The sequence below is a fragment of the Nicotiana attenuata genome, chromosome 10 (assembly GCF_001879085.1).
Source record: "Nicotiana attenuata strain UT chromosome 10, NIATTr2, whole genome shotgun sequence".
Taxonomy (NCBI): Eukaryota; Viridiplantae; Streptophyta; class Magnoliopsida; order Solanales; family Solanaceae; genus Nicotiana; species Nicotiana attenuata.
The window spans coordinates 15,502,405-15,574,493 of NC_031998.1; the positions used below are offsets into that span (position 1 = coordinate 15,502,405).

Here is a 72,089-nt window from a genome sequence, read left to right on the forward strand (position 1 = left end):
CTAAACTGAGATTTCCCTGCACCAACAACATGGCAGAATACGAAGCCTGCATACTAGGGCTCAACATGGCAGTCGACATGAACATTCAGGAATTGTTGGTGATCGGCGATTCAGATTTGCTTCTGCACCAGGTACAAGGAGAATGGGCTACCAAGAATTCCAAGATATTGCCATATCTGCACCATGTGCAGGAATTGAAAAGGAGGTTCACGAAGATAAAATTCCGACATGTGCCCAGAATTCAGAATGAGTTCGCCGACGCGTTAGCCACTTTGTCATCAATGAAACAGCATCCAGATAAGAACTATATTGATCCCATTCCGGTGAGGATCCATAATCATCCAGGATATTGTGCTCATGTCAAGAAAGAAGCGGATGGAAAGCCTTGGTTCCATGACATCAAGGAGTACTTATCAAAAGGAGAATACCCGGAGCATGCAAATCACATTCAGAAACGCATGCTCCGGAGATTGTCAAATCACTTCTTCCAAAGCGGAGGGAACTTGTACAGAAGAACTCCGGATTTGGGTTTGCTGAGGTGTGTCGACGCAAAGGAAGCTTCTAAGCTACTTGAGGATGTGCATGCCGGGACATGTGGCCCGCACATGAATGGTTTCGTTCTGGCCAAGAAAATACTCAGGGCAGGTTACTTTTGGATGACCATGGAAACGGATTGTGTCCAGTATGTCCGCAAATGCTTTCAATGTCAAGTGCATGCCGACATGATAAAGATGCCGCCAAACGAGCTCAATGCAACAAGCTCACCTTGGCCATTCGCCGCCTGGGGAATGGATGTTATCGGTCCGATTGAGCCCACTGCTTCGAACGGACACCGGTTTATTCTGGTAGCCATTGATTACTTCACAAAATGGGTAGAAGCTGCATCTTACAAAGCTGTAACCAAGAAAGTCGTCGCAGATTTTGTCAAGGATCGTATTGTCTGCCGATTTGGAGTTCCTGAGTCCATTATTACTGACAATGCCGCCAACCTCAACAGTGATCTGATGAAAGCTATATGTGAAACTTTCAAAATCAAGCACAAGAATTCCACCGCCTACAGACCTCAGATGAATGGAGCCGTAGAAGCCGCCAACAAAAACATTAAGAAGATACTAAGGAAAATGGTAGAGAATCACAAGCAGTGGCATGAGAAGTTACCCTTTGCTCTGTTAGGGTAGCGCACCACAGTTCGCACGTCAACCGGCACAACCCCCTACATGCTGGTTTATGGTACCGAGGCTATCATCCCAGCCGAGGTAGAGCTTCCTTCTTTGAGAGTCATACAGGAAGCTGAACTCAGAGATGCGGAATGGACAAGGAGCCGCTATGAACAATTGGCCCTTATCGATGGAAAGAGAATGAACGCAGTATGTCACGACCAACTTTATCAGAACAGAATGTCCAGAGCTTTCAACAAAAGAGTCAAACCGAGACAGTTCGCACCAGGACAGTTGGTATTGAAGAAAATCTTCCCGCATCAAGATGAGGCCAAAGGGAAATTCTCTCCCAACTGGCAAGGTCCGTACATGGTTCACAGGGTCCTGACAGGAGGAGCACTCATACTTGCAGAAATGGACGGAGAAATCTGGCCAAAACCAATCAATTCAGACGCAGTCAAGAGATACTATGCCTAGATTATTTCACATTTCTTTTCTGATGTAATTGAACTACGCTTGACCTGATTCCCGTTTGAGAGGGGATACGTAGGCAGCCTTATGGGTTCAGTCATATCATAATAAAATTTTCATTTTCCCCAAAATCAGAAACTGGGGCAGAATTTTGAGGAGGGTCCTCAAAATTCCGGAGCAAGTCCAGCCAGCGCCATCACATGCCAGGAAGTCAGCAATCAATCTAGAACTGGGGCAGAATTTTGAGAAGGATTCTCAAAATTCCGAAGAAGATTCAGCAGGGTCAGCCATCCGCAGATAGTTAAAAATCATCTACCAAACTAGGGCAGAATTTTGAGGAGTACCCTCAAAATTCCAACATAAGAGAGTTGCAATGCCTTTGAGATGTGTCGCAGTCGCTAGTTCATCAAAAATTACTTGATATATCAATACGTTTCCAAAACGATTCTATTTTATCAATGAATGCATATTTTTTTGAAAATTCTATTTTTTCATAACGGTCAGACACTACCTAGGGGAACTCGAAGGGGGCCTTCCAGAGCAGAGCAGAGCAAGGCCGACAAACGAAGCAAGAACCAACCTCCCCTCATAAAACTTATGATTTTTCTTTGAGCGCAGAAACATTTGACGTAACGGTAGCATTCGCGAAACATGTATACACAAAGCAAATTCACCATCCATCCGGCCATCAGACACTGAATATATCCTAGCTAAGACATACTCTACCCTTATCTGCTATTCTCTCTTTGCATGAGTTTAATCCTTGACTCCATATTTGCATGATTCTAATCTCTGACTCTATATTTGCATGAGTCTAATCTCTGACTCCACATTTGCATGAGTCTAAGCCCTGACTCCGTATTTGCATGAGTCTAATCTCTGACTCCATATTTGCATGAGTCTAATCTCTGACGCCATATTTGCATGAGTCTAATCTCTGACTCCATATTTGCATGAGTCTAATCCCTGACTCCATATTTGCATGAGTCTAATCTCTGACTCCATATTTGCATGAGTCTAATCCTTGACTCCACATTTGCATGAGTCTAATCTTTGACTCCATATTTGCATGAGTCTAAGCCCTGACTCCATATCTGCATAAGGCTAAGCTCTGCTTTCTCCTTGCATAAGTCTAATCCTTGACTCCATATTTGCATGAGTCTAAGCCCTGACTCCGTATCTGCATAAGGATAAGCTCTGCCTTCCATTTGCATGGGACTAAGCCCTGTCTCGAATCTTGCATGAGGTTAAGCTCTACCTCCATTTTGCATAAGGCTAAGCACTGCCTTCTCCTTGCATGAGTCTAATCCTTGACCTCATATTTGCGTGAGGTTGATCCTTGCCTCCATACCTGCATGAGTCTAAGCCCTGACTCCACGTTTGCATGAGGCTAAGCTCCGCCTCCATTTTTTGCATAAGGCTAATCCCTGCCTCCCCGCTTGCACGAGACTAAGCATTGTCCCTCTTTGCACCAATATTGCTCTATTTTCTACTACTATCTACCTGCTTTTGAATCGGGCTAAGCTCTACCCTCTACTTCGCAATATTAAACCTTGTCTCGTTACATTATATTATTGCATATCATGGGCTGAAACATCGCTAATCTGTCCAAAGGCGGCACAGTCTAAAGGCACCATCCTCATAGCCGGAAGACACCATGCCATGGCTTGAGGATCCCCCCGAATTCGCATATCATTCATTCAAAGGCGTCATGGTTCGGAGGCACCATTTTCATGGCCTGAGAACATCATTTCATGGCTTGCAAATACCTCATTAAACAATTCATGGCCCAGGACGTCATGGTCCAAGGACATTATCTTTAACCGTCCGAAGACAACCTTCATGGTGCCAAGGGAATCTACATCATGTTTAAATTTTTGCAAATACGTTTGTAGCATCTTTTATCTGCAGGTAACCAGCAAACAACCGATATCCTACCAGGAGAAATCTCGCTCCAGTTCCCTTTAACCGTCCCGAGCCTTAACCGCTCATTATAGCTGCTTCCACATCTCGTGTTCGTTCTTACAATAGTTTCATCGGCATACTCCGCAGGTGAATCCAGAACTACACATGGCCTGATTCCTGTAAAACCAGGGATATGTAGGCAACTCGGAAACTAGAGCTCGGCCTATGTCTATCAAAGCATCCCATCCGGTCAAAATTGGCCATCATTTTTTTACCCGAAAACTCTTTCATCCTTCCCGGGTAAAGAGGGGCAGCTGTTGATACCCAATTTTTCCCTATATATTTTAAATATGCATAAATACCTTCAAATTATCATATATATATGCATATATAAGCATGCACAAGGCTTTTATTATTTCCATAATTTTAAGTGTTTAAATTGATTTATTTTTTTCCTTTTATTCATAAAATCCCCAAAAAATATTTTCCAAATTATTGTTATGATGATTTACTCATTTAATTTCTATACTATGTCAAAATATGGTTAATATATTTTTTATACATTTTTATAATTACATTTAGTATATTTTAAGCTAAATTGCATATAATTGCAATGTTAGCCCATTTTAAGGAATAATTATATTTTAATTGTATAAAATTGGTCCTTATATTTTTAAAATGTTAATCATGTATTTTAAATCATTTTTGCACCTTAAATTATTTTCCAGGAATTACCTACTATTTATTATAAATTAAAATAGGAAAAATTGGCTATTTAAATCATAGCCAAATTTGGCTTTCAATTGTAGCCCAAATTGGACCCAATCCCCAGCCCAATTTCCTATTAAATAACCCGACCCAGACCCTATAAACCCTTACCCAAACCCGGAACCCACCTACCCGGTTGAATCCTGACCGTTGATCTCCCAGATCAACGGTCCACACACGCCCTTTCCTTTTTAATTCCTAAACGACCCCCTAACCCTACTCATTTCCAAAACCCCGCCGCCCTGAAATCCTCTCTGCTCTCAAACACTCTCAACCTAACCCTAGCTTTCAACCGCCGACCTTCTTCTCCGGCCTTCTCCGGCGACCACCTTTCAACCCCAAGCCTCCAATGGGTCTCTCATCGCCTTGCTCATCATCTCTAAGGCCTTCAAGGGTCCTGGGCCATGCCGATTTGGACCTAGGGTTTCTGTTTCTGTCATTCGTGGCTTCTCTGGTGTGATTTTGGGCAAAGTCTCACCATATATTTTACGATTAATGGAGATTTGCAACGGGTTCTCTCGTTTCTATTTGGGTTTCCTTTTGAAACCCTAACCCTCGTTTGAATCTCTTAGATCTGTGTTATTTTTAATGCTTTAAGTTTGTTTCTTCCTATGATTTGCACTATTCTAGAACTTCTTCTGAAAGATCCTCAATTTTTTAAACCATTTTGCCTTCTTTAAAAATTAGGGTTTTCTCGGAGTTCCTTCTACGCTTGTTTTACTCGATTTTATTTATGATTAAACCTCTTTGATTGCTTATTTGGACTGATCCTATGTTCCTACTGTTTTTAACTCGACTCTGTTAAAAGCCCTAACGTTTAAGACCTTTCTTTGCTTTGGTTCTGTGTGTTAGCATGACTACTTGATTTTGTTAAGTTTCTGTTGGTTACCATGATTCGAATGGGTTTTCTACTGAGTCTTTCGCCTGCTTATGTCACTTCTGTATGATCGTGTTTGCTCATCTCTTGCTTCTTTCTGTCTATATGGCTGACCTTGCCTGTTCGCTACGCCTCTTCGTTCTTCTTTATTTATATGTTGAAGTGCAGAGTCATGACTCCCTTTTGATTGATTCTGCTTTCCTTAATTCATAGTTTGATTGCAAGATTTTCTTTCAAAACCCTAAAGTTCTACTCGTCTGTTTAAATTGACTTATTCCGTTTCCTTATTTGCTGTGGTACTTCACTCTTACTGAATCCTATCCTTAATTGGTATATTCTATACTTAGACTCAGTCATATGCTCTATACTTTTGCTATCCTTTATATGGTAAAAATCAATCTTCCTCAACTGATTTTCTTTCCTTGATTATCCCTGTTGGTATCCGTTTAAGCTGTGATTACTTGATTAAAGGGGAGTACTTGTATTAATTGGATTCTAATTGTGATTACTTCCATAATTGTGCTAAACCTTTACTTGTTACCTTATTTTCTGCCTATTTTCAAAACTATAAATACCCTAAGTCTTTCATTAACAGAGACGAACACTTGGTTTTCAAAAACTACTCCTCTTACTAAAAATCTCTGCTCTCCCTCTCTCTTGTGCTACTTGCTACTATTAGCCGGCTGCAAGCCAAGGCTAATCATCTGTGCTCTTTGGTTCTTTCATTCTGCTTACTTCTACCTTCACTGGTATGTCCTGGTTTTGATTTAAAGCTCCAACAACAATATGTTTCTCTTATTATTTCAGTTTCTTTTATTTCTAGCTTGCTTCTACTTGTGGTTTTGTTGTAAAATTTGTATTTAAGTTAGATTATCAGCATTCTACTATGTCTCCCCTTCCCTTTAGATCAATGTATTCCCTTATGTGTTTCAAAGCATGCCTTGACAGTTGTCTTTACTTCTTGTGTTCTTATCATCCTATGAATCCCCAAATCCTTATCACCCCTTCTATGTGTTTGTATTTCTCCTGACTGACGTGTGATTATGCCAGAGTCAACTATCTCTGAGCATGTCCAAACCAATCTTAAGATCTTTGTTGGGTTGTGCAGCCAAATGTCTATGTATCCCCAACCCCTTGACCCCTGTATGACTGTTGAATTCTGTAAACTAGCTGTGTATGATCTTTTCATAAGGTGTTTAAGCTTGTTTACTACTCCAACCTCTTTTCAAACAATCTTTGTTGCTTTACTAATTGCTTTCAAAACAGACTTCCCAATACAGTCTTTAATAACCCTTTTCAACTTGTGTCCTGCACTTCCACTTTACTCTTAGTCAACAAGTTCTGCCCCCTCTAGTATGTGTACTGCCTTGGGATCCTCTTGAGAGCCCTCTGAACTCTGGCATACTGAGGCTGGCCTTTCCACACTGCACTAGTTCAATTCTTGGTTGCTAAGTCTAGGTGAAAGCATTGCTCGGGGTTCTTGAGGCCCTTAGGGAACTTTGATGCACCTAGACTCTAATTTGTCTATGGAATTAAGGTTTATGAGACCATTAGAGGCTTTGGAAAACTCGGGCCTAATTGAAGGCTCCCTATAGAATAGCTTCTTGATTTTCTATTTTACTTATGTAATTCATTCATTGGCCCGTAATAAATTGTAAGCAGATATTTGGGGCATTTAGTAAAAAAGGGTGGGTAGATGTATACTTTATGGGGTAATATGGGCAGAAATCCTGCTCTTAGGATCGCACTTTTAAAATCTGCCTGCTTTACTTAATAGAAAACATGCTCATAGGGATTTATGCTTTTAAATCTAATTGATTTGCCTAATAGAAATCATGTCTATTGGATCTCACTTCTAATTTCGTTTGCATCAGTAGAAATCATGTTCCTAAGGTTTTGCATTTTGTCATATTAAAAACCATGTTCATAGGCTCCAAACCATCATGTCTTAAATCAGTAGATGTCATGCCTATAGGACTCAACTCCGATTCAGTTTTAATAAGTCTTTCTGTATGTTTCTGCAAATCGACTAAAATCAGTAATACGCCTAGATATCATGCCTATAGGGATCTATACCCGCAATTCTGTCTGGTAATTTAATTCAGCCTAATAAATCAATTTCATTACGCCTAGTTCATTTCTAAAGCTGGTCTTACTAAGTGTTAACATTTTCTGAAACAAGTTCTTTCAAAACTGCATCGATCCCATTAGATATCATGCTTATAGGTATTACAGGTTCTATCTCGAAAACTTGTTGTTTCTGCATTAATATAGACACAGTATACTGCATATAGGCAAGCCTTAGGGCATTTTCAAAACTGCATTCCCTTGAAGCTCTTTCTCTGTCGTTTAATGTTTCTGATTCTAATAATTTTGAAAGAGTCCTTAGGCAACTGCTAGGGTATAAGTTCTGAGCCTAAAAGGGTTTGTTGGTTTCTGCATGGTCACCTAGAGATCCTGCTTTAGGACTTTGATTGATAAAGACCTTAACTGTATTTGAGTCGTGTTGCTTGTATGTTTACTTGAGGAGGAAATTTTGAGCCTCTTATCTGCTTCCATTATGTGTAAAGTCCAACATGTTTTTACTGTCGCCTTAGAATTTTGCCCTTTTAAAACCTTAGGGGTACGTCTAGAACCACCTATAGGTAGAGGTCCTAACTCCCTCCAGGACCATTAAGAAGGGACAGGTAGCAGCACGCAATAGAGATCGCTGACCAACACTCGCTTTGCATGACCACTAAGGGGATTGGAAGGGTAGATATGGATATGATGACCGGTGCACTAATGCCACACGTAGCCCCTTTCCAAGGAGTGATTACCGGGCATTGTACTGATGTGATCCTATAGGATAACCAACCTAGGACCTCCCTCTCCCTAAATCCTTTTTGCTTGAAACTCTATTTTCTTTTTATTTTCTACAACCTGTTTAAATTCCTATTTTTATACAATGCCCAACATGCTCTACTTGCAATTATTTGCTTCAATCGTTTATTTATGGACTATTGTGTGAATATAAGTTCGGTCGGGACCCACAGTTGTGGACCAAGAGGGGTGCCTAACACCTTCCCCTCGAGGTTATTTCGAGCCCTTACCCTAATCTCTGGTAATGCAAACCAACCCAAGAGTTAATCGCTCTAGGTGCCCTAACGCACCATAATCCGTTAGGTGGCGACTCTTCAAATACCCAATTCCCAAAAAGGAAATGAGTCATTACACCCCGTGAATGTCGAAACCCGGACTTCTCCCCGCGAGAGGGAGGAGGGGGGGAAGGGGGCGCGACACTCTTGATGGTCGAGTTTCACATTAGAACTATTGTACTCAAAAATTCAAATCATTGCATTATTAATAATTCATACGTGTTGTGGGTAATTGTTGGTCCCAATTGATGTATGATTGATTCACCTTAGGCCAGCTGAAATAGTTCTGGTCTTGTGGAGGTGGGAATTACCTTATTTGCTTGAGGACACGCAAAAGCTTAAGTTTGGGGGAGTTGATAAGTAGGGATTTTGACAACTTATTTGCGCTCTTTTACTTTCGTTTTAGACCAAACTTGCTTAAAGATATTCCCGAAAACTAATGAAATGTGCTTGCTTGTAGGAGTGTTGCAATATGAGCCAAAGAAATGAAAATCAACTCAAGAAGGAGTAAATTTGGACAAGCACCAAAACAAGGCTAAAAGGGGCACAATCGGACCGCACAAAAGTAAGTGCGGCCGCAGAACCTAAGGGCGACCTCTGACAGAATTTCAAGGCAAAATGCGGACCGCACAATTCTAGTGCGGCCGCAGAAGAGGAGATTCAAAGAGTTGGTTTTTGGGCAGGCTAAAGATATGCAAACCCCACCATTATCGTGCGGCCACAGGATGTCAAGTGCGGCCGCACTCATAATTGTGCGGTCCGCAGAAGAGAAGAACCAGAGAGCCATGTTTCAATCCGGGTTCAAATGTGCGACCGCACTCAGAATTGTGCGGTCCGCACAATCAAATAAAGTGTGGCCGCATCCCACTTTTATGTGACCGCAGAAGGCACAGTTGACCAACTAAGCTCAGAGTGCGGATCGCACACAGAATTGTGTGGCCGCACAACCTTTGCAGGGGCATTTTTGTCAGATATTTTCAACTTAGTATAAATAAAACTTTTTCATTTTTAGGCTAAGTTGTATCAATGTAGAGCACCTGAGCCGTTTTTCTTTACTATTTTGAGTAATATTGTACTAGATTTTCTTTCCCTAATCAATTATTATGCATTCTATATTAATTTCTTTTTTAATTTCTTCATTTTTCATGAGTAGCTAAATTTCTAGCTAGGGTTGTGGCCCAACCCTAGTGTGGGAACTTAATGGGTGTTTGATTTAGGGCTTGTTTGTGATTGGGTTAGTGATATTTAGCCTAGTTCTTTCTTGAATTCAAGAATTAATGGTTGGAAACATTGATTCATGCCTAATTGACTTAGTCTCTACTTGAGAAAGAGAGACTAAGTCTAGGAAAACTTGGCTAACAAGAAATTGGGGTGAACTCAAGAAATTGATAGCCCCAATTCAAGGGTCAAATCTAGAGATAGTAAGACCCGACTTGAGCATATATCACTTGTTTTGTGCAATACCCATTTTGACTTGAGAGAGCCAAATTGGGCAAAATCACTCAAACTACCGAGAGGTATAGAGTGGGTAATTGCGTGTGATTGCTAAATTACAACCCCGACCAATCAAACTTGCCCTAGAGTTTACAACCCGTTAGGTAACCACCTAAGTAGAAGTCACGACCCTAGATCTTTTATCATTTGAAAAAAACCAAAACCAAAAATATTATCTTCTAATTTTATAATTGCAATCAATAGCTTAAAGTAGAAGTAGAAACAACAAACAAGAATGTGGAAGTGTAATATGAGGCACATCACACAATTACACTAAATATATACCTAATCCCAATTCTAACTCCTTGTGGATTCGATCCCGACTTGCGTTGGGCTTTATTATTGCATTGACCGCCTCACTACCTATACTTGTGGTGTGAGTTTGGGTGATATCAGGCCCTTTCGGGATCTGTTTACCCCATCAGAACCAATGAAAGATCCAAGAGGACCATTGATCCGGAGCCAAGGCTGGTCCGAAATCGATACCAACCATACAACACGAATCAGAGGGGAAACGGATCTGAGCGCCATTCGACAAGGAAGGAGAAGAGAAATGAACAAGGACCGAGCGGCCATGGCCTGATGAGCAAAAACAGGTTTGACAGATCGCTCGGGAGTAAGGAAGCATCAAGATTATTAGAGTATAATTTCAACGTGGACGCTGCAAGCATAGTGTCAGCCATAGGTCGCATCAAAGAGTGTGGCCTCGACCGTTGTAATCCGACCCTGCCCAGAGAGATCCTAATTTGATGTGTAAGTACCACGATACTCACAGTCATCGGACTGAAGATTGCCGATAGTTAAGAGAAGAAATTGCTCGATTGTTCAACAATAGACACCTTCGAGAATTCTTAAGCGAGCGAGCCAAAAACCACTTTAGAAACAGCGGTGCAAACAAACAGGTCGAGCATGAGGAGCCTCAGCACGTAAACAACATGATCATTGGGGGATTCGATGTCCCCCAAGGGCCGCAAATGCACTAAAGTGTCTATCACGAGGGAAAGACGCACTCGGGATTACGTCTCGAGTAGAGCTATCTCGTTCAGCGACGAAGACGCTGACGGCATCGTATAGCCTCACAACGATGCACCGGTAATATATGTACTTATCAATAAATCTCAGGTTAATCGTGTGTTGATTGATCCAGGTAGCTCGGCCAACATCATCAGGTCGAGGGTCGTGGAGCAACTGGGTTAAAGGATCAAATCGTACCGGCGGTCCGGGTGTTGAATGGATTCAACATGGCATGCGAGACCACGAAAGGTGAGATAACTTTACTGGTAAACACTGCTGCAACCACCCAAGAAACAAAGTTCTATGTGATCAAAGGGGATATGAGGTACAATGCATTGTTCGGGAGGCCGTGGGTCCACAACATGACGGCAGTGCCTTTGACCTTACACCAGACGCTGAAATTTCCCACTCCAGGGGAGTCAAAAGGGTATACGGAGAACAACCAACTGCAAGGGAAATGTTCATTGTGGATGAAGTGATCCTAGTGCCCGCGGTTTCAACATCAAAAAGCTCGGAACCAACCAAAAAAAGAAGAAACTAAATAGCAATTAATGATATCGGCCTCAGCCGAGCGGAAAAACAAAAGGAGAATGCAGCGGACAATAAGGACGATTACAGTGTCTCGAGATCATTCATAGCACCCGATGACACTGACGCCACCAAATTGACAATTGAGGAGTTGGAGCAAGTTATATTGATCGAGCACCTACCGGATCGAAAGGTATGCTTGGGCACGGGACTAACCCCCAAGATCAGGAAAAACTTGCTGATTTTCTTAAAGCTAACGTCGATTGTTTTCTTGGTCCCATCTAAGCATGACAGGGATCCCACCGGAGGTAGCTACTCGCAAGTTAAGCTTGGATCTGAGGTTCCATCCGGTTAAGCAGAAGAGAAGGCCACAGTCTGAGATCAAACATGCATTCATCAAGGATAAGGTATCCAAACTTCTGAAAATAGGTTCCATCCGGGAAGTTAAATACTCGGATTGTTTAGCTAAAATAGTGGTAGTGCCTAAAAAAGAAAATAAATTGAGGATGTGTTTAGATTATAAGGATCTAAACAAGGCATGTCCGAAGGATTCTTTCCCTTTGCCTAACATCGATCGAATGATCGCGCGATGGCCAGACACGAGATACTCAATTTTCTGGACGCCTACTCCGGGTACAACCAAATGAATGGACCCGGACAATCAAGAGAAGACTTCTTTCATAACCAAATTCGGCACCTACTGCTATAGTATAATGCCGTTCAGATTAAAGAACGTCGGTGCCACATACCAATGCCTAGTCAAGCGGTGTTCGAAGAACAAATAGGAAAAGCAATGGAATTTTATATTGACGATATGTTGGTCAAGTCCCTACGAGCAGAGGACCATTTGAAACATTTGCAGCAAACCTTCGACATATTGAGAAAGTATAACATGATTCTAAACCCAGAGAAGTGAGCGTTTGGAGGCAACTCGGGCATGATTCTCGGATTCATGGTGTCTAATTGGGGAATAAAGATCAACCCCAACAAAATAAAGGCCATAGAGGACATCACCGTAGTCGACTACATCAAGGCAATACAAAGACTGACCGGGCAGATAGTCGCATTGGGCCGGTTCATCTCGAGATGGTTCGATAAGAGTCATCGATTCTTCTCACTATTGAAAAAGAAGAACAATTTCTCGTGGACTCCGAAACGCCAGCAAGATTTGGAAGAACTCAAGCGATACCTATCGAGCCCCCTTTACTGCAAACTCCGAAGGCAGACGAACAATTGTATCTCTAGCTGGTAGTTTTCGAGGTGGCAGTAAGTGGTGTCCTAGTCCAGAAAGAAGAAGGTATACAATTTCCTATTTATTATGTTAGTAGAACCCTAGGCGATGCCGAAACAAGGTATCCTCGCCTAGAAAAATTAGCGCTCGCCTTACTAAGCGCTTCTAGGAAATTAAAAACGTACTTTCAATACCACCCCATATGTGTCGTGACCTATTACCCGCTGGGAATGTCATACACAAGCTCGACCTCTCGGTCCGGCTGGCCAAATGGGCCATATAGATTAGCGGGTACGATATCGAGTACAAACCTCGGACTGCCATAAAATCTCATATTTTGGTGGACTTTGTAGCCAACTTTACGCCAGCCTTAATACCCGAAGTCGAAAGAGAACTACTGCTCACCTCGGGGACTAGATCGATTATTTGGACCCTATTCACAGACGGTGCCTTCAACGCAAAAGGGTTCGAGCTCGGTATTGTATTAAAACCACTTGCGGGTAACGTAATTAGACAGTCCATTAGAATTGTAAAATATACTAACAATAAAGTCAAGTTTGAAGCTATTATTGTAGGTCTAGAACTGGCTAAGAGCCTCGGGTCCAAAGTGATCGAAGCCAAATATGACTCCCTCCTTGTCGCAAATCAAGTCACCGGAACGTTTGAAGTAAAAGAGGAACGGATGCGGAAGTACTTGGACAAATTGCAGGTGACCCTACACCAATTCAAGGAATGGACTCTGCAGCACGTACCTCGGGATCAGAATAGTGAGGTCGATGCATCTGGACAACTTGGGGTCGTCTGTCGACTCTGATGAATTTGACTCGGGGGAAGTGGTACAACTGATGAACTCAATAATGGAAGAAGGTCATGCCAAGGTAAACTCGACAAGTTTGACTTGGGATTGGAGAAACAAATACATAGACTACCTCAAGACAGGAAAATTGCCATCAGATCCCAAGGAATCGAAAGCCCTGCGCACCAAAGCTGCCAGATTCAGCTTGGTCGAGGGGAAATTATTCAGAAGATCCTTCTTCGGCCCACTAGCTATGTGCTTCGGTCCGAGAGAGACCGCATACGCTATGAGAGAGGTCCACGAGGGCACTTACGAGAACCACTTGAGGGCAGAATCCCTAGTTCGGAAGTTAATCAAAGCTGGTTACTACTGGAATGAAATGGAGAAAGATGCGAAAGACTTCATAAAAAAATGCAACGATCGCAAAGACACGCCCCAATGATTCATCAGCCGGGAGAGATACTTCGCCCGGTCCTATCGCCATGGTTTTTTATGAAATGAGGGATGGACATCGTTGGTCCCCTACCATGGGCGCGTGGTAAAACCCAATACATACTACTCATGACCAATTATTTTTCCAAGTGGGTCGAGGCACACTCGTTCGAGAAGGTCCGAGATAAAGAGGTCATCGACTTTATCTGGGATCACATAATATGTCAATTTGGGATACCGGCTGAGATCGTTTACGACAACGGAAAACACTTTGTTGGCAGCAAGGTAAGTAAGTTTTTCGAAGACCACAAAATCAAAAAGATATTATCAACGCCCTACCACCCTAGTAGGAACGGGAAAGAAGAATCAACAAACAAACCTATACTCCAAAACATGAAAAAGAGACTGACCGATTCGAAGGAAAGTGGAAGGAAATCTTGCCCGAAGTTCTTGTGGGCATACCCGACGACTTTGAAGTCGAGTACTGGAGCGACCCCATTCTCTCTAGTTTACGGAGCAGGAGCCTTAATCCTATTCGAGGTAGGGGAACCGAGCCTCAGGTTCCAGTATGCTACCGAAATGTCAAACGGCGAGGCCATGACTACGAGCCTAGAATTATTGGACAAAAGGCGAGAAACTGTCCTGGTCCGGTTGGCCGCCCGGAAGCAGCAAGTAGGGAGACACTATAACCGAAGAGCTAACGTTCGACATTTTCAAATTGTGGACTTGGTGTTAACAGCTTGTTTGGATGGTTGTTCTTCATTGTATCGTATTGTATTGTTATCCCAAAATAATGTTTGTTTTGACTGTTTCATTAAAACTGGTTGTATTGTATTGTTAAATCCATTGTTCCGGAACAATGAAAAGTCCTCTTTTTTGAAACAACCGATTTGGTGTGGTAGGATTGTTTCCTATTTTTCTTTTCAATTATGCCCTAGCTTATTACTCCACAATTCTATTTTACTCTTTACCTCTTTTCTATTTTAACTCCAAATCTCCAACCTAAAACCTACTTTATTTTTTTCCAGAACTTTTGCCGTCAACGTTAAAGGTGTTTTGCCGCCTTCTGTTTTATTTTTTCTCCTAATTTGCTTTTAACTCGATTCTAATTAGCCGTGCTCCTTTGTTTTGCCTTCTTCTGTCTCGCTTCTTTGTTCTGCTTTCTTAAGCTGTTTTTCCTTCTTCTGTTTTATTTTTTAAAATTAATTTTATGCATAATTTTTGATAAATTTAATATTTAAACAATTGAGGGTATTTTAGTAAACTTATCAGTTATAGTACAGTACGATACAGTCAAACCAAACATCAAAATATTATTTAACAATAACAAACAATACAATATATCCAAACATTCTATTCATAAAACGATACGATACAATACAATACAATACATTGTAAACAACGGGAAATAATGATCCAAACAGAGTGTAAGGAAAGTAACGCTACACACCAGGAACCTAAATGACGGGAAATTAGGCCCGAATTAGGAAGGACCGTACAGAGTTGTCTGAATAACCGTGAAAGGCTCATTTAAACTCGAGTCAGGAAACGACATACAATTATCGAACAACTGGAATGTGGCACACTTAAAGCGGTACTACTGCTATGGTACGAGCTTGATTCCTTTTTTAATTCCGTTATACTACGGACTAACTTATGCAGGTACTCGGCCGAGGGCAAATGTGACTATTAGGTCTGAAAGCACGTGTTGTACTATTTTTCCCGAAGTGGGTTTTATAGAAAGGTTTTTAACGAGGCAACAGTAAAACGTGCTACCTTAGTTTTGAAGGCCGGCCTAAAGCCGGAGTTGCTGATCACTTGCAGTAAACCAACAGTATTCGAGCCCTCAAGAGTTCGACCTCAAATGCTAGGGGCCATTACCCCCCAGGCTGGGATCTTTAGAAGGTGCTATTACTTAATACTGAAAGCCAAAGGCTTGGTAGTTAGGATTCGTAGTAAGGGTCAAATAGTCAAACGAACCATACCCATGTAGCCAACTCTATCCATGGCACAAGGCGTATGCACCTTCGATTATGTAATCTACATACAAAACAATGAAAGAGATCTTTGCTTTCTTTATACTTTATCACTACGCATTTTGCACCATCGATGCATCCATCGAATTACTTAGAACGAAAAACAGATCATGAATCCTAGAGCCTACGGGAAACCCGACTCGAGACTGCCGACCAATAAAATATCAGATGGCCCAGGCTATCGAAACTCGGAGGCACCGAACCTATTAGGCAGGGCCCGAACATGAAAGGCTATGACCTAAAATTGCTCGGAGACGTCCTAGTACGTACTCAAAAAGTAAGACCCTTACGTACGATTAAAACCTATTAAAGTGTTACCCTCGGCAAAATACCATCGTATATGACTAAAACACTTGAGTGTCTTAAAGGCCTTCGTTTCTAATCAAAATTTCTAAGCCACGAAAAATTCGGAGTTACTATCGAAACCGGGCATCATTCGGGCATCTAGAGAATGGATACACCAAATTACGTCTAATTCTATGCTAAGGCATTAAGGACGATCCACAAATAAAAAATTGCAAATAGATGCTGAAAAGTAAAGGACACAGAGTTGCCGAAGGAAATTTTATATATATATATTTCAAAATATATTTACAAAGGCACGATAAAACGACCTCAAAATAAACAAAAAAAAAAAAGAATGTACAAAAAGGAAACAAAAAAGGAGCTAAGGCATCTCCGCCTAATCTTCACTAGAGCTCGACTCGGCACCGGAACCTTCAGGACCTTCTGGCTCATAAAGTTCTTTTTGCCTTGGCCTCGAGCCTTTTGCCCTCTTCGATCTCGACCGACGAATCGAATCCCCGGGCATGAATCTCCTCAAGAGTCTCCCTCCGGGATAGCCTCTTTGCATACTCGGCCTTCGGTATTAAACATGCCTCGATTATCTCTACATTAGTCTTATATTGGGCCAACATTTCTTCGACCTCAGAGGAATCAATCGAGGTTGCCTCTAATTTGGCCTTCAGTACTGTATATTCTCGACCGAGTTCGTCCCGTTCTAAGACGGTTGAATTCAGTTGTGCCCAAAGTTCATCAATCAGCCGGGACCATTTGTCGGCCTTATCCTTTGCCACCCGGAGAATGGTCTTTGATCGATGCTAGATCCTCTTTTTCAGCCTCATTTTTCGAGGCCAGCAGATCCATCCTGCTCCTCAGCGCCTCGGCCGTAGCTTTGACCTGGTTCATCTCAACCCGGAGCTGGTCAATCAGGTCTATCTTCTCTTGGACCTTCGAGGTTGAATTGTTAGTCACTACGCATAACCTCTCATTTTTAACCTCAAAAAATCCTTTCCTTCTTGAACAGGCCGGCATGCTCCTATTTCACGGACAGAGCATCCTTTTGAGCTTTCTCTAGCCCGACTCGAACAATAGGGAGGTCCTTGAAGGCCTCATCCTTTTGCTCACTAAGGACCCTATACATGTCCTTCTAGCGAACTTGCTCTTTGAGCTCAAACTCAAGCTCGCTGACTTCCATTCGAGACCGAAGGAAGATTCCATGGTGGAGCACTGAAGCCTAAAAAACAAAAAGATAAGATTGTTAGAGTGTGCTAAATCTAAGCAAGACTTGCAAAGGGCACAAGGAATAGGAAACTTACCTGGTTCAGTGCCTGTTGTGCCTCTTTGAAAAGGCTCGATGGGCCTACTTCATTTATCTTCGTCTAGTCCTCTTCGATCACTAGGAAGCGAAGATAGCTGGCCACACCCACCGGAAAGGACATCACCTGGGTGTCCGCCGGGATAGTATGATGACCGTTCATTTACGGTCGGGGTCCACACTTGGAGCGGGAAACTACCTCACCAGCTTCGGGCTCGATCTTGGCTTGCCTGCTCTCGACGATACATCCTTTTTTGGAATCTCTAGGTGACCAAGCCTGGAATAATCCTCTAATGCACCCATGTCCACACTATCGAAACACATGTTGAGGGCATTGTCTGTGCCCCGTGCCATCTCATTTGATTTCTCTTTGTCAGCCTGAGCCTTGTCGAACATAGACTCTATGTGAGACGGTGACTCCACGATGTCGATGACACCGGCTATTTCCTTCGGGGAGGGGATAGTTTCTCAAGAGGCCGTAGCCTATGATTTTCCTTCTGGATCCCGAGCTAAAGAAAGATCAGCCTCTCGACTACCTTCCTCGGTTACCACCTGTTCTTCTTCGTCAATTGTCGACCCACGAGCGAAACTCTAGTTCATCGTTTTCATGGTAATCCCTGAGCCGGAAGAGGAAATCGGGGTCTTGTACCTTGGCTTGGGTGCTCTTCTTGTTGCTTTTTCGGACTCGGACAATTACCCTCTTCTTCTTGACCTCGGCGTCCGGCGAGATAGAGGATTTCTTCTTTTTCTCCTCCCATGCAGCAACTCCAGGTTATCCCGAAGCGGAGGGTTCAGCAAGTGAGGACAGATCCTCATCCTCATCCTCATCCAATGGACGAAGATCAGTGGTCTTGGGCAAACCTGTAAAAGAGAAAAGATTTAGTAGAAATAAAAGTTGAGTATGAAAGTAAACTTGTTCGGGAAGAGCATTCACCATGGGAACGGGCCTCCCACTTGCCCTTTGAAAGCTTGCGCCATTCGCGCTCAAAATATGACATTTGTTTGCAGATCCCCTCAATCTATTCCTTGAAGCAGGGGATTGCATTGGGGACTTGGGAGACTGCTCACAATGATAGGAACATGCAATTAGAAAAAGAACAAAAGAAGTAGCAAGTACTCAGGAAGGAAAGAAACTTACGAGTTGAGTTCCATTTTTCAAGGAACGATAAAATTTCGGGGGGAATGAGATCCTCGGTCTTCACCCGAAAGAATCTCCCCTGCCAACCTCAATCCCGATCTTCATCGATGCTCGAGAACGGAGCTTTGCTTGCTCGACGCAAAAGTTTGATCAACCCCCTCGAAAAATTCGGAGTAGAGATGAAGCAAGTGGTCAAGGGTAAATCGAGGTTCTTCAATGTTGTTGATGAAGTGGCGAAGGAAGATTACGATCCTCCAAAAGGCGGGTGAATCTGCCCAAGGCAGGCCTCGAACCTTTTGCAAAAGCCAAGGATTATAGGGTCCACCGGGGCAAGCGTGAAGAGGTAAGTGTAAATACTTAAATACCCCTCCATGTGAGTGGTAATGTCCTCATTAGGCCCGGGGACGACCACTTCCTTGCCCTCCTAGTTGCAGTCCTCCCGAACTGTAGAGAGTGTATCCTCGGTAACGGATCAGATGTACCTCTATAACCTTTTGCCTGGTCCTATTCACTGGAGGCTTTCTCGACTTTGAAGTCATTTTCAATGGAGCAGCCCCCGGGGATTAAGCTCTTCAAAGGATGTTCCGGGGTCGCCTCAGGAGCGGCCACCTCGGCATTCGTTATTGAGTAGAGGCTTTCTCGACTTTGAAGTCATTTTCAATTGAGCAGCCCTCGGGGATTAAGCTCTTCAAAGGAGGTTCCGGGGTTGCCTCAAGAACGGCCACCTCGGCATCTGTGGCCGGGTTGGAAGTTGAAGGGATAGTCTATTGAGGCACGGATTTGGAAATTTTCGTCATCGAGCTCTGGAAAATATGAAGATTTGAAGGTGAGGATGAAGATTTGAAGATAAGGATGAAGATATGAAGGCCAGACTTGAAGATTTGAAGAAGGAGTATGAAGATTTGAAGACGAGAATATGAAGATCAAGAAAACAATGTATGAAGGTTTGAAGGGGTTAGGAATAAGTGAAGAGTTCGAGGGTAAATTAAGGAACTCTGGAATCGGAAAGTAAAAAAGTGGAAAAAGGATCGAAGCTTTAATAGAGAAGGGGTAATCAATGCATGACATTTCGTATTCGGGGATAGTCAATCGGAAATTGACACGGGTCCGAAGTCAGAACAACGTGACTGATGGGATGTTTCACTGACCCATCAACTCGGTTGTAGCGTACGGAAGAAGGAACCGGGATTAATTTATTACTTCCCGTCGCTTCGATAAATCTACTCTCTGAGAAATGAGGGGACTATCTGTATACAGGTAAAATTGAGGGTAGAGCTTTCCCCGATTGCCCAATGAGGAAACAAAGGGGAAGCACGGCTTGACATGACTATAGTCGAGGCCCAAGAATAACTCGTATCGAAACCCAGGAAGAATGAACGATGTATCTAAGATCGGGCACGGTGAAGTAACGGACCAGACCAAGTATAGCCTCTGGACCTCCGAAAACGCGAAAAATGGTTATACATGACAAATAGAGGGCCGTAATGTTCACCCTCAACCGGATATTACGGTGTGAATCCTGCCCGGTATCAACTGCATATCGACATTTAGCAAAAACAGAAGATTTTTACCTTATTTAGACTTGTACTATGACTGAAAGGGAAAATTTTCTTTCATCCTGACACACCATGACACGCAAAATCAAAGCAATAAAATGTTTACTTTTGTCTTCTAGCTATTGCTCAAAGTGTTCTTCATTCGTTCTCTTCTTTATTCACGACCAAGCTCGTACCGAAGGTCCAATTGAGGACGAATTCCACTGTTCAACCTAAGATTAGGCTTGGTTATCACATTGCGATTGGTTTGATCATTTATTTTGTCTTTAACTTATTTACCTGTTGTTCTTAACCATTCGTATTGAATTAAATCACATATCGGTTAAGCCGCATACAAATTTAATTGTTACTCATTTTTGGGGTTAACAACAATACCAGCAAAATTTGTTCGTGAACCATACTAAGCTCCTGAAGAATTAAGGAGCTTAAATCAATTAGTAAATGGAAATTTTGTTAAATTCAAATAAATTCTAGCTTAGAATCCATTGTTCCCTGCAAATACCTTAAAACAACAATTTTCATATCAATCACATTTATGTTGCTTCTGTTACAACTTTTTCTATACAACAGTACTCATCCTGAATTGTGTGTGTATATATATACCTATGATCATAAGAATAGTTTTAAGATGAGAAAATGCAGTGAAGGAGTTTCAACTGCAGATAAACAAATGGTGTACTGAGAGTCCTAATTAAGCTAGCTTGCAGTTTGAAGCCCTCTCAGAGAAAGGGAAGCATATATGTATGTTAATTAGTTGTCTTCTATGAAAACTTTGAAAATGTAATCACGAAAACGCCTTGAGTACGCCTTTGGATCGACTGCAGAGATGGAGTTGGGATCACATTGCATAGACTTGTATGCATGTTCAAGCTTCTTTGTAATGTCATAGTCTTGAAGTATGTCTATGATACCAAAAAACAGTATCACATCATACAATTCTCCTGTTGCTTCTCCTATTAGCTGAATCTCTCCTTCACTCATTTTCCTCTCTGTCCTTTCAACTCTTGCTGGCATGTTTATTCCTAATTTTATGCTTGCCCACCTGCAATTTTCATCATACAATCAAGAATCTTAATTCATGACAGCTGATTTTGACCAAAGTTTCTGACTTACCCTGCCTGATCAAGAAGCAACTGATCCATATCTGCTCGAGAAAGACGAGGAACTGCTTCATTTTCCGAGCCTCCATTATCTGCAACAAAAGATAGTCATGCTTACTTTAAACTGGTTAAGCCTGAATTATAAGGAAAGTTACAAATAAACGAATTTTCCAAATGAATGATGTTCTATGACAAGCTAGAATGAAGTTATCACAGAATTCACTTAGCTTTAAAAGGTAAACATTCAAGTGTTATATAAAATTAGCACCAACCAATTGGTGTTCTACAACCAGAAGGTGTCTGGTCTTCACCACTATCTGCTTCTCTAAAATGAATTCCAACTAAAAGGCTGTAGTCCATCACTCCCTCTTGTTCCAAGAACTCACAATCCCTGTCAACTTGCCTGCAAAATAGATAATTTTCACTTTTCATACACGACGACATTTCTATGAATGTCATATTAAGTCACACCAATGTTGCGAAATCTTTTCCTGACATGTATTTTATGCTTGAATGAGATGTTGAAAGTTTCAAATGTCGTCGTGTGTGAAGGACAAAAGAAGCCAAAGCAAAAAATTTTACCTTCGGAATTCCTGAAACCATGTCTTTTGTAACCTGAAGATGAAGTTCAGATCAAGGTCTTTAAGGGTTGTGGTTGCATCAATCTCTGATTCTGGCTTATCAGTCATTCGGCCAAATGTTGATCCTTTCAAGTCGAATCGTCTATGAATTGAGTAATTTGTGCAAAAAAGATTCCCCATGATAACAAACCGTACCTAAACCATTGATGAGAGCATTAGAATTGAACAGATTGTTTGACTTTACTTTATGTTGAATACCTTCTTCTGTGCTGGTCCACTTAGCTTCACACAATGCAGGCCATAGTACTTAGTCACAAGGGTGTTCTCAAACGCGCGAACATGATTGAAATAGGCACTTAACATCCTTAGAAGCACCTAACAAATCCATTGGCATGAAAAATGATGAGAAGGGACAGTGATCTTTTGCAGGGAAAAAAAAAAGCAGTGCTGTTTTATTTAAGACTTACTTTTGTTTCTGCTTTCTTCATTGTCTTGATCATGTATCGATCATCGTTTGTCAAGTAGAAAAAACTTCCACTTTTTCCAGGGGAACAAAGCTCCCGGAGGGCATCATTACCACAAATTGATATCATATAATCAGCTGCATCCACTTTGAATAACATCCGTAAAGCCCTGACAAACATATCGATAAATGACTAGCTTCAAAAGTGTTTAAATTTGCACACTTAAATACTCCAATCTTGTATAATTAGGCCTTACCTGAAAACTTTTGGACAATAATCTTTCCATCTGAATTCACAAGACGGATGAGGTGGCGTGATCTTCGATCCTTCAGGTGGAAACCTTGTCCAATACTTCTCTCTAGGATCAAATGCTGATGGCTTGAGATCTAGTGATGGAGGAGGACCAGGCCTTCCTACTGAATGCCTATGCCATAAATTTACATCACAAGTAAAAATCACACAAGGTAACTTGCATAGTTCTAATCATCAAGCAAGATGATGTAGACATATAGTATCTCAATTTGCAAATAAATTCTTGAAATATACATGAAAGTTAGAAAAAAACACAAGTTAAAATAGCTACCTGATTCCCAACTGCAAATTGAGCATAAGCTCATAATTCTTATGTCCTTTGGAAATGGTCTGACCTTGCCTCTTTACAAACTTAGGAATCCTAATAGGGCTTCCTCTTAATAAATATCCATCAGTTTCCTGCAAGCCAACCATGGAATCGTCCGAATTATAAGAAGTACTAGCAGAATTTCCAGCAGCATCCGATAGACGTATTCTCCCAAATTCCCTATCTACAGCAGGTGCATCTATTCTCCCATCCAAGGACATTCTCCTAGGTCTAACGTTGTTGTCCACCGCCTTAGATGATCTCCATAGCGCGAGTTTTTTCTGTGAAGGCAATATCGGAACTTTCTCAGGCGGACAAATAGTACATTCTGTTAAATCAACATTGAAAACTTGTTGAGGATCCCATTCAAGATTGCCACCTTCTAACAATGATCCAGATGGATAAAATGTACCATTTTGTTCATTTGGATCTTTACTCCAATTTCCCACATAAAAACTCCCATCATTCCATCTAAATGTTCCATTTCCTTTAGGAAATCCATCTTCCCAATTCCCTTCATAAACATTCCCATTAGGCCAATACATTTTGCCTTTACCACAAACTGTCCCATTCTTCCATTCACCAACATAATAATTCCCATTCTTCCATGTATACCTCCCATTTCCTTCTTGTAATCCCCTGCACCATTCCCCATCATAACAATCTCCGTTCGCGTATTCCTTAACGCCATGTCCATGTTTCAAATTCATTACCCAAGAACCTCTATACGTATCGCCAGTAGGCCCCGTGTAAGTCCCCTCTCCATCCATAAATCCGCTCTTGAAATTCCCCTCGTACATTGCCCCCGAGGGCCAACTAAACATCCCCTTCCCCATCGTTTTCCCTCTAAACCAATCTCCAACGTACATACATCCGTCCGTCCACCAATATTTCCCCTGTCCATGAGGGAAATTATCAAGCCAATAGCCACTATAGTAATCTCCATTGGGGAGAAATCTCTCTGCATGGAAAATTTCTCCGCTCGCGTGCTCTTCAATATCTTCTTGTTGCTCTTGATCATTTTCTTCTTCTACCTGTGATGATCCTTGTGTACCGAAAATCGTGTTGGCACGTCTTCTTGTTGCAGCCTGTGTTATCCTTATAGTTGCCTCCCACGCCTTCATGTTATTGTCCTTTTAATTTCTTCTCGATCTTGACATGGATTTTAGCATATTATTAAATTATTTTTTGTGTTAATCAGAAATAAGTAGCAAAAAAGTTGATGGATTTGATCTGTTTTCATTGACAAAATGTATTGTTTCAACCATGCATGGACATGCAAAGATAGAAAATTGCTCCTTTTTTTTTTCTCTCTGTCTTTCTCTCTATTTGCTCGCTTTCTCTCCCTTTCTTTCTCTGTCCCTACTTTGTGATGTAATGAAGGAGACAAGAAAAGAAATCAAGTACGTTCACATTCTTTGTCCTTATTTTGACCACATTTTCCAAACAAAAAAGTTGTATTTTTTTTGTCTTCCTTTTTCTTTTTTCCTTGTCTTTTTTGGGTTGTTTTAACTTTAAGGGGTATCTACAAATTAACTTGTCTATCATTATTGGGAAAATGAGGACTTAAACATGTGATAGTGCAGGTCAAATGGGGCCTCGTAAGTCTAATTAATTAGAAAATAGTTATATACCTATGTTATTAATTGGAAGAAGCCAATCAACTAGTGGATGGACCATTTTAAAATTTATTGAAAAAGTTAATATCATTAAGAATAAGTTGAACAGCGATACCTATTAGTAGAATTTTTTTTGTATAGATTTTGGGTCGAGAAAGTTGTTTTTCCAATTTTTATCTGGTTGTGGTTTGGATGATTCAAAGGAAGACTTGTTCAGCTACAATAACCGTTAAAACAGCTATGAAAATTGAGGCTTTATGACATTTGGAGGGATGACCGAGTTTAGAGTTAATCTAATTTCCCATATTCGGAGATCATAAACTTCTCTTGAAACTACCTAATGAATGTGTTATTAAAAATTCTTTTTTATGGTTTCGATGTTCAGTATTTGTATTGAAGTCCTGATTAATCTAGATTCGCATCGCATAAGGCTCATTAAAGTAGAAAGCGCTCTCTACCATTCTTATAGCTCGAAACTAAAACTTCTAATTGAAGGTGGAAGAATTATATTTATCCCACCATAACCCTCGGCGGTGAAACTCACCGGTTTTCAAAAGTGGCAGCTTTTGAAAATGTTCAAAAGTGTGTGTAGATTCACCAATTAAGGATACTAATCAGATTCTTTACTTTTTTCTCTAAAAAATAACTTTCTGTGAGTGACAGCTTACGCATTCACCAAATGTGATACTTTGACATAATTATATACTAACAACGTAATTTCTTTTTTTTTTTTTACTTCATTAATGTAATTTACAATTGATTTTCAAAAGAATGGAATCTCGCCTTTGAAATTATTTTAAGGGCTTGAGCTTAAAGCAAAAAAAAAAATCAGAGATATATGTCATGACCCGCCACATCATCATGCCACGTAGGTGCCACTTGGTATATATTGTTGACATATTGAAAGCTTACATATGAAATAGACTAGCACATGTGAGAAGGTTCTAGAGAAATACGGAGATTTTTCATGGGAGACCTTAGAACCCTATGGAATTGCTAGGAAACTCTTTAGAATATTCTAGCTATGTAGAATATTCTAGAGAAGGGACTTACTTGTAAATATTAAGGGCCTTGTGTAATAATTATTATTTACTCTCTAGTCCCTAGGACACTAGTATATAAATGGGGCTATTCATTTGTAACTCACCAAGCAAAACAATCAAGTTCTCTATAATAACAAGCTTCATTTGACAAATTTCTCTTGTCTTTCTTATCTAACATTCCCTTAGTGATCTTGAATGTAATATTTAGGCTGACTTGGCATAGCAAGATCGTGCGCAAGGTGTGCAAGATCGTGAAGAAGTTGTCAAGTGCCGCACGTGCACTTAGTTCAAGTCTAAGGACGTGACAACGTGGTATCAGAGCAAGGTTATGACTGAAGGAATGTTGGAAAGAATACAAGAGATTGCTAGAAGGAAGCTTTGTAGGGAACCATGGTCGGAATTACCGAGGGCGTGGTACTTGCAAAAGGGACCGATGTGAAGGTCCCTAAGTGAAAGCAGTATGACGGTGCACGGGACGCACGCGAGGTGGCAGACTTACTTTGGAGGATGACGAAGTTCTTAAGGTACACAACGCCTCAATGTACTTGACCGAGGTTGTCACGTTATGGTGGCGTCGAAAGTATGCCAACACGGAGAAGGGGCTATGCAAGATTGAGACGAGGGAGTAGTTCAAGAAGGAGATGAAGAAGCAATTCTACCCGATGAATGTGGTGTATGAGGCTAGGCGGAAGCTAAGGGAGCTCCGACAGATGGCCACAATTCGGGAGTATGTGCGTGAGTTCACTACCTTAATGCTGCAAATATCGTCGTTGTCCGAGGAAGATTCCCTCATCTACTTGATGGATGGGTTGCAAAATTGGATAAAGCAGGAGTTAAGAAGACATCAAGTAGCCAGCGTGGAAGAGGCCATAACGGTAGCCGAGTCGCTCGTTGAATTCAAGATGGAGCCTGCCAAGTCCAAAGAAGGCAACGCCGAGAGGGATGGGGGAGATCATGATGAGGACAACGGGAAAGTCATAGCCGAGGTATACAAGGGCAATGGAAAGGGGCCATCCCATAACGGACAGGGGTCCAAAAGAAATAGCAAGGGGCCAGAAAACGGTAGCGAGTACGTGTCTAAGGGAGGGTGCTACTTCTGTAAAGGATCATATCGGGCAAGTGAATGCCCAGAGTTGGGGAAGCTTGCAGCAATGATCGGGAACTTTTGCTCAGGCACACAAGGGTGACGCAGGAGGGACTGCCTGCATTAGGGGGATGCGCTTGGAATCTAAGCCGAAAGTAGGGGATTCCAAAGCCTATCTTGGTTCCATGTATATGGAGCATGGTGGCAGCAAGAAAAGTTAGGCGGACATAGTTGAAGTGGATGGCGAGTTACAAAGTGATGGTACGCTATCGGACTTAAATGATGCACCAAGCAGAGGGATCAAGTTTGCCAGTAAGGCTTGAATCATGGCGGACTGCCAAATAAGGAGTGGAAGCATGGACCCGATGCTTAAGAAGCTGCTAGATTTGGTCGAGTCATGGGGAGATTCAGGCCAAGAGAAATGAGAGGCATCCGATGAGCGGAGGATTGAGGCCATCATTGCTAGTTGTTCAGAGTACAAACGGGCAAGAAGAAATGTGTCCCATATCTTGTGACATGGGAAGACGAACCGCTTCATAGGGCATCATGGCTAATGGACAAAGATTTCTGGCGCGCCAAAGCGAGGTGCGCGTGTACGTGTCGATGCTTTGTGCCGAAGGTGGCACATAATTGGCTGGGGAAGAGTGTCATGACCCGACACATCATCATGCCATGTAGGTGTCATTTGGCATATATTGTTGACATATGAAAAGCTTACATAAGAAATAGACTAGCACATGTGGGAAGGTTCTAGAGAAATACATAGATTTCTCATGGAAGACCTTAGAACCCTATGGAATTGATAGGAAAGTCTTTAGAAGATTCTAGCTACGTAGAATATTCTAGAGAAGGGACTTACTTGTAAATATTAAGGGCCTTGTGTAAAATAATTATTTACTCACTAGCCCTAGGAGACTAGTATATAAAGGGGGCTATTCATTTGTAACTCACCAAGCAAAACAATCAAGTTCTCTATAATAACAAGCTTCATTTGGCAAATTTCTCTGGTCTTTCTTATCTAACATTCCCTTAGCGATCTTGAGTGTAATATTTTAGGCTGACTTGACATAGCAAGATTGTGCGCAAGGTGTACAAGATTGTGAGAAAGTTGTCAAGTGCCGCACGTGCGCTTAGTTCAAGACTAAAGACGTGACATAAAGCTAAGAGCCTTTTGGTTTGGATAAATCCTTTTACCAAATTAATCTTGTTGATCAAATCCCTGGTTATTATATAGATACTCATTTTTTACAATTACAACCGCATATATATAGATAGTCCCCAAACTCTTCAGTTTATAGGAAAGATATACCTACGAATTAACACTACAAAATAAAACAATAACGGATTTAAGTTATATACACTAATCAGGTAAGTTTTTTCATACTATCATTGTGGTCTAATTGGTGATAACATATTAGATCATTTTCACCAAGTTATTAAATATTACTAATATTTGTTATAGAGAGTTATCTCTAACTGCAATATATTTGACCTGAAGGCGTAAATATGTATAACAGTATCGATTCATAAAATTTAAACAGATCACTGGGAATAAAAAGAACATATAAGTGTCATATAATTGCAATTAATTGTACCTACACATTCAGGTCAGTTCTTCAACTTGTTTGAGACTGAAGTTTAGCGAAACATATTCGAATCGGTAAAACTGAAGAAATTGTTTTGAATTATTAGACCTTATTGAATTTGGCAAGAACAAGTACAGTAGCAGAAGTAACAGCAGGAATGAAAATCTCATCAGAAATTGCTTGTGGCTTTATTCTTTGCTTGATGAATAATGCTGTCACAGGAATTCCAAATAGATAAAACAATGTATCTTTGGCTCCATATCCAGTTACTCCTGCTTCATGTATTAGTTCACGAACAATTTTTCGAAACTCATCCTTTGTCAATTTTGTTCCTTTCCCTTTGTGATACTTCTGAAAAATAAAAATTCACCAAAATTGTTCTAATTATTTAACGACAAGATGGGGTGACTATTTTTTGTTACATTAAAGTAACTTTAATTTTTATAAAATATTACTCATTTTAACAGTAAATCATACAACTTTATTCATTATAACAAATCACCCATCACGAAACACTTCCCCACCCCACTCCCAAAAAAAAATATATTATGAATTTGAATTAAATATGATATGAAATTTCTAGACAGTGAGAAACTTACTTCGTATACTTGCAATAGAGTTGTAGTGCTTGGAATCTTAATTTGCGTACTCCCTTGCCTTCTATTAATTTCTCTACAGAAAACAAAAATAAAAGATTAAGAAAATAAACTAAATTTTCTTCTCGATGTGATTAATTTGCAGTAATGAAATCAGGCATGGTTAAATTTTTTGTAAACATAAAGATCATAAAATTTAGTAAAATTAAACAAGAATATATAAACAAGTTGCAAACAATATAATATAGATCATATCTTAGCTACTTTTTCTTTATATTTAAAAATCCTTTTCTCAAAGATAAATTTGTTTAATCTTTTTTAAAGAAGAAATTAAATGAATTCCTTTCCATTCAGTTACATCACATAATATTAAATTTTAGTAATATGAATAACTATTTTACTCGACCGTTTGGCAAATTGCATGGTAAAAATCAGCAGACGTCCATCTAAAATACTTGTCGTAACATATTTCTACAATTTCATCGTCAATCTTCTCATCTCTTCCTGCAAAATAAATGACAAAAGCATTAGAAAGGATAAAGATGCAATATGGTAGTTTCAGTTGTAAAAATCTCGAGTTGAATTTTAAGAATGAAAAATTTCTTGGTAGGGAGGGTTTTACCCCCTTAATAGGCCTACCCAGTGGGTATCCAGATTAGCCCGGCTCAATGTACTCAGACGGTTAAACAACAATAACTCAGAAAAATTCCCTTATGATCACTCTACGTAACATGAGAAACAATAGAGAAGTTCTTGAAAATATATGACTAATATTGGAAAAGCGGCTTATACACACCCTGAAAACTTTGACCAATTTTCGAGATGGCATGGCCCATAAATTGGAGAGCTCCTTCACCAATTTTCTTGAAGGTTCCCATAATTTGGAGATTAAGAAAAAAAATAAGGGGACAATGGTGGAAGGAGAAAGAGCTTTATATATTATATACTTTAAAAGAAATTTATATATGGGTGTGATATGAGGCTTGGAAGGTAGGAAGGGTATATTATATTCCTTGAGGTTTGGACAAAACTTTTTATGAAGTTCTCTAATTAATAGCTTTGAAAATGTACATTCTAATACTATATGCTAATCAGAGAAGGTTTATATGTTTAGCATATAGTATTAGAAAAGCAAAAAAGGCCAGCAGGGGTCTTGTTACACGAGGAAAATTGGGGAAAAAGCTCTTCAGTAGAGTAAGCCTAAGGTGATTGCCTAAGAGAGATGATGATAATTGCAAAAGGAATAAAGAAACTTCAAGCAAAATGAGCGGACAAAAAAGGTTTGGTTAATAGCTTATATTTAAACTTCAAGTAGTAGAATTGTGTATTTTTGGTCACACAACCTAAAATTAGGGTTGTACATGGACCGCGTTGGTTCGGTTTTCATCAAAATCGAACCAAACCAACTATATCGGTTTGGATTGGTTCGGTTTTGTCGGATATTTCGGGTTTTTTGTTACTTAAATATTATTTTAATCTTACTTTGTTAAATTTTTTATAAGTAAATATATGTTTAGTAAAAATATAAAAAATTGACAAACATTATCTATTACAATATTCTTATGAGAGAATTTTCTTAGTAACATATATTAGTTATTTTTTTTAGTCGTCTGACAATAATGTTTCGTTGATGTGCACTTTCAAGGTTAACCGAATTTAGTAATTAAACATAAAAATCAATATGATACCTAAATAATAATAATAATAATCACTTTACATTCGAAAAAGACATAACAATTTAGTAGATCTTAACATATGATACGAATATGGAAGAACAAAGAGATTGACGCATTTCCGTAACACTTGATGAGAAAGTGATCATACAACCCATTATTTAAGGTTAATAAATATGGAGCACTTCATATACTATTAAATATTATATCCTGCAAGATAATCCCAAATATTTCTAGACAATTTTTAAAGAAAACTCTATATAAAATCTTAAAAGTATATATAAAAATTATATATTTATATGTCAGTTTGGTTCGGTTTTTTTACTCAATACCAAACCTAGTCGGGTTTTTTAGTCGGTTTGATTTGACTTTTCTATTTGGTACGGTTTTCCGGTTCAAATTGTACACCCCTACCTACAATCATAAACTCAAGGGATAAAATAATGTAAATACTTGCCTTTTATGCAAGGAAAACCATTTTCATACTTTATAAATCTAATAAGAAAGAATATAATATCTTGCAGTATAAGTTCTCAATAGATCCCAAGTTTTACGTATCGTTTGATACTCCAATTTGTAAAGATGGAGTGCCATCGATATATTTCAGGATAGAGAAGCAGACGCAGGTTCCAATACGCTGAATGATCTTTAAATTGGGAGAAATTCAAAAAGTCAAATTTACAAGTGGTCATTCAAAGATAATCACAGTTTCAAAAGTAATCGAAATTTAGTCACTTTTTATGTAAAGATAAATCTGAACGAAAACACTGTTCAAAATCCGGATAATACTCCAGTATAAAATACTAAAATTCCAGTATAATATACTGGAACTCCAGTATAATTAAGTATACTGGAACTCCAGTATATTACCGTTCCAGCATAATATGTTGGAAGTTGATACACAGGTGCTCCAATCTCCAGTATATTATGCTGGAATTTTTCGCCTGTTGGAGTTCCAGCATAATATGCGGAAAGTTCATACATAGGTGCACCGATCTCCAGTATATTATGCTGGAATTTTTCGTGATGTAGCAAAATAGTGGCTATTTTTCAATGACTTTGCAAACGCTAGCTATTTTTGAATAACCAGTCCGAAAATTGGCTAGTCCGTGCTATTTTTTTACCTTTAAATTTTGTAGACCTAACAAGAATTTCAATTGACATTAATATCAGAATACGCCATAATTAAGTAATATTTGAAGTGAAAATATATTAATTAACTCTCATTTAGTGATAACAGTAGTAAATACTTACCCACGTAATTACACCAAACTAAGCAATTTATCCGAAGTTGTTTAAAGCTAAAGTGAGATTACATATCATTAACTATAATTAAGTGACAAATGTGCATATGAAAGCTGCATATTATGCATCCATTGATTTCATATCATTAACTATAATTAAGTGACAAATGTGCATATGAAAACTGCATATTATGCATCCATTGATTTAGTATAAACACCGAGTGCAGTAAAATTTTACAGTAGGCGAACACACATGTTAAGTATCCATTAAACACCAGATGCACAGAAACGATTTCTGCGCTTAATAACCCAAAGAAGAAGCGGGGTGCTGAAGACTGACAAATGGCATTTTTATAATAAGGCTACACTAAACCAATATCGCAAATTTGTAGATTAGGTGAATCAAAGGCAAGTAAATTATATATGCATCTTTTATCCAAATAAAGTCAGAATGGAACTGTTAACCCAAATACAGATCCACCATGAAAGGTTGCTATTTCTTCATCTTGGCAATGGGAAAAATGACATTGACTCAGTAAAGAAACAGCAATCAAGATAACATCGATGGTCTACCAAAACCTACACAAATTACAACATTCAGAGGAAAATTCACAAACAAGTTGTGAAAAGCCGATTACATAATTAAAACTGCCAGGATAATTAGGACCAATCACTCGTATGCACGATGCTAAGCTCCCTCTCCCAGCGTCCTCTTGGATGTGCTGATGTAAAGCACTGCATGCAGAAAAACTCTCAATATTACCTTCGGACCATTAGAGGCATAGGTAAACTAGTGCAGAGTTAGATAACGAGTTTTTTACTTACCATTATTTCCCCGTATGAAGGCATCACCATATTTGTTCTTCAATTGCCCGTTTACATATTCTTCTGTTTGTTCCATTGCTATATTCATGTATCCATCTAAGCAGGCTAGGATACCTACACCATACAATAACAATTAGCATTTACTTGAGTTAGAGTTTTCCTCCAACATATTGAAAAATGAACATTACCAGCTAAAGATCTTCAGCAATTTGCAATGATATTTAACTTAGGCCAGCAGTCAGGTTTTTAGCTAGATTGCATGTGAAGACCTCACCCTAATAAAGCTTCCGCCTTACCATGTAACTATGCAGGTTGAAAGAAAAAGTTAACACCGCTTGTATGAGCTTGCTCATATTGCCAGTCCCAAGCCCGAACAAAGGAGGTAGTTTGTGGTAGGCTGACAGCCATCGTAAAGCTAGTCAGTGTTAATGATGAATTAGAGAACTTCTAGTGCATTTTATTTCGTATAATATTGATCTACGATGAGCTTAAATAGAGTGACATTGTCAGTGAGGATTCATATACCCAACCCAAACTTGCTTTGAGATTGATGCGTAGTCATTATTTTTGTTGTTTGGAGTCATCAAGTGCAGATATTAAAGTAGTGGCATATATAAATGAATGTGGATAAGCCTTGCAGCATACATGCAGCATGTGGTGTATGTAATGTAAGACTTGGCTCCTCAACCGTTAGCTATGTTGCTCGGTCTCTTCAAGAATGCCATCAGGTGCGTGTCAGATCCTCCAAAAATAGTGCATTTTTGAAGGATCCGACACGGATGCAGCAACATTTTTGGAGAGTCGGAGCAACATAGCCCGTTAGTATCGTCTTGAGTTCCTCCAATTCTATACTAAAGTTTTTTGACACATATCCCATATGAAATTCAATGGATTTATTGTATTAACTCAAACATCATAACCATGGTCAACAGTCTTTCACATTCCCTCTCTCCCATTCAATTTCAGACTCGAAATTATATCCTTTTTCTTCCAAATCTACCATGATAGAACTGATGTAGCTCAGTCAGTTAGAGCATTCTTCCCCTCGGTCTACAAATCATCCTTCTCCCTCAGGAAACTTATAGCCTGTTTGGCCAAGCTTTTTTTTGGGCCAAAAGTGCTTTTTTGGCCAAAAGCACTTTTGGCCAAAAATTGAGGTGTTTGGCCAAGCTTTTGGAAGGAAAAAAAGTACTTTTGAGGAGAAGCAGAAGCAGTTTTGGAAAAGCAGAAAAAAGTAGCTTCTCTCCAAAAGCACTGTTCTGAGAAGCACTTTTAAGAAAAATACACTTAGAAGCAGTTTTCAAAAGCTTGGCCAAACACTAATTACTGCTCAAAAGTGCTTTTCAAATTAATTAGCCAAACACAAACTGCTTCTCACCAAAAGCACTTTTTAAAAAGTACTTTTGAGAAAAGCACTTCGCAAAATAAGCTGATTTTAGAAGCTTGGCCAAACGGGCTATTAATATTGTCTAGTCTCTTTCCATAAACAAAGGGACCTCCACCATGTTTTATGAACACCACAGTTGGTAGCAGGCATGGTGGGTTAATTTTCATATACTAGCTCAAAATTAGTACTGGTACACAACTTTACGGTTGACTCTCATTAAACTATTCTACAAACGTCAGTCTCCATTTGGGTCATGTGTTATGATTTTTTCACTGATGCCGTAACCATAAAACTTAATTAGCGACCCATTTTGATGTGTCATATTGTCTCCAGTGAACAGCCTCTCCTGTTCATCCAGTTCTAGTTTAAAATTTTGACATGTGATCCTTTAACAATTCAACAATCTGATTTATCTTACTAATCAATACAGTTTAACCATAGTTAAAACATAATCTTTCCGCCAAAATATAGTATAAGTCATTGGCGGAATGATAGGAAAGATTATCTTTTAACTGTGACTAAAGTATACTAATTAGTAAAATAAATCAAATCCAATGAATTGTTAAAGGTAAATGTGTAAAAAAAATTAAAGTGGAACGGGACGAGCAGGAGATGCTCACTAGAGGAGCTGAATCCATGAATGTGATGGCTCAGAAGGATTGTAGCTGAAAATTTCCCTTTCTAAGATACTCTACACCAAGAATATATTGCAGAGAAGGAGAGAAAAACCAAATAACAATGCAATGAAGCATTCATAAGCACCAAGAAAGGACAGTGAAGTCAAATTCATATAAAGGTTTCTCTCCACATAACATATTATTCAGGAACCTATTGGCAAATATATAAAACAACTAATAAAACCAATCATTCATACAGGAGATCTAGAGGACAATAAAGTATACTAAACAGTTACACAGTGCACATAAACTTTGAATACAGTATTTCCAACTTTCGCATATGGTTAAATCTCAGAATGAATGTTCAGTATGTTAATTGCATCAAATGATTATTAACTTCAGGGAAAAAAGCTTAGTTTCTCTCCCAGAATGCAAGTAACAGATGCCTACCACCAAGATCAATTTTTCATAAAGTATTAGTACAATTTTATTACAGAGCAACACTTATTTTACAATCCATCGGTTTAGATATTTATTACACAGGTAAATTGGGATGCCCGCTAGTTTGATCTATAGACCATTAATAGTCAATGCAAACGGTTGTCATTGTTTGTTTGAAAAGGCAAATGGTGGTCATCTTACATAACAGGGACTACCAAATATTTGAAATGTGATGATAAGAAAATACACATCTGTAATGTGAGAATACTCAAACATTTTTCACTCTACTAGAACCTTAATGCTGTGTCAAAGCTTTAGTATCTCAAGGAACATTTCATCTACTCTTGCTACTAATTATTAGAGGTCCAAATACAAATCCTGAGGCGAGAAAAGGTCAACTACTGCTACATTTGTTACTAGTATACGTGATAATATGGTTTAGTCATGTTGTTGAAGTAAGTTCAAAAGAATATAAGAAACAAAAGGAACCAGAGTGACTAACCTCGATAGTCAACACCTGAGTTCAATTTAACAACAACAGGTCGTCCACGAATAGATTTGAGAAAATCTGCTGGAGTCTTGGTGGTTGCTGATCCTTTCTCTCCTGTTCCACTCATTTTCAATTCCGTACTCTGTAGAATCTCAAAAGCAGTAAATTATCAGGATACAACTTACAAAACCAGTATAAAACACTACCGTCCGAGTAAGTTACAATATCATTTGACACAAGAGAGTTAACAGTGTATGCATTGGCAAAGAAAATTGAAGTATCAGAATGTAGCCACCACCTACCACCAGATTTTTTCCCCTAGAAGCATTTTAAAGGGAAAGTCACATTTTCTGATATAGAAAAGGACTCAAAACTGAAATCTGATTGCAACATTCAAATGGTTTTCTGACTCTCCAACTACAATTGATTTTGCAATTTCTAGGCGCCCTAATTCAACTTTTAAGATGATTGTATTTCAAACGTTGTTTGATAGGCCCGTCATCGAGTGAATAAATCGGCTTCTAGCCCATTACCGGAAAAGACATCCTTTTCAACTGGGTGGGATCAGATTCAGGAAGATGTCGCGCATTTCGGAGTTCAAGTCCACCCTCAAAAGTTAAAACAAATTTGCATGCAGGGTGTGCTGAATATTCCATTCAGTAATAGACCATAAAACCGATTTACTGCTACATCCTTGGAAGGCCTATCCACCATTCTCCACAATACATGCAGAGTTGTTTAACTTTCGCAGGAAGGGATCAAAACCCTGGGCTCTACGAGTTTTTCCTGTAGCATCATTAGCGGAGACCCCTGCAAGCTCAGCCATCACAGCGCGAAGTCCCTCATGCGCATCAGAAAATTCTGGACTCTTTTGGGTTCTAAGATTTTCAGATCCAAGGCATATTATATATGAACCAACTACAAATACCATAGCAAAGGATCAAACTTGCACGAGCTTGCATTTTTCAATATACATCTCTCTAAGAGGCAATCTAGAGCACACTAAACGACTTAAGAAGGAAGCATTAAATAAATCTAACTGGGCTTTAAAAGATTCCCAAGGAACTTTACAACTACTCTAGTAGATCATGAGGTATAGAAAGAGCCTCTCTTTTTTTTTTGTGCAAACTCTAAATGAATTCCACCACTCGTTAAAAGAAATGGAAGAGCTCTTTATATATATGTGCTCCAGACCTCGAACGACTTTTACAAACTAAAGTTAACGAGAAGACAACAAATAGATATTATCTTCTAATGAATAGCTCAAAGATGGCTTAAATTGACACCTAAAGGCATACCCTATCTTGGAGGTGGACAACGCACAATACAAAGACGTACAGTCACCACGTTTTGACTTTTCGGGTTGATAACCATTGAAAATCAACATTCAAGACAGATGAACCACAGGAAAGGCATTTCATGAGATCCCAACCTTAGGTCTAGTTAGACTCAAACTAGTCTAAAATATTCCAGGACATACTTTATGTGAATACATCCACCTAAAACCAGAGCACAAACTTTTCTAGTGTAAATCAAATGATAATCCTCCGGATCCCCCGGAAAGACTTTAAACTTAACTGAAGATCATTGGCAGTTCCATAGATAAATGTCTTCATAATTGATTGTGGGGTTTTCTCAACTCATGTCCCTTTAAGTTAAGTTTGTTGTTTCCCATGAATCACAAATCTAATACCTTTAACCAAGGCTTTTCATCAAATTGAAAAAAAAAATTGCTTCTTTTAACTGAGACAACTTGCTAGCATTACAAAGCGGGATCAAAGTTAGTACTTTTCGAATTGTCAAGCTCCAAGATCAGAAATTTAGTACAAAAATTGATTCTTCGGGATCAAAGTTAGTACTTTTTGAATTGCCAAGCTCCAAGATCAGAAATTTAGTACAAAAATTGATTCTTTCCCTAAGATTGGTCAATTTCCTTCAATACAATCAGCTCCCGGGAAAAAAACAAAACAAAAAGGAGTAAAACATGAGCAATTAACCCTTTAGTTCTGGAAAATAACAAATTCTCAAAATTAACAAAGCTTTTTATTTTAATTTTTGAATTATTGTGGTATGTCTTAAGTAAAAGATGGGGGACACGAATCCCAAATCAATTACATAATGCAATATGGATTTTGTATTTCTTGGAGCATATTGTAGCGATAGAAAGACAACAATTTCAAAAAAAAAAACACGCACTAAATAGGCAAAGTAAGAGAAAAAGAAACAAAAGTTCAATAGTGTACCTCAACGACTGATTCTTCAGCAAGGAAGAAAAGTACAGAACAGAGAAACTTTGAAGAGCCGAGGGATTTTGTGCGAAGCTACTAGGGTTTTGAGTTCTTTGTTTACAAGTTTTGAACTCGTGTATATGAGGGGTCTTATTAAAGACTCCTTATAGTCCAATAGGATGTCGAAATTGCAGATTTGACCCTAAAGTTTTTGTTATTGTTGTAAAGTATGATTTATGTGACAAATATTTGAATGCATTCCTAAACCCGTCAAACAACAATTACAACAATCCATCCCAAGTTAATTTGAATTCGGTTGTATACATTCTCAAAATCTTAATATTTTGGGTTCATAATATTTCAATATAGTTCTCTCGTTTAAAAGAAAAAAGAAAAAAAATGGTCCAAGCCTCCCACTTAGTGATCACTTGGTATTTTATGCATCTTTATTTGTGTTCTAAAATATTATCCCGTAATAGGTAATAATTATTCGAACAATATATACTATACCGATAAAAGCAAGGTATGTGTCTTTTATATACTCATTTATTACTTAATCATGGTAAAATGATGTGCGTTCTCACTTTAAAATGTTGTACTTGTTGTTGTTGTTGTTGTGTTGGTTGAACATTTTTTCATGAGATTACGAGACTTGATATTCTGGATTTTCTAATAGTGAGGTTCGAGTTCATTTCCATAAATTAATTGCTTTACTTTCATTTCCTGCTTTTGCTTTCCTGTTATTATTATTATTATTATTATTATTATTATTATTATTATTATTAGTAGTAGTAGTAGTAGTAGTAGTAGTAGTAGTAGTAGTAGTAGTAGTAGTAGTATTATTATTATTATTATTATTGCATACATGTTATTGTAAGTAGCCGCTTAGCCTCGTCACTACTTCGTCGAGGCTAGGCTCCACACTTACAGAGTACATGAGGTCGGTTGTACTCATACTACACTCTGCATTTCTTGTGCAGATACCGGAGTGGGTCCTAGCGGCGTTCAGTAGTTTTTGCTCGGATTTAGTCGCTGATGGAGACTTGAGGTATAGTTGCACGGCGTCCGCAACCCTGAAGTCCCCTTCCCTAATATCTTTAATGTCTTTTTGTATGTTTCAAAATAGCGTATTTTATTCAGACTATGTCTGTAGCACTGTAGATATTCATGTGCTCGTGACACCAGTTTCTGGGTTATGTGTAGACTCGTTGTTCGGTATTATTATACTATACTTCAGACTTAAATAGTTTTCATTGTTAATATATTGTCACAAATTGTTAAAATCAGTTAATTTCCGGTTCATGTCGGCTTTCCTAGCAAGTAAATGTTAGGCGCCATCATGACCCCGACGTTGGGATTCTGGGTCGTGACATTAATATTACTATTCTAATAATTAATTTGTATAATCGAAGGAGTGCAACTAATTATTCAATTTAAGTAATAATATACAAGTGTAATCATGAGAGGCATTAATACATTTGTGAGAAATAAAAATTAAAGAAAAAATATATCTACTATATAATAAAAATATTAAGTGAAGTTAGGATCCCAACATCTTTTTATATTTGTGAAACACAAAAATATTTCTCCATTGCTTTATTTACTCATATTTTGTTAGTTAACTCACAACTCAAATCTTTCTGTTTTTCTTAAATAGTAACTAAAACAAGAAATATCTGTAGAATAAATTAATCAATCTCTGTGGGTTCGACATATTTTTATATTATTATTTGACAGAGTACGAGTCAAAATTATATATACGCTAGACACTCGTCAAATTTTTGGTGTCGTTGCCGGGGATTGGCAAAATCTACTACAGATTAATTATTTTACTACTAATTTGAGATATTTTTATTGTCTAATTAATTTGACTTTTTTAAAAAATTTTAGGGTGGGTATGACCCGTTCCTCCTCAAGAGAACTAGTTGAATACGATCCTGAAATTGAAAAGTCCTTGCGGTTGTTGCAAAAGGAACATGTTTCACGATCTCAAATTTCTTCACAAGAAGAAATGGATAACGTAGAACTTAACAACAATAACAACCAACTCCTGCCACATCAAGTAGAAGAACATTTTGATGAAGTGGCACCACGACCTGATAGAATGCTAAGAGATTATGCAAGGCCAAATTATTCTGAAGGAGAATCAAGTGTAAGGAGACCACCAATTGCAGCAAATAACTTTGAAATTTCCACATGCTTGATTCAAACTATTCAGCAGTCATGTCAATTTACTGGTGATGTGAGTGAAGATCCTCACAGCCATCTAATTGATTTCTTGAATTAGTTAAAACTTGCAAGTATAATGGAGTCACAATAGACACTATCAGGTTACGACTTTCCCCTTTTTCATTAAAAGGTGAAGCCAAAATATGGTTGCGAAGTCTGCCAAGAGGTTCAATCACTACATGAGACCAAATGACTCAGAAATTTCTTATTAAATATTTTTCACCTGTAAAAATATTTAAAATGAAGCAAGAAATCAATAATTTCGTGCAAACAGATATTGAATATGTATACCAAGCATGGGAACGATTAAAAGCAATACTAAAAAATGCCCACATCATGGTACCCAATATCCTCACATTTTTTATATTTTATATTATGGTCTTAAACCCTCTGCTAGAAATATTATTGATGCAACATCATGAGGATCCATAATGAGCAAAACCACTATAGAAGCCATGCAATTGCTCAATAAAATTTCAGAAAATATTGTTCAATAGCCCTCTTACAGAATGATTGTTAATAAAAGTAGGAGTCAATCAAGTTGAAGCTTGGAATTCATTAGCGACAAATTGCGAATCTGACACAAAAAGTTGAAGTCTTTCATGTAAATACTCAATCATCATCTCAACATGAGAATTGTGATGTTTGTGGAGGTAATCATCCCAATCATGAGTACCAAGATTCAACGCAAAATGAAGAACAAGTAAATATTATTGGCTATAGAACAAGTTATCCATTCAGTAGTCCCATGACACAAAAACATCTGGGATTTCAATTGGAGTAACCCAAATGGTGCTGAAAATCTTCAAAGATTTTTTAATAAAAAGCAGCAGGTGTAGGGAATACATGGTTTTCAAAATTAAGACAGAGGGCAACAAGATTTTCAGAAATATCAACAACCGTCCAAAAGAGCTCATCAGCAAAACCTTGAAGACATGATGTACAAATTCATTAAGGCTACTGACGAGAAGGTTGAAAGTCAAAGTTCATGCATCAAGAATTAAGAAATCCAGATGAGCCAATTAGCAACCCACATGTGTGGACAAATAAAAGGTGCTCTACCAAGCAACACCGAGAAAAATCTAAAGGAACACCTCAAAGCCATCTCTCTATGGTCAGGTAAAATGCTTAATGATCCATATACAGATAGACAAGGAAAGCCACAACAAGTGAAACAGGTAAATGAAGGTGAGAATAAAAGAGACTCTAAACTTCTAAAAGAACAAAAAGATAAAGGAAGAAAGGTACAAGAAAATGAATTGATGAAAAATCCTTACTTTGTACCCCTCCATTTTACCGAAAAAATGAAAAGAGAAAATCTTGACAAACCGTTTTCAAAGTTTCTGGATATTTAAAGCAAATTTACATTAACATACCTTTCATAGAAGCTTTGACACAAATGCAAGTAAAAGAAAATTAAAAGAAGTTTCAGTGGTTAAGCTTAAAGAGAAATGTAGTGCTATACTTCAAAATAAGCTTCCACAGAAACTTGGTGATCCAAGAAGTTTTACAGCTCCTTGTACTGTGGGAGGTGCTCACTTTGAAAATGCATTATGTGATTCAGCTGCTTCAATATATCTAATGCCTTTTTCAATTTTCAGAAAATTAAAATTTGGTGAAATGAAAGATACTGGTGTGTCTCTTCAATTAGCTGATCAAAGTACTAAAAGACCCAAAGGAATAATTGAAAATGTCCTTGTTAGAGTAGATAAATTTACATTCCCAGTAGATTTTATGGTACTTGAAATGGAAGAAAATACTGAGGTACCATTAATTTTAGGTAGACCATTTCTCTCAACAGGAAGAGCGATCGTTGATGTCATCAAGGACAATTAGTATTGCGAGTTGATGAGGAGAGAGTGATTTTGACATGCAGAAAATGATAAAATTTCCTGGGAATGAGTCATCATCGTATTGCTTTCAAATTGACTTACTAATGACCTTGTAGATGAATTCAAGGATAATCAAATGATTACTGATTCATTGGAGAGATGCTTGGTCAGGTTAGGTACCACAAGTGATGGAAATCCCACAATCAGAGAAGAAGCCGAAACATTGGAAAAAGAATAAGAAAATGAGAAAGTCTCATAAAAAGAAGTTAAATCAAAAATTGAACTCACAAATCTTCCTTCTCATTTGAAATATATTTTTCTTGAACCTGAATTATTTTCAGTAATCATTTCATCTTCTTTGACTACAGAATAAGAATACAAACTGATAGAAGTCTTGAGGAAACGTAAAAGAGCTTTAGGATGGACTATAGCTGACGTCAAAGGAATCAGTCTAGCTATTTGTATGCGTAGGATCCTCATGAAAGAAAATTACTAACCAATAGTCCAACCCCAAAGGAGACTGAATCCAACAATACAAGTTGTCGAGAAAGAAGTGGTGAAACTTTTAGCAGCTAGTATTATGTATCCAATATCTAACAGCCCTTGGGTATGTCCTGTGCAGGTTGTATCAAAGAAAGGAGGTATGACTGTAATAAAAAATAAAAATAATGAACTCATACCTACTAGAATAGTCACAAGATGAAGAGTCTGTATTGATTATAGACGACTTAATGATGCCACGAGGAAATATCATTTTTCTTTGCCTTTTATTAACCAAATGCTTGAAACAGTTGCAGGCCATGATTTTTATTATTTTCTTGATGGATATTCTGGTTATAATCAGATACCAATTGCTCCAGAAGATCAGGAGAAAACCACATTCACGTGCCCCAAGGTACGTATGCTTACAATGTTCTTATTTGATAACTATTTGATAGGAACAAAGGTTATAGTCGCCGATCATGCATCCTTAAAGTATCTATTAGCAAAGAAAGACGCTAGACCTAGATTTCTAAGATGGATACTCCTTTTGCAATAATTTATCTCGAAATAAAAGATTGAAAAGGTTCAAAAATCAGGTAGCTGATCATTTGTCACATTTAGAGAATTCTCCTACTGAAATACTAGATATCCAAGAGGAATTTTCTGACGAGCATATCTTTTCAGTCGCGATGGTTGTAAATAGACCTCCTTGATTTGCTGATATTGTCAATTATTTAGCGGGAGGGTGGATTCCAATAGATTTTTCTTACGATCAGAAAAAAGCTTAAAAAAGAGGCAAGACATTATTACTGGAAAAATCCTTATTTGTTTAAATTTTGTGTAGATGACATAATCAAGAGATGCGTACCTAAGACAGAAATTAACAACATTTTAAGTTATTGCCATGATGGAGCTATAGGAGGACACTACGAAGGAAGAAGGATGGCAGCTAAAGTACTTGAAGTTGTTTTTTTCAGGCCTACTTTGTTCAATGATGCAAGAAATTTTGTTGCCGCTTGTGACAAATGTCAAAGAACTGGTAGCATTTCAAAAAGGGATGAGATGCCTCTTAACTCTATTGTTGTGTGTAAAATATTTGATGTTTGGGGCATTGACTTCATGAGTCATTTTCCTCCTTCAAATGGTTGCGAATATATTTTAGTATCTGTTGATTACCCCTCAAAATGAGTAGAAGCAATTGCTACTAAAAAAATGATGCTCGAGTTGTTTGCGATTTCCTCAAGAAAAATATCTTCTCTAGATTTGAAACTCCACGAGTTATCATAAGTGATCAAGGAACTCATTTTATAAATAGACAATTTGCTAGTTTGTTGTCAAGATATGGAGTTACTCATAAAACAGGAACTCCATATCATGCTCAAACAAGTGGACAAGTAGAAGTATCCAGCAGAGAATCAAAAAGAATTTTAGAAAAAACTGTTGGCTCTTCACGAAAAGGTTGGTCTCTAAAATTAGATGACGCTTCGTGGGCTTACAGAATTGCTTTTAAAACTCCAATATGCACATCTCCTTATACACTAGTTTTTGAAAAATCTTATCATTTACCTGTAGAGTAGAACATAAAGTATATTGGGCTATAAAATTATTAAATTCAAACTTGCCAGATGCAGGAAAAAATCGCCTCTTACAGCTTGATGAGTTGGAAGTGTTCAGATTTACAGCATATGAAAATGCTAAACTGTACAAAGAAAAGACAAAAATATCATGAAAAGTTCATTCGCCATAAAAACTTTAATGTTGGAGACAGTGTTCTGTTATATAATAGTCGGTTGAGATTATTTCCCGGAAAGTTCAAGTCACGCTAGTGTCACACCTCCTTTTTTACACACCTACCCCGAAGGATAATGTATAAGGGAGTTTTTCCATTTAAAGTGACATTATTCGAAATGGGATTATTTATTTGTTTTTAGAGTCGCCACTTGGGATAGGATTGGCTTTTGGTGTCCCAAGTCACCGGTTTAACTTGAATCCCAAATCGAGAAAATTTTCGACTTTCCAAGTGAAGTCTGCGGACCAGAAATTCTTGAGTAAGGAATTCTATTAACCCGAGGGAAGGTGTTAGGCACCCCCGAATTCCGTGGTTTTAGCACGGTCGCTTAAACTATCATAATTGGTCTATTACCTGTTTTTAATACATGTTTCAATCTATAGTGCAATTTTAAGTTATTTACCGCTTTAAATTAATTTTTAAGGAATTTTGCAACGTTATTAAAACACGTCTCGAACCACGTCACATAAATGCACCCGTGATTTTTGACATATTTTAACACCGCTGAGATTTGGATTTGGGTCACATAAATGCGCACCCAGTTTAGGAAGGTAGATTATTAAAAGCGCGCCTAAAGTAACTAGCGTGTTGATATCATTGCGGGAGGCCATGAAAATTCGCTAAATGGCACGTCCCGATTTCTAAGTATTTTTAATTATGTGAGGGCCATGGAAAATTCAACTAATAGCACAACGCGATTCTAATTTCAAAGGATCGTACTCAACCAAAGCAAACTACATGGTAAAATTAATTTTTCCATTCCTGATGTCCAACCCCGACGACTCGATTCACATGAAGAAGCACATAAGTCGTGATTGAACGACAACGAACAAAAATAAAATCGAACAATTCCATTAAACAAGCATTCAGACTATTCAAAAGATTTAAATAAACGAACAACTAAAATTATACTAAGTGAGGCATGGAAAGGAATAATAATAAAATAATTAAACTAATCTGCAAAAACGTTAACACATGTCTAAGCCTACCCATTTTGCTAGTTCCCTCACCACGTTAATCCCATGGTCTTTCAGTTCAAGCTTAACTAATGATATAATGATTCAATTACTCTTTCCAATTGTTGATTTATACTCAACACTCCATTAATAGTAGCTATCCACACTTTATTGAGCAGGACCAACCAGAAGAACAAATCAAACAAAAAATAACATAACTTAAACACAAAATAAGAAAGAAAATACAACGCTATCGAATAATCCAATCCCTTTAGTTTTTGTGCTCACACTTGCGCAACCAATCTAGATCTAAAATCAATTGCTCAATTCCAATATAACGTCGATTACCCCAAAATCCATATGGTTTAATGTTCATCAATGTTGAAATAAGAATAAAAAAAAATCAGATTAAATGATCCAAAAATCAATGAAAACACACTGAACTTCATGCCGATCTATTCATTTGTGCAAGCAGCTACAGAGACACATGGTCAAATAATAGGGAAGAGATGAAGGAACGGACCTTTTACTGCTGAAATTTTAGAGCGGATACAATGAAAATAAAAACTATAGAACATCAATCCTCACGCAAGCTACGGACTAGAAAACGAGACTGGCATCTTCGAACAGACTCATTTCTACTGGGTTTGGATGGTGCTTTCAAGCTACTTTTCGCACTGGTTTGGAGCTGTTTTCGGGTCTGTTGTTAGTGCATTTTTGAACAGCTTTCAATTAATTTTTTGAGGAAGGTTTTGTTGCTCTATTGGGTAGGACAGAGCTGGATTTTGGAGTAGCTATTTGGTCGGTTTTGGGCTATTTGGGATTGGTATTTGTGGCTGAACGATGAGGCTTACGGGTTATTCATGGCTGCATTTTTGGACTGGTTTGAAGCTGAGATTCACAGGTGTTTTTGAAGAGGAAGATGAAATTCTAGGAAGGGGAGGGGGTCCTTTTGGGTGTTGAGCGGCTGATTGGGTTTTTTAGAGTGTTTTTCGGTCTCTTGTGTTTGTGGTATAGGTAATATTATATAGGGTACGGATTAGGTTAGGGGTATGGGCCTAGGAACTATGGGCTAGGTATTTTGGGCCAAAGACTAAAAATAGACTATAAGATTTATAAAAACGGGATAAACCAACCTAAAACTAATTCTTTTTTCTAAAATTATGTACAATTATAATATAAAAATATAAACTAATTTTAATTAATTGAACTAAACTATAAAACATAAAACTACTTTTTTTGTGTTTTCAAGATTATAAAAATAAAGATAGGGTGCTATTTTGGTAATTTTTTTTTAAGATTAAAAATGACTATAAAATATTAATAAACCTATTTTTTTTTGTAATTTTTCAATTTCTTGTAATAAAATAAAGTAAAATAATAAAAATTAGTTGAAATGGCGATATTAGGCCTAAACTAAATATTTACATGCTAAAATGGGTAAAATTTAGGGGAGGGTCAAAAATCACATGTCAACAGCTAGACAGGACCGTACGTCATAACTGAAGTAACCCCTTATAGTGCCATTGAGATACAATATATAAATGGGGAAAACAAATTCAAAGTAAATGGTCATCGTTTGAAGCCTTATGTCATCGGAATATTTGACAAACAGGTTTTGACCATCCTTATTGCTTAAATATATATATATATATATATTGTATACTAATTCTAATGTATGTATTAGTCACAAAAAGAAAAGGAAAATAAAAAAAATTCTTTATGTTGGTTATTATGTTAATTTACTAAGTAATTAGAAGAAGATTCTACTCTTGTATGTTTGTGTAACTTTCATTAAGTTGTTCTTAAATAGTTATATAAAAAAAAGAGTCAAAAAAAGAGAGATAAAAATCTTTGCAATGTATCACATTTTTTTTAAAGGCCAGGAGGGTCTCTTAACGCCTTCTTTTTTCTCGTTTTGCCCTTTTTTATTTAATTTAATAGGTGGAACTTATCAAAACAACAAACCAATCTTGTTAAGGTGGATTGGTAAAAAAAATCTACAAAGTAAAGATTTTAAATAAATAAATGGTGGACAAATTATTTTAACCTCATATTTATCTCTCTCTCAAAACGAAACAAACAATCCCAACAGTGAAAAAACCCTTCGTTTCTCTTGCTTCAGCCCCCAACCACCATTGTACAGTACCCATCACTCATCTCTGTTATTTCTCAGCCATGGCTATCACCTAATTAAAAAAAAATTTCTTTCTTCTCTTTTTCTTATTTCAATGAATTCACTATCGTTGGAACCTTTTGTTTCTTCTCTATTCAATTTTCCAAATACACCCATCTGGTTAGACACTTGATTTTCACCTGAAAAAGAAAAAATGAATCTTGCACAAGTAACTCTTTCAAATAGTTCCAATAACTCTTGAAGGGAAATCTTTGACCCGACATCATGGAGACTTAGAGCAACAAATCGAACAATGGTTGAAGAATATAAGATGATGCTTTTCCCTTCTGATGGTTTAAAGGCACAAGAAATCTTACAAATCATTGTTGTTTATGGTTGGTGGTCTTTTATTTAGTGCCCAAGAAATTACAATCGAGACATAGTTCTGGACTTCTACAACAATCTTAATCCAGTAAGTCGTATTTCAACAGTGAGAGGTAAAATCATTCGATTTGATGCTGAATTCATAAATGAAATTTTTAACTTGAGAAACATTGATGATAGTGAAACCAAGAAAGTTATGGATGATTGGGAAGTAGATTTTGTAAGATATGTGTTGGGCGAGTTGTGTCCTAATGGCGTTAAAATTTACTCGGGAACCACTAAACGCACTTTGAGTATTAACTGTTCATGTATGATTGAATTAGCAAGAGCTTGGGGTAGATTCGTTAGTTCTCGCTTGATCGCATATTTGAATACCTCGAGCTACAATATGGAAAGAGTTCTTTTGATATATGCGATTATGCATGAATTTCTTGTGAATGTGGGAGATTGGTTAGCGATGCTATGGTTAATTGTCGGATCAAGCCTGATTGTGAATGCGTATTTTTTCCTTCGTCTATCACTCGTTTGGTTTCTTTATTTGATGTGGATTTGAGTGGTTTACCAAAGACTGAAAATTCCTACTTCATCGGTAGCGACTTTCTCCATAGTTTGAGACCTCCTACTGGTCCAACCCAAGCTGAATAGGAACAAATGCTTGTTGATAGTGGAGACCAAACAGAGATTGAGCCAGCACAACCTTTTAATTCAGAAGTTGGAACCATCCATACCATCCTTGTTCTTGATATTCTGGTTGGTATGCAAGAATTGCTAGGAAGGCAGACTGAATTGATGAACAATTGGTAGATTTTTAGAAGTGAACAAGCAGTGCGTGAAGCAGTGTTGTAAACACATGTTCAACATATCATGAAAGAATTAATATGCCACGACCCCAATTTCCCCCCCGTAGGATGTCGTGATGGAACATATTCTCTACGACTAAGTAAGCCTAACAGTTAACAATACCCTGACAGAAATAATTAACAAAATACTAAACCAAGGCTGAATAATTGATGTAAACTTCCGAAATCAGAATCAACAACAATACACTCCCTAACATCGGTGGAACTGAGTCATAAGCTCTACAGAGTCATACTGGAGTGCCTACTACATCACTGTCGGAATGAAAAGTACAATAGTAGTAAACGTAAAGGAAGGTGACTCCAAGGCCTGCGGACGCCGAGCAGGCATACCTTGAAGTCTCCGTAAAGGAGCTAACGGATGATCACTAACGAGCGGCATGAGCATACGTACGTGGATCTGCACAAAAAGATATGCAGAAGCTTAGTATGAGTACACCACAACAGTACCCAATAACTAACCTTAGTAGAGTAGTGACGAGGCTAGGTCAAGACACCTACTAGGATATAAATAAACAGTATAAAAACGTAATAAGGATAAATAATGTAAAGCGGAGAAATAACTGATATGCAATGTTAACAACATGAACTAATACCGAAATTTGTAAGCACCCAAATAACATAAAGAAATCATTTAAAGAGAACCATAATTATCATATACGGACAATAATTGACAAAAACAAAGAAGAACAAAACAGCAAGAATCACAACGAGGTACCACTTTGTGTACAATAAGAATCACCACCGAGGTACCTCCTCGTATATATATATATATATATATATATATATATATATATATATATATATATATATATATATATATATATATATATATATATATATCAAGAATCACAACCGAGGTACTGCCTCGTGGTCACAATTCACAATCTTTCCTTAATCCACCGCGTGAGCCTTACATTTGAAATAGGTTTTGAAAATAGTTTTCCAAAAATAGCTACACGCACTTTATCCCACGTTATGACGCCGTGTGGCATTACGTTGTTCTCCTACAAGCAACCCGCACATTAGTCCCACCTTATACCGCCGCTTGCACATTAACCCTAAGCCTTATATCTCCGCATGCACGTCAATATCACATTATAATAAAAATTTGACCCATATATCACAACTTGCCAACAATCAACAATATCAATATTTCCACAATAATAGCCCACGGCTCCACCACAACGTGTACAAGAATATCAACTATCACAATGAATGCAAAATTCTCAACAAGAAAGATATCTCAACAATTATCAACTTTGCTTCAAAATGATACGGCTTCCATAACTTGAACATCAATAACTCAACAATGAGAAACATAACATGTAACAACGAACTAAATACAAATAACTCACAATGGAAGGAATAACATGACTTCAAATGAGAATAATAACAATGAAAGAGATAACTAGTAACAATGAATTCAAATAATGATAATTAACAATGAAAGAGATAACACGTACAATGACTTCAAGTAATGATAATCAACAATGAAAGAGATGACATGTATCAAATAAAGGGGCAACAAGTTCAACTAAAGCATGAGAGAAATTTATCAAGTAGGATGTTGAACAAGTGTTATACAAGTCAATTAAGGCATGTAAGGATAGACCAACACAAATAAGAATAGATTGACCATGAGAATTTAGAACATCATATGGCATTTCAATTAAAGCATGGAAGTAGTCTAAGTAGCCTAAACTGGTCAAATACTATGTACAACCCGTGTACCCACTCGTCACTTGGTGTAGACGACTTTCACATAGCACAAAAGACACAATCAATCCCAATTCCTAAGGGGTAGTTCCCCCACACAAAATTAGACAAGATACTTACCTCAACTAGGCCAATTCAACTTTCGAAAATAGATTTTCCCCTAAAATTCGCCTCCACACGGCTCAAATCCAACCAAAATCGACCTAATATCATCAACCAATGCAAGGAAAAATCAATTACAATAGATAAAGCTAAGATCTTTACACTTTTCCCAAAAAGTCAACAAAAGTCAACCCGGGGCCCACCCGGTCAAAACCTGGGTACAATGGTAGATTCCGACTACCCATGACCCCACGAGTTCATATATGTAATTAGTTTCAAAATCCGAGTCCAAATCGACTCTCAGAACTCAAATTCTAATTTTTTCAAAAAACTTGACAAGGTTTTACAATTTTTCACTTTGATTCACATGATTTTGATGTTAAAATCTAAGATATGTTGATGGAATATAAATAGAAATAGATTAGAATCACTTACCCAAAGGTTGTAGATAAAAATCCCCTCTCTAAATCGCCTCCTACCGAGTCTAGGGTTAAAAAATGAGAGAAATATTTTGAAAAATCCCATCTCCCAGCCCTTTGTACTAGCTGCAGTTGTCGCATTTGCGACACAGGGTTCATAATTTGCGACTCACAATTGTGGACCAGGGCTCACATTTGCGAACCCTGACAGCCTCATGCATCATCACAATTGCGAGAAAAGGCTTCGAAATTGCGAACCAGACAGCATAGCAAAAGTGAACAAATGTTAGCAAATGCGAACTAAGCCATAAGCTAGCAACCTTTGCCAATGCAAAGGGGTTTACGCAGTTGCAAAATCTGAGCCCCCCACTATCACCTTTGCAATTGCGATGCTGGTGCTCGTAATTGCGATGCTGGTGCTCGCAATTGCGATACCCTGAGCACCAGTAGCACCAACAGTTCATTTTCAATGCAATCCATTCCGAAACATATCCGTGCCCTCAGGCTTCTGATCGATGCCAACTCTGCACCACTATAGAGCGACGAGAGCGGTCGGTGCAGCTTTTATCCGAATAGGTCGGGATTGAATCCACAGGGAGCTAGAAGTTGGAGTTAGTTTCCTATCTAAACTAGCAATGTATAATGCTTTAGTTTCCTATCTAAACTAGCAATGTATAATGCTCTTAATTTCACTTCCAATCATCGTTGATGTTTTGATTACTTCTAATATTATGCTAACGAGATGCTAAATTAAGCTAAGATTACTTGCTAAAGGGTTGTCTAATAGGTAATAAGGCACTAGGGAAGTGACTTCTCCCTAGGTGAATACTTGACGGGTTCCTAAGTCTAAAGCAAAGATGTTATGTTTGGGATCGCAATATAGCCGTGCACGACACTACTCACTCTATACCTCTCGGTAGCTTGAGTGACTTTGCCCGAATTGACTTTCTCAAGACCAATTGGTGTCGAAATTAAACAAGAAACATAGGCTCAAGTCGGGTATTACTATCTCTAGATTTAACCCTTTAATTGGGGCTATCAATCTCTTGAGTACACCCCATTTTCTTGTTGGACTGATTTCCTAGACTTAAGCTCTCTTTCTCAAGAAGAGCCCAAGTCACTTAGGCACAAATTAGTGTTTGCAACCATTAATCCAACATACAAAACTCAAATCAGTCCAATATCAACCACCCATGAACATCTAAGCATTAGAACATAAGACCTATCAAATACTTACACTAGGGTTGAGCCACAAACCTAGTTAATGGGTCTAGCTACTCATAATTAGGGAAGAGAACAAGAAATTAGATGAAGAAATAACCATAAAAATTAATTACAAACTAAGATAATGAAGATTCAGCGAAATAGTATCCCAAAATTACTCAAAAAGGAATAAAAGAGTCGTTCACGTGCTCAGCCCCAGGTCAAATTACAAAAGATGACCTAAAAATGTGAAAAGAAAGTATTTATACTAGGCCGAATTTTCTAGACAAAAATACCCCTGACGAGGTAGTGCGGTCCGCACAAAATGCATCGCGGACCGCACTAAGGCTTTTTGGCTTGGCTCTGTAGTCTATGAAGTTGGCCACCGCGGACCGCATAAAATGCACCGCGGCCACGGTGGATTCAATGCGGTCCGCATAACAACAATCGCGGACCGCATTGGCAATAAATCTCCCAAGTCACAACTCTCTGAACTTCATCTTTGCGGACCGCACAATATCGATTGTGGCCGCGGTGAGGCCATTGCGGTCTGCACAAACTTCTTTGCGGCCGCATTGCTTGGGTTTCCGGAATAAGCACCTCTCTGAATCTCCTCACTGCGGACCGCACTAAATGGAATGCGGCCGCAGTGGATCTATTGCACTGTGCTTGGACTTGTTCTTGGTACTTGTGCATGTTTCACTCATTTTTGAGCTTGTTTTGACTAATTGTCACCTTTTGGACCAAACCCTGCAAACAAGTACAACATGTAAGCCTTTAGGACTATTTTGTACACATTTTTAATCAAAACTCAAGTAAGAAGGAGTGTAAAATGAACCATAATCCCTAGTTGTCAACTCCCCCGAGCTTAAGCTTTTGCTTGTCCTCAAGCAAATAAAATAAAACCCACATCCTTTAGAGTAAATCCAAGAAAATTCAGCTAACCTAAAGTGACCTCATCTAGCATCAATTGGGACTAACAATTGCCCTCACTCAAATGAATCATTAACAACATTCACTCTTTTAAGCACCATGGTTTTAGTGCGACACAAGAGCATCAAGGATTGACTCGACTCATCAAAGAAACTATTTCTACTACTTTGGTCATTGTGGAACCCAAACTCATACATCGTCAACTCTCCCTAAGCAAACCTCACTTTTAGATTGTAGCACTCAGAACGAGGATAGTGGAAACACACTTATCTCTCTCAAAAGAAAGGTCACAAGTCCGGCTCTAAGTACCATAAGCTTGCCCCTTATGTGAGTCACCAGTAATGTAAGCTTCATTCAACTTAAGATCATATAGGGCTTTTGTGGACTCATAGTGAAGGCTCTTGGTTCAGGGTAGGAAATATTTGGTCTAAGTAGGTTCCATCTTCCCTTAAGCACTTCATTTTCTATATTTTGGCACACATTCTCTTGACTTTCTTTTGAGTCATTCACTATTTTCTTCGGGGTTAGAGAGATAAACTGTCACTCTTTCTTGTTCATTTCAAACCTTTTTATCCTTTTTAGGCTTTTCATGCCTATAATCAATTTACTTTTGTTCAATCCCTTCATTGTTTTCTATATTGCTCATTCTTTTTGACTTTTTGATTTTCTTTCTTTTTCATTGCCTTTCCTTTTCTTCATTTTGTACCTTTTTACCACTTTGTTGCATTCCTCGTCTCTCCCCAAACTTATGCTTTTTCCATGTGCTAAGGAAAGATTGGGTGCCAAGAGAGGGTCATTTCAAAACAGGTAAAGGCTTGTATCATGGTTGTTGAAGGAAAAGGGCTATGGCTCAAAGGGGTTGACTAGGGACATTATCATTGATAGGCTATGGATGTTTTCAAGATATCATTTGGATCAAGGAGAGCCTATAATCACTTCTCAAGTCAAACTACACTTAGGATTTCGCCTAGACAAACGTTCAGGGCAAGTTCTAGACTAATGGCACGGAACTTGGACTTGCAATTCAAATTCTCACCACACAAGCTATGGGATTGCTATAGAGACAGAGTCGGGGGCCCACAACGACCTTAGCTAAGATTTGAGCAACACAATGGTCCCGAAAAACTACTTGATGATTGTCAGCCAACACAAGAGTCTCAAGGTCACAACTTTCACCATCCTATACACAACAATTTGTTTTTGACCATGGGATCAAAGGCAAATGTGCTAGGCCCAAGTGAAGCTTTGCTTGAGGCACCACTACTCACTAGCTATTATTTACACAAAAAGAAAAAGAAAACAGACTCAAACCCTTAAGAAGGTTGTCATGCCATCCATCATCGGGAAGTGCCACTCGGTTCACATAAATTCCACCTTTGGAAAGAACCGTGGCGTTAAGAAAACCAAAGGCTTATTGCACACAAAAACTAAAAATAAGAAGCTATCAAAATGAAATAAGAAGCTAGTAAAGAAGAAAGAAAATGCGGAAAGTAAAATGAATATGTACAAGAGGGGATTTAGTTGAATATACATAAGGGAGAATGAATATATACATCAGAAAGTAACTTTATATACCGACCAAAGTTGCAAAAGTACGAAAAATGAAATAAAATGGTAAAATTATGTACATACCAAAAGTGAAAATCAAAGCATCAAAAGAAAGTAGTGTCATATATACAATCATCCAAATAGGTCTACCCCCTCAAATGAAAGCTAGCATTGTCCTCAATGCTAACTAACCAAAATAAGCACAAGAAAAGATAGAGAGTAAAGAGAAAACTCCCTATTGGCCCTCCGTCTGCATAGGATCCTGAGTCTGGGTCCCTGGGTCCTCGGTCTCCTCGGGAACCGGTGACTGGCTCCCTGAAATCTGTGTCTCCTCTGGGACCTGGGACTTTACTGAGTCCTGGGCCTGTACTAGAATCTGGGGCTGGCTAGAGGAACCTCCCTGCGGGTCCTCCAACTCTATAATAACATCATCAGCACGGGGAATCACCCTCCCCCTCTTTGCTGGCCTCTCTGTCTCCCGCTCTGCCTCAGGCCGGGCTGCTGGAACTGGGTCATACAATAAGAGGTCCAAAGGCAAGTGATCAGCCTTCATCTTCTCCACGTCTGCCCTCAACTCTTTCACCGACTCCTTGGATGCCCGAGTCTTCCTCAATTTCTTTGTTTCTTTGGTGAGCTCCTTCAATGCTTTTCCATGAGAATCCACAGCCTCCAATATTAATTTCTGGTTGTCCAGGAGCTTCTTCTGGTTGTCCAGAAGCTCCTTGAGAGTGTCCTCCACTGACTGTAGGAGCTGTGGCTGAGGTGGTACAGAGTGGGCTTCTATAGAGGTAGACAGCACAGACAGCTTAGAAGTGGCTGCCTGCATCCAGTTATTGATACTGGAAAGGGTCTAGTTCAAGCGGTGGGCAGTCAACAGGTAGGCTAAAGATGAGGGGATATCTGGGACAGTAGAAGTTGAGGGTCCTGGGGCCATGTCTGGTATGGCTGAAGGAGGCTGAGTAGGAGTCACTACTACTTTTGGCTCTTCAGACTGGCCAGTAGAAGTAGGGGCTTTGCCCTTAGGGTCCTTGGGGTTGTCGGGACCCTTGGTGCTGTACCAGGAGAAAGGTGCCTTGGCTTTCACTTTCACATCAAATCTTCGCTTCTCCACATCTAGATCCTCAAAATACATGGTCAGGAAATTTGGGAAAGGGTAGGATCTATCACCTTCGTTCACCACCCGTGTAATCACCCTGGACATCATATTCCCGATGTTGATCGAGAACCCCGCCATGATGATGCCACCAATATAGCTCGGGAGATAGGAAGAGAGTTGTCGTGAGTGGTGGGGTCTAGCCTGCTACAAACAAATGTTTCCCACCCTTTTGCTTCAAAGTTAAGGGTTCTCTTCAGAATTTTTACCCCCGCTGTCAACCATGGGGGGTGTTACCTAGGATTGCCAAGTACTCAGCTAACCATGGACGGACATCCTCCCCCAAAGCTACCTTCTTTAAGTACAATGTCTCATCCTCCTCCATGAAGCCCGGGTAATCATTGATCATTTTTCCATTAAACTTTACTTTCAAATTCCGTACCTTGGTCACTGTAGTGTCCTTTTTGATGTGGGCAACATTGGTGTAGAACTCCTTGACCAGGTGCTCATTTGCATCCTCACAATTGCTTGTGAAGTAGTCCCAGCCTACTCTATCTCTGAACTGTCTCCTCACGTTAGGGTTGTGAGACAAGAGGTCTCTATCTATGAAAGCCCGTTCAAGTATCAACTCCCTCTCAGGCCACCATTCTCTGAACTTGTGGTAGGCCATTTCACTTACAAATCTGTCTTGCCATGCATCCGGGTTCCTTGTTCTCTCTACTCCTCCCACTTGGGGCTCACCCCTCCTTCTTTTTCTCCTTCTTCTTCTACGGGTGACTCACCGGATAATGAAGCTGTAGGTGAGGTAGAGTAGGCCTTGTCACTACCCGCAACTGAGCCCTCAAACGACTCAGAAGATATGCGCACTGATGCTTGGGCAGTAGGAGAGCCCGGAGGAGTAGGGTCATCTGTCAGTCTCATCCTCTCCGGGAAGTCATTTATATACTCCGGCACGGAGTCAGAATCAGACGCCTCCCGGGAAGGCTCATACTCACTTCCCGATGAATGGGAAGCAGCTCTATCAGCAGCCCTGATTGCCTTTCTTGTCGCCTTTATTGCTTGACGAACTTGGGGGATAAACCTTATCTTTCCACGTCCCCTCCCCCGGGAGGACTCAGCTTTCCCTTTCTGTTTATCGCCTCCGCCTCGTGATTTCACCATTATCTGTAAAGAGAATACATTATATTCTTGTTAGTATCCCAGTAACAGATGAAACAATGCAGAATAAAATTGCAGACAATCATAATTTCCAGACCGCGGACCGCACAAAATGAAGTGCGGCCACAAAAATATCACCGCGCACTGCACAAAAAGGCACCGCAGTCCGCACAGAGTTGGGGGTCAAACTACCCACTCTCTGAATCTAGGCACCGTGGACCGCACAAAATGAAGTGAGGCCACAAAGATGTCACCACGGACCGCACAAAATCCATTGCGGCCGCGGTCCTCAATGATCAACTTTCAAAGTCCACCACTGCGGACCGCACAAAATGAAGTGCGGCCGCAAACATAGGGTTCATGTTTTCAGCTTTTTAGTCCAATTTTTTACCTATTATTAATCCCCTAGGTGTTGAATTAGTGATTTTAACTAATTAGTCCTAATTTAAACATGATTAAAGAAACCTACGATACAAAATTAAAAGAAAACGGGAAGAAAAAGAAGAAAATCTAGCTAATTAAAAGAAAATAACAAAGTTAAAGACTATGGAAAAATTAAGATTACCAATCAGTGAGATGCAACAGGGATGATTGATAGGGAGTGAATGAAATCGTGCAATTATGGCTTGTATGAACAGTAACTTTTCACTATTAGAGAGCAAAGGGTCGAAAAGTTTGAAATGAGGGCCTCAGGTCCTATTTATAGAAAAAGAAACTGGGGCCCATCTCACCTACCCACCGCGGACCGCACAAAATGGCACCGCGGTCCGTGGTACTCAGAAACAAGAAGCATTGAGAAGGCAACCACTGCGGACCGCACAAAATGCTCCGCGGGCGCAGTGGTCCACCACGGACCGCACAAAATGCAATGCAGCCGCGGCGGCAAACTTTAGAGAACCATTGTTTTGCATCAATCATCATTGCGGACCGCATTGATTTGTTGCCCCCGCACTAAGGTCTTTGTGGCCGCACAAAATGCAATGCGGCCGCAGTGCAAACTTCAAAGAGTGCATTTTTTCCAACTTGGTCCTGCATCAAAACAATCCCACAACATCTCACAACCAGTTAGTCCAAAAATAAATCCTACACTAAAAAGAAAATCAAAGAAAAACAAAAAGAAAGACACATGGGTTGCCTCCCAAGAAGCGCCCGATTTAACGTCGCGGCACGACGCAGGTTACCATCAAATCACTTGAGATGGATCATTGCCACCATGTGGCTGTCATCAATCTTGCCAAGATAATGCTTGAATCTGTGCCCATTAACCCTGAAGATCTCACCATTTTTGTTTTTCAAGTCAAGTGCACCAAACGGAGTCACAAGCACCACTTCAAAAGGTCCACTCCATTTTGACTTAAGCTTTCCCGGAAACATACGTAACCGAGAATTGAACAAGAGAACCAAATCACCCACTTTGAACTCTTTGCTATGAGCATACTTGTCATGAAGGTACTTCATCTTGTCCTTGTACAAGGAAGAACTGGAGTAGGCATGGAATCGGAATTCATCAAGTTCATTAAGCTGCTCCACACGAAGATTTTCTGCCACATCCCATTCAAGATTCAATTTCCTCAAAGCCCACATGGCCTTGTACTCTAACTCAACCAGAAGATGGCAAGCTTTCCCAAACACCAATCGGTACGGAGACATACCAATTGGTAAGCAGTCCTATAAGCCCATAGAGCATCATCCAATTTCTTAGACCAATCGGTCCTATTGGCATTGACCGTCTTTGACAATATACTCTTGATTTCCCTGTTTGAGACTTCAACTTGGCCACTCGCCTGAGGATGATAAGGAGTAGAAACTTTGTGATTGACACCATTAGTTGCAAGCAAAGTTTCAAAAGCTCTATTACAAAAATGCGACCCCCCATCACTTATGATTGCATGAGGAGTGCCAAATCTTGTAAAAATGCTCTTTTTGAGAAACCCAACCACACTCCGGGCCTCATTGTTGGGTAAAGCCACGGCCTCGAGCCACTTTGAAACATAATCAACCGCCACTAGAATGTATGTGTTCCCACATGAGCTTACAAATGGGCCCATGAAATCAATACCCCACATATCAAAAATATCAACTTCTAGAATGGTGTTGAGAGGCATCTCATCTTTCTTCGAAATTCCACCCGCTCTTTGACATTTGTCACACCTCTTCACAAGTTCACTTGCATCTTTATACAAAGTTGGCCAGTAAAACCCACAACTAAGAACCTTCAAAGCTATCCTCACCCTGCCATGATGGCCACCATAGGGAGAGGAGTGACAAGCCTCTAAGATACTCAACTGCTCCTCCTCTGGAACACACCTTCGGATCACTCCGTCGGTGCAAATCTTGAACAAATATGGATCATCCCAATAGAAATCCAAACTATCTCGTTTGAGCTTCTTCCTTTGGTTAGAAGAGAGCTCACACGGGATTATACCAGTCACAAGGAAATTAGCAACATCCACAAACCATGGCATATCATTCATCGACACAGAAAGTAGTTGCTCATCGGGAAATGTATCATTGATCTCTAGGCCATCCACGGCCTCCCTTCCTCCTCCAAGCGGGACAAGTGGTCCGCCACTTGGTTTTCACTACCCTTGCGGTCCACAATTTCCAAATCAAACTCTTGAAGTAACAAGACCCATCGCATCAACCTAGCTTTGGAATCTTTCTTCGTCATCAAATACCTAAGAGCGGCATGATCGGTATGCACTATGACTTTGGCGCCCATGAGATACGGCCGAAATTTCCCCAATGCGAACACAATAGCCAACAACTCTTTCTCAGTCACCGTGTAGTTCCTTTGGGCATGATTCATTGTCTTGCTCGCGTAGTACACTGGATGAAACATTTTGCTCACTCTTTGACCCAAAACTGCCCCAACCGCAACATCAGTCGCGTCGCACATGAGCTCGAAAGGCAAGCTCTAATTGGGTGCGGTAATAATAGGGGTGGTGGTAAAATTATGCTTGAGAAGTTCAAATGCTTGCATACATCCCTCATTGAACACAAACTTGGCATCCTTTTCTAATAGCTTGCACAAATGATTCACTACCTTCGAAAAATCCTTGATAAATCTCCGGTAGAACCCCGCATGCCCAAGAAAACTTCTAACCCCCTTGACAGAAATGGGGGAGGAAGCCTTGAAATCACCTCTATTTTAGCTTTGTCCACCTCTATGCCATGTTTTTAAATTTTGTGACCAAGAACTATGCCCTCCTCAACCATGAAGTGGCATTTTTTCCAATTGAGCACAAGATTGGTTTCCTCACACCGGGCCAACACCCTATCAAGATTCTTCAAGCGTTCATCAAATGAGTCTCCCACCACACTAATGTCGTCCATGAACACCTCCAAAATATCTTCCACCATGTCGGTGAAAATGGCCATCATACACCGTTGGAATGTAGCAGGTACATTGCACAACCCAAAAGGCATCCTTGAAAAGGCAAAGGTGCCATATGGACAAGTGAAAGTGGTCTTCTCTTGATCTTCCGGAGCAATCAAGATTTGGTTGTACCCAGAATATCCATCCAAGAAACAGTAGAAGGCATGCCCAGCAAGTCGATCAAGCATCTGGTCAAGGAAAGGCAATGGAAAGTGATCCTTGCAGGTCACTTTGTTCAGCTTGCGGTAGTCCATGCACACCCTCCATCTGGTGACTGTCCGGGTAGGAATTAGTTCATTTTGCGCATTGGTCACCACGGTCATCCCACCCTTCTTCGGCACACATTGCACCGGCGAAGTCCAAGAGCTGTCAGAGATGGGGTACACAACCCCGGCATCTAACCACTTGATCACCTCCTTTTTCACAACTTCTTGCATTGCCTCGTTCAACCTCCTTTGATGTTCCAAGGAGGGTTTTGCATCATCTTCAAGAATAATCTTGTGCATACAGAATGCGGGGCTTATTCCCCGAATATCAGCTAAAGTCCATCCAATTGCCTTCTTCCGCTTTTGGAGCACCGCCAATGTGGCATTTACCTGCATGTTAGTAAGACAAGAGGAAAGAATAACTGGCAAAATTGAACTAGGGCCTAAGAATTCATACCTGAGGTGTGGAGGCAATGACTTCAACTCCAACACCGGAGGTTCCTCAATTGAAGGCTTGGTTGGTGGAGTCTTTCTACTTTCAAGATCCAAGGATAGCTTCCGAGGCTCATAAGAGTAAGAGCCCGTTCCATGTAAAGCATTGACACACTCCACATGGCCTTCATCCTCATTGACATCAAGATTCAACAAAACCGCCTCTAGAGGCTCCTCCACATTGATTATTGCACTAGTATTATCAATTATCAATGCCGTGACAAGATCCACAAATGAGCACACTTCGGTACAGTTGGGCTGCTTCATTGACTTACACACATGAAATACCACTTTTTCATCACCCACTCGGAAAGTGAGTTCCCCTGCCTCCACATCAACTAAGGCCTTCCCGGTTGCAAGGAAAGGTCTTCCCAAGATTATAGGCACCTCAAAATCGACCTCACAGTCGAGAATCACAAAATCAACTGGCAAGATAAATTTGTCCACCCGGACAAGAACATCATCAATAATACCCAATGGTCTCTTCATTGATCTATCATCCATTTGCAATCTCATGGAAGTCGGCCTCGGTTGCCCAATACCCAAAGTCTTGAAAACTATGTAGGGCATCAAGTTAATACTTGCCCCCAAATCATATAGAGCTTTAGCAAAGTCTGCACTCCCAATGGTGCAAGGAATGGTGAAAGCACCGGGATCCTCCAACTTCGGAGCCATTGAATGTACTATAGCACTAACTTGGTGGGTCATCTTGATAGTTTCACAATCCATGGATCTTTTCTTCGTCATAAAATCTTTCATGAATTTACTATAGCCAGGCATTTGCTCCAAAGCTTCTACCAAAGGCGCATTGATGGATAAGCTCTTCATCATGTCAATGAGTTTCTTGAACTGATTCTCATTTTTCTGCTTTGCTAACCTTTGAGGATAAGGTGGAGGTGGCATAGGCAAGGGTGCCTTGGCTTTAGGCACAACCGGCTCCGGCATGTCTATTACGTGTTCCCTAGACGGGTTCATGTCATTCTTTGTTTCCACCTCGGTATCTTTGATATCAATCCTCACTTCTTCATTCACGTTCTCATCAATCACATTTTCAACCACCAAAGGGATCTCATCCTCTTGCAACTCAACTTTATTATTCACAATTTCTTGTTGTTTGGAGGCATTTACATCACCGCCTCGCCCACTTCTTGTTGTAACCGCCATTGCATGACCGGTATTATTCCCACCCTTCGGGTTGACTACCGTATAACTAGGTAGAGCCCCCTTAGGGCGAGTATTAAAAGACTGTAAGGTTTGGCCTAGCTGAACCTCCAAGTTTCAGATGAAAGTATTGTGGGATGCCAACTGCGCATCGGAGTCAGCATTCTTTTTCATCATCTGTTCAAACATCATTTCAATTCTCCCCATGTCATTGTTGGATGAACTAGGACCTTGGGATGGAAAAGGAGGTGGATTGCTCGGTTGTTGATACATTGGGGGCCTTTGAAAGCCTTGCCCCTAATTTCCCTGATTGTTGTTGTTCCATCCACCCTGATTGTTGATTCCACCCCAGTTGTTGCTGTTACCCCAGTTTCCTTGATTGTCCCAATTGTTGTTCTGATTGCCCCAATTAGGATTTTGATTGTTGTTTCCCCAATTGTTGTTCCCTTGTTGTTGATTATTCCAGTTGTTGTTTCCTTATTGTTGATTACCCCAATTGCCTTGGGATCTCCATTGTTGTTGTTGGTTGGAAGAATTGCCCCTTTGGCCTTGATAATTATTCATGTATTGCACTTCTTCATTCTGCTCTTCATACCCATCATCTTGGAACCCACCACTATCTTGGTTGTATTGATCTGAATTCCCTTGGTTTTGTTGTCCTCGTTGTCTTCTTTTGTTCACCAACATATTGACACCCTCCATAGCATTCACTTGGCCTGGAGCTTGAACTTGTTGTAACTGTGCCTTTGCCAGCTAGTTCATAGTTGTTGTCAGTTCTGCTATTGCCTGCCCATGATCATGGAGCTCTTTGTGCAAATGAATGACCGTGGGGTCACCCCATGGCACGTTTGCTCTACTTTGCCAAGCGGAAGAAGTGTCCGCCATTTTATCCAAAATCTCACAAGCTTGATCATAGGGCGCGTTCATGAAATTGCCCCCAGCTAATTGGTTCACTATGCATTGATTTATCATTGCCTCAGTCATATCATTGTTAGGGCATTCCTTAACCATGGTCAGGTATCGCTCCCAAATCTCATGTAGTGGTTCGTCGGGCTCTTGTTTGAAAGCTAAGATTTCATCCCTCAAAGTTGCCATGTGCCCCGGTGAGAAAAACTTTGCAATGAACTTATCCACCAACTCATCCCAGGTATGGATGAAAGGGTTGGGGAGTCTCTCCAGCCAGTCTAGTGCCTTCCCCCGAAGAGAGAAAGGGAAAAGTCTCAACCTCAAGGCATCCTCGGACACGTTGGTTTGCTTTCTCCCCCAACATTTATCAACAAAACCCTTGAGGTGCTTGTAGGCATTTTGATTGGGAGCACCCGTGAAATATCCTCGTTGCTCCAGCAAGGTCAGCATCACATTGGTAAATTGGAAATTGCCTGCCCAGATCCGGGGTGGGACAATTGCACTGGCATATCCTTGGTTGGGAAGCACTCGAGGGGCCACTCTTGGAGGTGGTGGGGAAGGGTCTGGAATATTGTCATTAGCATTAGCATTGGCCTGGCGGCCTCTTTGTTGTCCTTGAGGCACAAAAGGTACCTCATCCTCACCATTGTCATCAACCTCCTCCCCCGGGATCACATTTCCAAGAGGGTCATTGTTGTTATTTGCTGCCATTTTGTACCTGAATTGGCGTCAAACAAAGATTAGTAACACAGAAGGAAAGAAAAGCAATACACAAAACTATTTAGATAGATAGCCAAAACTGTTAGCTCCCCGGCAACGACGCCAAAGAGGTGATCGGTGCCAAACCTGCACCACAATAGAGCGGCGAGAGCGGTCGATGCAACTTTTACCCGAATAGGTCAAGATTGAATCCACATGGAGCTAGAAGTTGGAGTTGGTTTCCTATCTAAACTAGCAATGTATAATGCTCTTAATTGCACTTCCAATCATAGTTGATGTTTTGATTACTTCTAATATTATTCTAACAAGATGCTAAATTAAGCTAAGATTACTTGCTAAAGGGTTGTCTAATAGGTAACGAGGCACTGGGGAAGTGACTTCCCCCTAGGTGAATACTTGACGAGTTCCTAAGTCTAAAGCAAAGATGTTATGTTTGGGATCGCGATATAGCCGTGCACGACACTACTCACTCTATACCTCTCGGTAGCTTGAGTGACTTTGCCCGAATTGACTTTCTCAAGACCAATTGGGTGTCGAAATTAAGCAAGCAACATAGGTTCAAGTCGGGTATTACTATCTCTAGATTTAACCCTTGAATTGGGGCTATCAATCTCTTGAGTACGCCCCAATTTCTTGTTTTACTGATTTCCTAGACTTAAGATCTCTTTCTCAAGAAGAGCCCAAGTCACTTAGGCACAAATTAGTGTTTGCAACCACTAATCCAACATACAAAACTCAAATCAGTCCAAATATCAACCACCCATGAACATCTAAGCATTAGAACATAAGACCCATCAAATACCCACACTAGGGTTGAGCCACAATCCTAGTTAATGGGTCTAGCTACTCATAATTAGGGAAGAAAACAAGAAATTAGATGAAGAAATAACCATATTAATTAATTACAAACTAAGATAATGAAGATTCAGCGTAATAGTAGCCCAAAATTACTCAAAAAGGAATAAAAGAGTCGTTCACGTGCTCAGCCCCAAGTCAGATTACAAAAATTGACCTAAAAATGTAAAAAGAAAGTATTTATACTAGGCCGAATTTTCTAGACAAAAATACCCCTACCAATGTAGTGCGGTTCGTAGAAAATGCATCGCGGACCGCACTGAGGCATTGTGGCTTGGCTCTACAGTCTCTGAAGTTGGCCATCGCGGACCGCATAAAATGCACCGCGGCCGCGGTGGTTTCAAGGCGGTCCGCACAACAACGACCGCGAACCGCATTGGCGATAAATCTCCCAAGTCCTAACTCTCTGAACTTCATCTTGGTGGACCGCACAATATCGATTGCGGTCGCGGTGAGGCCATTGCGGTCCGCACAAACTGCTTTGTAGCCGCATTTCTTGGGTTTCTGGAATAAGCACCTCTCTAAATCTCCTCAATGTGGACCGCACTAAATGGAATGTGGCCGCAGTGGATCTGTTGCACTGTGCTTGGACTTGTTCTTGGTACTTGTGCATGTTTCACTCCTTTTTGAGCTTGTTTTGACTAATTGTCACCTTTTGGACCAAACCCTGCAAACAAGTACAACATGTAAGTCTTTGGGACTATTTTGTACACATTTTTAATTAAAACTCAAGTAAGAAGGAGTGTAAAATGAACCATAATCCCTAGTTATCAGCTTCCAAAGCAAACATCCACACAAGTCTAAAAACATCATACGAATTACTACTGGACAGTGGGATGAGGAGCAGCTTAGACAAATTTTACCTGATGAGTTAGCATCTCACATTCTGGATAATATACCATGTCTTGCTAACTATGAAGAACTGGACAAACCTGTTTGGTGCCTTGACACTAGAGGGATCTTCACAGTTAAGACTGCCTGGGAGTACCTACGAAGGAGAAAGAATCCAGTTTTCTCATATTCAAATATGTGGATTAAAGGCTTGCCTTTTAAAATCTCCTTCTTTATGTGGAAGCTATGGAAAGGAAAACTACCTCTTGATGATGCATTAAGGAGAATGGGCTACTTTATGCCCTCAAAGTGCTGGTGCTGTGCCTTACCTAGTGAGGAGACATTAAGCCATGTGTTTTATTGATCGTACACAGCCTCAAGAGTGTGGCTGTATTTTTCTCACATGCTGGGCTGTCTTTGGAGGGATTGAGCTTGCACCAAGCTATAGTGAAGTGCTGGACTTTGAAGGTAATTCCTAGACTTAAGCCTATCTTCTTAGCTCTGCCTAGTATCATTGTGTGGGAATTGTGGAAAAGGAGGAATAGCAATAAACATGGGGAACCAGTGTCCACTAATAGGGTGGTGTATCAAGTTTGTACAACAATACAGTCTCTTATCAAGGTGAGGAAACCTGGGATTATTCATGTACCATATAGGTGGCCAGACATTCTGAAAATGAAGGAGGCTTATACTCCTAAGCTGAAAGTTAACAAGGTGTTATGGGAATTTCCAATGCAAGGGTGGACAAAAATAAATACTGATGGGGCATCGAGGGGCAATCCAGGAAGGAGTTCAATTGGGTATGTTTTGAGGAATGAGTATGGTGATCTCCTATATGAATATGGTAACGAGATTCAGGAGGTGACAAATACACAAGCAAAAGCTAAGGCTATTCTAGAGGCTTTGAAGCATAGCATGGCCGGGGGTATATCAAATATCTGGTTACAAACAGATTCAATGTTACTAAAAAGGGTGATTGAAGGGGTTTGGAAACCACCTTGGATTATTGAGGAAGAAGTAAAGGAGATAAGGCAGTTACTGATACTGTGCAATGGCAAAATAACACATATATATCGAGAGGGGAATAAGTTAGCTGATCACTTGGCAAACTTTGCTCTCGATCATGGGGACATAGAATGCTACTCTTTTCATCAGCTGGACACGTAAGGTAGGAGGCTAGTTAATGGGGATAAAATACAATGCCCGTATTTGAGAGTAAAGGTGTCGAAGCAATAGAAAAAGGGATGAAGAAAAGGGCTAATGAACTGGAGGAAAATATAGGAGAACACTTGGATCATCATGTACAAATCCAGTTGGAGGAGTACATGGTGAACATAATTTTCTCTAACAAAGTTTTCTGTTTTGCAGGTAAAGCTGATGCATCTATGTTCTATTCTTTGATGGAAGTTCAGCTGGTGGTATTAGTGCTTTGCACTCAATCCAATGAATGGATATCTAGGATATACATAGATGCAAAAAAGGTCACAATGCAGTATTTTTGCGGCAACAACAGAAGTGGCAGGAATAGGAAATCAGTAAAATATTACATGATGCCCACAATGTATAAACGAAATGGGCAAGAGGAGATAGGGGAATCAAGAGAGGGGGAGGTGACCATAAACGCAGGAAAGCAAGCACAACTAGGGGTAACCTACCAGGAAATGAGGAGAATCAAGAAGTTTAGGATGCCCGGAATATCTAAGAGAAATGGGCATGAGGAGCAAGAGGACATAGGGGAATTAGGAGAAGGAGTTAAAATGATCAAGGATACAGGGAGTCAGGCAAAACAAAGGATAGTGCACAATGGCAGGAGAGTAAAAGAGAAAAGCAGCATGAGCAAAAATCTGTATGGCTCACAAGTAAGAAATGACAAATGGATTTTGACAGAATCAAATAGCTGGGACAAGAGTGGTAAAGGTTGGAGGTGGAAGATGAAAACAAGGAGGAGGCATGAGGCAATGAAATAAAAAAGATGGGAAAGGAGATTGATGGGAGTTTTGACTACCAAGCAGGATCAACATCTTCAAATCCAAGTGGAGGAGATGGTGTTGATCATTTTTTTTCACTAACTATGTGTTCTTTTTTGCAGGAAAAGTTACTGTGCTCATGCCTTGCCTTTTAATACGACTTGGAAGGGTGGTATTAGCACTTGGTTCTCAACCCCTTGAAGAAGGAAAGAAGGCAAGCACAAGCATGAGAAGACATATAACATGCACATATACCTGGATATTGAATCTGGGCAATTTGGCTCATGGAGGGCACAAAGTGCTGCAAAATGCTCCCAAGTATGAGCTAGTACTATGTGCAAGGAAAGTAACACAAAGGAAAGAGGTACACCAGGAAGATGGAAACAAAAAATACATAGCTGAAAGATCGACATTTGCAGCATGGTGCAAGCTGCAATTGTTATCGAAAAAGCTGGATACATCTCGAGCTAAGATCATCATATGGCTAGCTTACAGGTTATCTCAGGAGGCCCCACAACCAAAGATCTCAACATATACACAAGGGAGGATAGCCAAAAAGTGCAGCAAAACTGGAGGAAAAACAATAGCAAATGGCTATGCATGCAATTACTGGGCAGTGGCTAAATGTGAAAACATACTAGGACGTCACCAATGGGTTATAGGAAGTAAAATGGCAACAATTACAATGTCAAAAATGCATAGGGAAATACCAAGAGGAAGCAGCAAACGGTATATAACAATGCAATACAAAGAAAGGGGCTACATTTGCAATATACGATCATGGGCAAAAATTGGTTCAGGAAGTGGCTACAGTGGCAATCAACGGTTTACACAATGGATCTGGGCCTCGTTGGAATGGAAATTCAAGGTGGAACAATTAATCATTGGGCTAGTTTTTATTCTCCTTAGTAGCATTAGATACAATGTGCTATCAATGTTGAGTAATTTACTCAATTTTGATAATAGGTTCTATGTAGTTTTCAAAGTTTACGCATTTCATTTCGTTAGAGCTCCTGACAAACTATGTTTTTGATCATTTTTATATATATAAAAACTAGCCCTAGGCACATCCCCTAGTGGATTTAAAAAAAAAGAACACTAAAACACATGAATTTCAAAGTAAAGTTCAAGAATCTCTAGTATTACAACTAAACGTCTGAATCCTATCAAATCAACTCCAAATGGTATCAAATTTTGCAAACAAGTTCTAAATATCATAACGGACCTATTCGAAGTCTCAAAATCAAATTTCGATCTCGGTATCTAAAAGTCAACCTACGGTCAAACTTTTTAACTTCAGATTGTCAAACTTCGACAAATCAACACAAATAAACCTACGGACTTCCGAAATAAATTCCGATCATACGACCAAGTCTGAAATCATGATACAAAGCTATTGGAGCCATCAAGACACAGTTCTGGGGTCGTTTTTACAAAAGTCAAAGTTTGGTCAACATTTCTAATATAGGCTTCTAAGACAAGAATCAAAGGGTCCAAATCAACCCGGATGCTTCCCGGAATGAAACAAACTAACCCCGCAAGTCATAAAATTATAAACACTCATGTCTGAAGCATAAAAAAGGTTAACGGGGCGCAATTACACAAAACGACTAGTTGGGTCGTTACATTCTCCCCCTCTTAAAATAAACGTTCGTCCTCGAACGTGCATAAGGACATACCTGAAGTGGTGACTAGATGAGGATAATGATTCTGCATGTCGTTTTTGGTCTCCCAGGTCACCTTCTCGACCGGATGACCCTTCCATTAAACCTTTATTGAAGCAATGTTCTTTGATCTCAACTTCTGGACCTATTTGTCCAAGATAGCCACATGCTCCTCAATATAAGTCAAATCCTCTTCCAATTGGACTAGGTTGAAGTCTAAAACATGAGACAGATACTATAATACTTCTGGAGCATAGAAACATGGAAAACCGGATGAACCGCAGATAAACTAGGTGGCAATGCAAGCTTGTAGGCTGATCGCTGCGTACTCTACACTACACTAAGGTAGGAAGAGCGGGTCGCAACAGGTTTTACCCGAATAGTGGTTCGGGATCGAATTTCCACAGGGAGCTAGTAGTGGAGTTGTAATGCCTGCTTAGTCTAGAATTGCGGTTGTACTTCTAATATCACTTCAAACATCTTTGGTTTTGATTTTTATATCTACCTTTATAAAGCTAATGATTGAAACTAAATTATGCTACGGGAATATTGCTAAGTTGTAATTAATATAGAGAAAGGCACTAGGGTCGTGGCATTGCCTAGGTGGTTAACTAACGGGTAGATGCTACTAAGGATAGATTGACATATTTGGGGCTTATGCTATAACCGTTGCACAATTGTACCCACTCTCACACCTCTCGTTAGAGAGAGTGATTTTGCCCAAGTGACTCTCTCGAGACCAGTTGGGTAGGCCAATTAGACCAAGCAATTAGGGTTCAAGTAGGGTGATTACTCTCTCGAGGTTTAACCCATTAATTGGGACTACCATTTCTCATGGGTCCATCCTAATTCCATGTTGGGTCAATTTTGGGGTCATAAACTCTCTTTCTTAAGAAGAGTTAAACCCACAAAGCTAGAATCAGTGTTTGCAACCACCAATCCTTAATTAAAACTTAAATTCAACCCAAATAGCAAACACCCAATATCAATCAAACCTTAGATGGCAACACCCATCAATTACCCACACTAGGGTTGAGCCACAACCCTAGCTAGTGAGTTTAGCTACTCATGCTAGATGCTAAAATTAAAGAAATAGATGAAGAAGTAAACATATTAATTAATAGATAAGAAGGAAATACAATACTAAAGATCAAAAGTGCTAAAAATAGCTAAACTAGTCGTTCTCACGAGCTCAGCAGCTTCAGAAAATTAAAACTTAACCTAAAAATAGAAAAAGGTTCTATTTATACTGGGCTGGAAAAATTGGACAAAAATACCCCTGGGGGGTCAGCGCGGACCGCACAACATGACCGCTGCCGCGCTGGCTCTTGAACTCTTGGCTTCTGCTTCTCTGAAGTTGAGGACCACGGACCGCTAAAAATGTAGCGCGGCCGCGGTGGAAGATAGCGCGGCCGCACAGAAGTGGACGCGGGCCGCTTTGCTTGGAAGTGGTCAATTATTTGGCTCTCTGAATCTCTGCTCCGCGGACCGCGTAAAAGTGTAGCGCGGCCGCACAGCTTGACCGCGGACCGCGTGAAAATGACCGCGGCCGCGCAACCTTCCCTTCAACTCTGCCATTCTCTGAACCTCCTAGTGCGGCCGCGTTCATAGTTGCGCGGTCCGCACTAGGGCCTCTTTTCCTCAACTTCCTTGGTCTTTGACACTTGAGCAGGTTTCACTCCTTTCTGAGCCGATATTTGACTTTCGTCGCTTTGTCGATCAAACCTGCAATCAAGTGCAACTTGTGAGCGTTTTGAGACTATTTTGTAGCAATTTTATAACAAAAGCGTAGGCAAGTATGGGCATAAAACACGTTAAAATCCTAACTTATCAACTCCCCCAAGCTTAAGCCTTTTCTTGTCCTCAAGCAAACAAAATAAGACCCACCCCTTAAAGGAAAATCCACAGAATTTCAGCCATCCTAAGGTAACCTCAACAAGCATCAATTGGGAGTAACAATTGCCCTCAATATGAATGCATCATTAACACATTTAACTTTTGAAATACCATGGATCAAGTGTGACGCAAGAGCATCAAGAGTTAACACATTTCATCAAAGAGCTTGTCTCAATTACTTTTGTCATTGTGGAACCCAAACTCACACGTCCTCAACTCTCCTTAAGAGAACCTCACCTTTTAGAGTATTAACACACAAATCGAGGTTGATGGAGTTTCACTCATCTCTCTCAAGAAGAAGGTCACAAGTCCGGCTCTAGGTACCATATGCTTGCCCCTTATGTTAGTATCCACTAATGTAGGTTTCCTTCAACTCAAGATCCTATAGGGCTTTTGTGGAGTCATTATGAAGGCTTTTGGGTAAGGGTAGGACATGTTTTTATTCAAGTGGGTTCAATCTTCCCTTAAGCACTTCTTTTGATTCATTATGGCACAACTCTTTTGACTCTTTTGAGTATTTCGCTTCTTTACAAGGGGTTAGAGAGACACATTGTCACTCTTTCTTATGCAATTCAAAATATTTCTCCTTTTCTACTTTTTCCACACCTTTTTTCTTTCTACTTTTGTTTCCTTTCGTACTCCCTTTTTATTCTTGTTCACTTTGTAACGTTCTTTTTCTCTTTTTCTTTTCCGTTGCTTTTTTCATTGCCTTCTTTTTCTTTTGCTTTTGTACCTTTCTACACTTTATTTCCTTTCTATGTCTCTCCGCCCAAACTTAGACAATTTACATTAAAGGGAAGATTTGGGTGCAAAGAGAGGGTAATCATTTAGAACGGGTATAGGCTCTTGTAGCTTGGTTCTTGAAAAAAAGGTTAAAGGCTCAAAAGGTTTATTACTATGGGATCAATTCTTTTGGTAGGCTATGAATTGTTCAAGTTAACATTCGAATCAAAGGAAGAGCCTATATCACTCTCAAGTCAAAAATTTCACTAGGATTTCACCTCAAGCAGACATTCGGGCAAGTTCCTAGACGATTGGACTTCGGGACTGATTCCAAATTTCGTGTCCTCACCAAATCGCTAGGGATTGCTAAAGACATCGAGTCGAGGGCCAACAACGACCTTAGTTACGATTTAAGCAACAATGGTCCGAAAAGAACCACATGATTATTGATTGGTCAACGCAAGAGTCTCAAGGCCACGACTTTCACCATCCTAAACACAACATTATATCTTTGACCATGGGATCAAAGGAAAATGTGCTAGGCCCAAGTGAAGCTTTGCTTGAGGTGCCCTTAACTACAACTATCAAAACAAAAGGAAAATCAAAGAAACGGACCCAAACCTTTAAGAAGGTAGTCACTCCATCCATCATCGGGAAGAGCCACCCGGTTCACACAATATTCCACCCTTGGAAAGAACCGTGGCCTTAAGAAAACCAAGGGCTTATTGGAAGCG

The 72,089-nt window shown here is 39.6% G+C and overlaps 3 protein-coding genes across 4 annotated transcripts; all 3 read right to left on the reverse strand.

The window, feature by feature from the left end:
• On the reverse strand, positions 20,637-24,495 carry LOC109233060 (phosphatidylinositol 4-phosphate 5-kinase 6-like). The gene is made up of 8 exons (XM_019398808.1): positions 22,866-24,495; positions 22,539-22,706; positions 22,286-22,451; positions 22,077-22,193; positions 21,820-22,013; positions 21,510-21,640; positions 21,251-21,329; positions 20,637-21,179 (listed from the first exon to the last, which is right to left on the reverse strand). Exons 1-8 carry the CDS (start codon positions 24,023-24,025, stop codon positions 20,888-20,890), a joined length of 2,307 nt encoding a protein of 768 aa, XP_019254353.1. The 5' UTR covers positions 24,026-24,495; the 3' UTR covers positions 20,637-20,887.
• On the reverse strand, positions 28,200-29,759 carry LOC109233850. The gene is made up of 4 exons (XM_019399703.1): positions 29,626-29,759; positions 29,231-29,333; positions 28,833-28,905; positions 28,200-28,584 (listed from the first exon to the last, which is right to left on the reverse strand). The coding sequence occupies exons 1-4, from the start codon at positions 29,705-29,707 to the stop codon at positions 28,336-28,338; spliced, it is 507 nt and encodes a 168-aa protein (XP_019255248.1). The 5' UTR covers positions 29,708-29,759; the 3' UTR covers positions 28,200-28,335.
• LOC109233061 (sm-like protein LSM36B) lies at positions 32,140-46,016 on the reverse strand. Of its 2 annotated transcripts, none has more exons than XM_019398810.1 (4): positions 45,547-46,016; positions 35,519-35,648; positions 32,572-32,685; positions 32,140-32,481 (listed from the first exon to the last, which is right to left on the reverse strand). In XM_019398810.1, exons 2-4 carry the CDS (start codon positions 35,631-35,633, stop codon positions 32,435-32,437), a joined length of 276 nt encoding a protein of 91 aa, XP_019254355.1. In that variant the 5' UTR covers positions 35,634-35,648; positions 45,547-46,016; the 3' UTR covers positions 32,140-32,434. The 2 variants fall into 2 exon arrangements, with proteins under 2 accessions (XP_019254355.1, XP_019254354.1); XM_019398809.1 differs by lacking the exon at positions 45,547-46,016 and adding an exon at positions 37,750-37,887.

Excerpts from the sequence above, each read along its gene's own strand:
- LOC109233060 (XM_019398808.1), bottom strand. The coding sequence starts at position 24,025 with ATGAAGGCGTGGGAGGCAACTATAAGGATAACACAGGCTGCAACAAGA. Across the intron at positions 22,452-22,538 it reads TATTGTCCAAAAGTTTTCAG|GGCTTTACGGATGTTATTCA; the intron begins GTAAGGCCTAAT and ends TATGTTTGTCAG. Across the intron at positions 21,180-21,250 it reads TTGCTTCTTGATCAGGCAGG|GTGGGCAAGCATAAAATTAG; the intron begins GTAAGTCAGAAA and ends TGAAAATTGCAG.
- LOC109233850 (XM_019399703.1), bottom strand. The coding sequence starts at position 29,707 with ATGGGAACCTTCAAGAAAATTGGTGAAGGAGCTCTCCAATTTATGGGC. Across the intron at positions 29,334-29,625 it reads AATTGGTCAAAGTTTTCAGG|GAAGAGATGAGAAGATTGAC; the intron begins GTGTGTATAAGC and ends TTTATTTTGCAG. Across the intron at positions 28,906-29,230 it reads GCAATTTGCCAAACGGTCGA|AGAAATTAATAGAAGGCAAG; the intron begins GTAAAATAGTTA and ends TGTTTTCTGTAG.
- LOC109233061 (XM_019398810.1), bottom strand. The coding sequence starts at position 35,633 with ATGAGTGGAACAGGAGAGAAAGGATCAGCAACCACCAAGACTCCAGCA. Across the intron at positions 32,686-35,518 it reads CTCAGGTGTTGACTATCGAG|GTATCCTAGCCTGCTTAGAT; the intron begins GTTAGTCACTCT and ends TGTATGGTGTAG. Across the intron at positions 32,482-32,571 it reads CTTCATACGGGGAAATAATG|TGCTTTACATCAGCACATCC; the intron begins GTAAGTAAAAAA and ends TTCTGCATGCAG.